The sequence below is a fragment of the Babylonia areolata genome, chromosome 19 (assembly GCF_041734735.1).
Source record: "Babylonia areolata isolate BAREFJ2019XMU chromosome 19, ASM4173473v1, whole genome shotgun sequence".
In the NCBI taxonomy this organism is placed as follows: Eukaryota; Metazoa; Mollusca; class Gastropoda; order Neogastropoda; family Buccinidae; genus Babylonia; species Babylonia areolata.
The window spans coordinates 38,104,722-38,169,721 of NC_134894.1; the positions used below are offsets into that span (position 1 = coordinate 38,104,722).

At 39.5% G+C, this 65,000-nt stretch overlaps 1 protein-coding gene across 1 annotated transcript; it reads left to right on the top strand.

Moving 5' to 3' along the window:
- Window positions 1-19,413: 19,413 nt before the first annotated feature.
- LOC143294305 (uncharacterized) lies at window positions 19,414-53,048 on the top strand. The gene is made up of 14 exons (XM_076605749.1): window positions 19,414-19,519; window positions 28,850-29,265; window positions 31,059-31,175; window positions 35,066-35,141; window positions 36,070-36,192; window positions 36,836-36,889; window positions 37,744-37,808; window positions 38,302-38,398; window positions 40,908-41,003; window positions 41,696-41,841; window positions 44,074-44,331; window positions 49,946-49,973; window positions 51,170-51,288; window positions 52,142-53,048. Exons 1-14 carry the CDS (start codon window positions 19,426-19,428, stop codon window positions 52,238-52,240), a joined length of 1,788 nt encoding a protein of 595 aa, XP_076461864.1. The 5' UTR covers window positions 19,414-19,425; the 3' UTR covers window positions 52,241-53,048.
- Window positions 53,049-65,000: the final 11,952 nt, after the last annotated feature.

Genomic DNA, 65,000 nt, shown 5'->3' on the forward strand with positions numbered 1-65,000 from the left:
TCACATTCATGGTTAAAATACTCATAATAAAAATTTAAATAATGGAAATCTGTTTAGCACCTTTCAGTGCTCAAGGAGCTTTACAATGATTAAAAAAAAGTGGAACGGGAAAAATAATATCATATGGTGCATAACACAAAAATACTTGCAAGCAAATATGTACAAGAAAAAAAAGTCCAACAATTTCAAACATATATTCAAATCAGAAGTAACAACGTAAAAACTCTCTCTCTCTCTCTCTCACACACATGCACACACACAATCTGTATATCTATCTATCTGTATCACGATAATTCTCTCTTGAATTTGAATTCCTCAGCTCATAATATTTCTCCAGGAATGTGAAGGAAGCCGGGACCCTTTGAATGATGAATTGTAAATAAATATAACCATCAACACTTTCTTCTCCTCAAAATAAGATTGCCAGAGGACAACACTTTTGTTGTCATGACTTCTTTTTCTTTTTTTTTTTTTTTTTTTTTAGTGCGTGTTGCACATGGGACCTCAGTTTATTGTCTCATCACTCAGTTTGATTTTCCAGTCAAACTAGTGAGAAAGACCAAGAGCACGATTCGAACCCAGACCCTCACGAACACTGAACTGGTGGACAAGTGTCAACCATTCGGCCATCTTGCTCTTTTGCTGGGTGTTACACACACAGCCGGTGGCAGTGAGTTCCAATTTTTGGGGGGAAGACATTGAAACTTCGGCCATTTTCCCCGACTGTTCATTTCAAGCTTTTCACAGAACGTCAACCCCTCTGCTAGCACAGATGTCGATAAATCAAAGACAAAGGAAACCAATACAAACCAGTAAACTTGCTATTTCCGAGGTATCTGATAATATAAAAAAGACAGTGAAAGAGAAAAACGTGAAGTTTACCTGGTACACAGATATCTCGTACAGACGCTACAGTTGAAACAGTACAATCAGAGTGTCAGGTAATGCGTAGCGTTGGTTTGACCAGCGGGACTGTATCGCGATTGGACAAGTAGGACTTATTCTGGTTGGACAAGTGCGGTGGCTGATTGGTTAGAGTGCTGACTCTCGCCGGAGTGTCTCGTGAGATGGAACAATGGTGCTGTTCAGGCCAAACTCTACCCTGGCTAGTTTATACCCCGGGTGTTTAAACCAGCCTACTAGGCCATGTCATACCCCGCCTGGCTGAAATATACCCCCTGTGGTATGTACACTTCACTCACCCAACAGGTCTGTATCACATTCATGGTAATAATAATAATAATAATAATAATAATGGAAATTTCATAGTAACTTCAAACGCTCAAAGAGCTTTACAATAATTTAAAAAAAAGGGGGGGGGGCGATAATAATCAATGTACAGTGTATAACACACAAAATAAAACTTGCAAGTGGACATGAACAAGAGTTTAAATTATAAAAGAATAAATGAAAATTGAATAAAAAGCCCAACAATTTCAAACAGAGTGCAATATATTCAAATAAGAAGCAACACATAAAAACTCTCTCTCTCTCTCTCTCTCTCACACACACACACACACACACACACACACACACACACACTATTCTTGTTGTTATTGTTGCTTTTCACCTGCTTGTTTCCTCTCTCTCTCTCTCTCTCTCTCTCTCTCTCTCTCTCTCTCCTTTTTTTTTCCCCTTTTCCCCCCTTTTTTTCTCATTGATGGCTTGATGTAACAAAAAAAAAAGCAGTTGTTGCTTTTTCAATTTACCATCATGAAATAAAATCTTGACTTGACACCACACACACACACGCACGCACACACGCACTCACGCACGCACGTACGCACATGCAAACAAAACTCACACGCACACACACACACACAAGCGCACGTGCACACACGCACGAGCACATTTACACGCATGATTGCGCACCCCCTGCCCGTAACACAAACGCAAACACACTTGTTGCAAGTACGAGTTACACATACGCTTTTTGTTGTTGTTGTTGTTGTTGTTGTTGTTGTTTTTGTTTTGTTCTGTTTTTTTGTTTGTTTGTTTTTGGGGGGGTTGTTTGTTTGTTTTTTTGTTTTGTTTTGTTTTGTTTCTTTGCTTGCTATCTGCATCAGTTAATGAATTTCCGGTCTAAAAATTGTACAGGTCACTTTTGTCCATTTTCCCCTTTACCTAGTATGTTTTTTTTGTTTGTTTGTTGTTGTTGTTTTTTTTGTTGTTGTTGTTTTTTTGGGGGGGTTTGTTTGTTTGTTTTGGGGGGTTTTTTTGTTGTTGTTTTTTTTGCTTGCTATCTGTATCAGTTAATGAATTTCCGGTCTAAAAATTGTACAGGTCACTTTGGTCCATTTTCCCCTTTACCTAGTAGGTTAATGTTAAACTGTTGAACCATTAATTCTTGGAGTGTGTGTGTGTGTGTGTGTGTGTGTGTGTGTGTGTGTGTGTGTGTGTGTGTGTGTGTGTGTGTTTGCACGCACTCGTGCAATATTCATGTACCTTTTTTCATTTGTCTCAGTTTCTTTTCTTGTTCTTTTATTCTTTTACATTTTGTAGTGAACACCTCTGTCCTTAATACCATCTTTTTCTTCCTCCGAAAACAGCCCAGATGATGTAAACTGGCCTAGGCCAGGCTATACCTCAGGTATGAAGTTGCCTGCCTAGTTTATATCCGGGGTATATTTTGGCCAGGGCCAGATTATGGGGGAGGGGCATGTTCTGGACTGGGCCACTTTATACGGGGGCTTATTCTGGGCAGGGTAGGGTTGAGGGAACAGACATACTAAATACTAAGTTCATGGATTAACTGTGATGACTTTGCGATCTCCCATCTTTATGTTTACACACTCAGAAGATCACATACGCACGTTTTACATTTCAACATTTGGTTGGTTATTGAAACAAGAACATACCCAGCATGCACACCCCCGAAACGGAGTATGGCTGCCTACATGGCGGGGTAAAAATAGTCATATACATAACAGCCCACATGTATACGAGTGAACGTGGGTGTTGCAGCCTCCAAACGCAAACGGATTGTTATATTTGCAAAACTCTTTTTGGAATTTGTTTTTAAAATGTCTGTGCCGTGTTAACAGTCCTTATACCTCCATTACAATGATTTATTCTATTGTCTTGTTACAATCATGGCTGTTTTCATTTATCTTTCAGTTACCTTTATCTATTTGCCTACCTACCTACGTATATATTGACTGTCTTTCCTTCTTTCTTTCTTCTTTCCTGTGTATGTACCTATGTCAGTTTTGTTCATTACACTGGCTTATTTTTTCCGTCTCTTTACATTTGTGGTAGCCTTCATCTATTAACTTACTTGGTTAAGCTAACTACCTATCTACGTATATATTGACTGTCTTTCCTTCTTTCTTTCTTCTTTCCTGTGTATGTACCTATGTCAGTTTTGTTCATTACACTGGCTTATTTTTTCCGTCTCTTTACGTTTGTGGTAGCCTCCATCTATTAACTTACTTGGTTAAGCTAAGTTTAGCTCATTTAACTGGTTGACTCAATTTTCTTGTTATGGTTGTGGGGTGGGTTTTTTTTGTTTATTGTTGTCGTTGTTGTTATTGTTGTTTTGTTTGGGGTTTTGTTGTTGTTTTTTTGTGGGGTTTTTTGTTTTTGCTTCTTTTTTTTCTTCTTTTTTTCGGGGGGGGGGGGGGGGGTGTTGGGGGAGGGTCTCTACGTTTTAGTTAAGTCTGGTTCAGTTCAGCCTATGTCACTGCTCGAGTTCATTGTTGTATTGTCGTGCCTCAACCTGTTGTTGTTGCCTACGGTTGTTGGTTTGTCTGGGGCCTTGGGCGATGCTTTCCAGCCCCTTCCTTAAATTGTTCTGTCAAGTGTGTGACCATCGAATAGTCGCTCGAGGCTAGCCATCGTTGCTCGGTCCAGTCTTTGTGTAGTAAGAGAGAGGCTTATTGACACCTGCACCCCCATCCACCCCCTCTTCACCACCTTCCCCCTCCCCCTGGACACCTGCACCCCCATCCACCCCCTCTTCACCACCTCCCCCCTCCCCCTGGACACCTGCACCCCCATCCACCCCCTCTTCACCACCTCCCCCCTTCCCCTGGCCCCTTCCTCCCCCCCCACCCCCCCACATCCCTCCCCCCTCCCCACCACGGGGGTTTCGTGGGAAAGTTTCTGTACGGTGTATAACGAAGTGTTGGACTCGATGTGTGTGTGTGTGTCACTGTGTGTGTGTGGATGCGCGCGTTGTGTGCGTGTGTGTGTGTGTGTGTGTGTGTAGAATCAGAATCAGAATCATATTTATTTGCCATGAAAACCGTGAATGAAAGGTTTTTTAGTTCAACAATAAAGGGTTAAAAAAAATGTGTATGTGTGTGTGTGTGTGACAGTGTGTGTTGGGGATTGGAGGGAAGTGGAGGGGTGGAGAGATGGGGTGAGATGGGAGAGGTGTGTTGTGGGCAATGTCATGTACAGGTTTTAATCTTTTTTTCTTTTATCGAGTTTGTATCATATCATTTTTTTTTTCAATTGTACTCCTGTATCTTATATTTCTGTGTCTTATTCATACCACATGTATCATCAAAATGTGCTCAGAGCCACAGGGTCAGCCACCCCCCACCTTCCACCCCTGTCTCCCTTCCGTCTGTCATCCATGTGAATAGTTATGTGCCGTGTAGTGGCCATTGCTGACCGCGTGGTTATAAATAGAATGGACCAAACCAATAGCTGCGCAGTTGACGACACGCTGCCGCCATGTCAGCACCCCCTCCCTCCCCCCCTTCCCCATCGTAACTCGCACACTGACAGAGCAGTAGATGCGCGTGTGCGCGCACATGTGTGTGTGTGTGTGTGTGCGTGCGTGTGTGTGTGTGTGACCACGTAATAGCCTGTTTATGACTTCCCATATCTCTTTGATCATGGCGGCATCGAGAGGCTTCTGTGTGTGTGTGTGTGTGTGTGTGTGTGTGTTCCTCTTTCGCACGTGCAGAGGTGAAGACAAAGGGCCGACCACCTTGTAAAACGGCTGCCGAAGATGGTTCATGACCACCCTTATCTCTTTGTCCATGGCGGCATTGCTTCATTCTGCAGCAGCTGGACTGAGATAAGGTATAGATGGAGTTGCAACAACATCAACCACTGGCCCTACTTTCTCTCCTCACACACACACACACACACACACACACACACATAAACCCATATACAAACTTAGGCATATACTCGAAATATAAAATTTGCCATCCCACTTACAAAAATACCCCAAGCAACACCAAACGTTAACTGAACTTAACAGACAGAGAGAGAGAGTGAGGAGAGAGAGAGAGAGAGAGCAAGAGAGGGGGAGAGAGAGAGCGCGAGTGAGAGAGAGAGAGGAGCGAGAGAGAGAGAGAGAGAGAGAGAGAGAGAGATGCATAAAGGAAACCACGGATACCAGCCATTTTTGTTCACAGAAAACCAACAGTAAACGATGACCACCATCATGTCCATGTTGCACCCGTATTATACACAAATGCCTGCAAGAGAGAGAGAGACAGAGACAGAGAGACAGACAGAAAGAGGAAGAGGAGGGGTGTGGATTGCATGCAATAAAACCACACGAATCTTAGATATGTTCCAACACACACACACACACACACACACACACAGCAATCACTGACATCACAACACGGCATGCTCTCTCTACCACTTTCTCGCTTATTGAGGTTGTGGGTTTACTATGGCTGCCTCGCGCGCGACACGGTTGCTGCAAGTTGTCACTCAGTTCGTTGGGTCCATCCTATTTATAACCGTGACCGCTGACAGCTGCTTAGCGTTTCCCAAAAGTGTTCAGACTGTTATTTTGTCACGTCTGTGCATTATTGTGATGACTTGGCAGTTGTTTTTTAACCGATACCTGACTATAGCTGATCGCTAACAGTGTTCAAATTATTACAGATCTTTTTTTGTTTTTGTTTTTGTTTTACAGTGTTCAAATTACATTAGTTTGTGACGGTTATGAGGTTTTAGGAAGTTTTGACAGGATATGACCATTGAACCACTACTCATTGCTGCTAATCTTAGTGCCTATCTCTTCCTCCCCCCTCACATCTCTCCCTCTCCTTTTTCCTTCTTCTCTTGTGTGTGTGTGTGTGTGTGTGTGTGTGTGTGTTTTGTTTTGTTTTTTAATCCAACATATTCAGAATATGTAACCATTATGAGATACATTGAATACATTGAAAACGAATGAAAAAATTATTTATCTGATGCCTGTATGATGAATGTGCATGTGAGTGTATGTTCATGTGTGTGCGCGGCCACACGTGTTTGTTGCATACGATCGAGAAAATTTATTACCATCTCCCAGATTTCGAGGTGACATTGTATATTATGAGGGCGTTTGACGGGAAATAACACAATGACGTGATCGGTTGGCAACCCATTTTCCCAATGTAAAGCGTAAAGGTACAGTGATATCGCCACGAACTGCGAGGCTGTGGATAGGAACGGTTGTGGCAGGGATGTTGGACGACAGGCAGACTTCAGCGAACGGGTAGTGGTCAGAACAGACCTGCTGAGATGTCCCTTTGTGTGGGCAGGCACTGGTGCGTGTCAGCATGTGTGTCTGTAGGCATGTACACATGCCTGTGATTGCGGTTATTGTGTGTGTGCGTGTGTGGAGTGCGTCGGCATGCGTGGTGTGTATGTCCAGGCTCTTGCCCACAGTCTTATAAATAGAATGGACCAAACCAATGGCCGCGCAGCTGATGCCAAGTAGCCGTGTTGTCAGTGATCCAGTGCCGCGCGCGCTGACAGTGTAGCAAAAGCGCGCGAGCGCACGCGCGCGTGTGTGTATGTGTGTGTTCTGCAGAAGTACAGAGGTGAAGTCAGCACAGGACTGTCCACCACTAGTCCAGTAAGAATAGTAATGTTCTGCAATGAAATTCCTTTCTGAGATTTTTTGTTTTTGTTTTTTGCGTCATTGAGTAGTTTTGTGTATGTGTAATGCTACTGTATAAAGTTTCTCGATTTATGATGGGGGGAAATGACCGAAAATTCATTTTGAAAAATTGCGTTCTTGTCCGTGTGCTACTTCTGACATATTTCAAAATGTTCTTTATTAAAGCTAGCTAGTTATGTGTTAAATAGTTCAGTTAGTTGTTTATTGTAGGTCCCCACATCAACCTCTCTTCAAATAATAATCTGCAGAAGTAGTGCGTACAATATTTGATTATTGATTAATTTTTTGTCCCATTCCCGTTTCCTCCGTCCCCCTCTCACACACACCCTTCCAATATTATGTTTTTTCTTTCTCCAGTCACTGACACTAACCCTCTCCATTTTACATTTTGTACTCTATCTTTTCCACATTCTCTCTCTCTCTCTCTCTCTCTCTCTCTTCCTTTCTTAGTCCCCTCCCCCGGCCCCTCCCCTCCACCTCAGCTTCATTCGAATATACAGAAATGATGAATTTTAATTAATAATAACAATCATCATCATGACGGTAGAAATGATAATAATCTAAATAATAATAATATTAGTAGCATTATTATTATTAATAATACAATTTATTTTCAGTCTAATATCATCATCTCAGATGAACAAAATAAAACTTAAATAAAAAAAAAACAAAAAAAAACTGCTTCTGACACGAAGGGATGACCACACAAGCAGTGCGCTCACATGCCTGGTAACTGCGACGTGCCTTTGTTGTTCCCCACTTGCGCGGGTGAAAAGGAAGAGATTCAATGTGTATGGCGACCATTTCTGTCAGAAGAAAGAACATTCGTGCATATGAACTCTCTCATTCTCTCTCTCTCTCTCTCTCTCTCTCTCTCTCACTTTGTGTGTGTGCGTACGTGTGTGTGTGTGTGTGTGTGTGTGTGACAGCTGTTGAGTTTCAGTTTTTCAAAAAGGTGTCACATCGTTTGGACAAAAACAGCAAGCAAAAGAAAATAATTCTCGGTATACTTGTCAGTGTCAGATGATCTGTTCATATTTAATTCGAAATAATATGCCCTTTTTCTTGTCATGCTCTTTTGTTCTCTGAAGCCTCTTTTTTTTCTTTTTTATCCCAGCCTCCAATAGCCATTCGCTATTTCCAGATCCAGCCATACCACGTCTGGGTTCTTTTTCTCTGCCTTTGCTCTTTGGATTGCATCCCAAATCATTGTGGCATGTTCTACACAACTAGGAACTCCTGGGATGCCGTCTTTCTGGACCGACACATCCAGGTACTCATTTTTTATGAGGTAATTCGTCAGTCTTGCAGCCATGACAGAGAAGAAGATTTTCCCTTCGACATTCAGAAGCGATATTGGTCTGAACTGGCTGATGGTACTTGAATTTTGCTCTTTCAGAATGTACACGCCATCAGCTGTCATCCACTGGTCGCTGATCTTCAGGTTTCTCCATGCTGATCTTATCACACTGTGGACTACTCAAAGACTTTGGGATATTTCTTGTACAGTAGGTACGGTATTCCGTTTGGCCCAGGTGATGATTTGGTTTTCTTGACCACTTTCTGTACTTCCTCAAGGGTTGGTGGTTTTTCGCTGAACTTCTTCTTTGGTTTCTTGAGATGAACCAAACCCTTGTAATCTAGTGGTTTCTTGCTTTGCGGATCGGAATTCGTTTTCCTGAGATGCTGTTCAAGTGTTTCTTTGTCCACTGTGAGTGTCCCTGATTTGGGTTGCTCGAACAGTTTCTTGGCGAACTGAAAGGGGTCTCGGAAGAAGCTGTCTTGTGTCTTTCTTTTAGCTCCTTTTTCTCCTTGCTGATTCTGCTTTACTAAGGGCACTTTGCTTTGCTTTCAGGTCATTCCAAATTTTCTGTAGGACTGTTACCACTTAAAGGAGCTACTTTTAAATCATTATTCAACAATAATCAGGATAACCTTTGCTGCTTATGTGGAGTCACGGAAGATGAAGAACATGTAATTTGTGTTCGTCCTTTGTATTCCGAAATAAGAGATACGTACCTGGACTGTTGTTACAAACAATCTCCGCCAGTATTGCTAAAATGCGACAACATCCTTAAAAGTAGGAACACAGGAATTTATATCTTTTATGCAATGGAATTTCGAAACAATTTCGTAGGTAATATAGGAACAGTAATGCCCTCTGTACTGGCTGTCAGTTGTGAAAATAACTGAAATCTGTAGGTTTTGGAAATACCACTATCTCAGTGCATGCATGGCTTGTTCATGTTTTCGTTTTTCATTGATAGGCATTCTACATTGTTGTTGTTTGTTGTTGTTGTTGTTGTTGTTGTTTATTTTTATTTGTTGTTGTTGTTGTTTTTGCTGCTTTGTTTGTTTCAAGGGCCGGAGGCCTATGGAATACAAATTTGTTCTTTATCTTTTTCTTGTTTTCCCTCTCTCTCTCTCTCTCTCTCTCTCTCTCTCTCTCACACACACACACACACACACACACACACACACACACACAGTTCAGTTCTCAGTTCAGTTATATATATTACTCAAGGAGGCGTAACAGCGTTCGGACAAATCCATATACGCTACACCAGATCTGCTAAGCAGATGCCTGACCAGCAGCGTAACCCAACATGCTTAGTCAGGCCTTGAGATACAAACACACTAACACACTAACATACAGCACACACATATTTTTAGGAAGACACACACGCGCGCGCGTGCGCACGCACACACTTATTCATACATACACAAACACACACTAGCACTAACACTTGCACTTATATAAACACACACACACACACACACACACACACACACACACACACACACACATTCAACAACTTGAGCAGTTCACCAGAGATGCCAACGAAAGATCCTCGACATAAGTGGCAAGACAGGGTCTCCAACCTCCAGGTCCTAGAGAGGAGCGGCCTACCCAGCATCGAAAGCCTGCTGATCCAGTGTCAGCTACGCTGGACAGGACACGTTGTCCGCATGACAGACAGCAGGATCCCGAAGATGCTACTGTATGGCCAGCTGAAGGAAGGCCACCGTGAACTTGGAAGACCCTGCAAGCGCTTCAAGGACACCTTGAAGACAAACCTCAAAGCCTGTGACATATACATCGCTTCCTGGGAAACTGATGCCCTTGACCGCTCTCGCTGGAGGATGCTGTGCTCTAGTGGCATAAAGACGTTTGAAAACAAGAGAACGCTGGCCATTAAGGAGAAGCGTGAGCGAAGGAAGCAGGACTTCTGGAGACGTTTTCCCTTGCAACACCTGTGGGAAGTGCTGCGCATCCAGAATTGGCCTCTTCTCCCATACGAGGACACACACCGACAGATAAGCCTGCCTGCCTACTCATCCGTCGGACCGACGGGAGACTCCATCGTCATCATATATATATATATATATATATATATATTCTTCTGACAGAAATGGTCACCATACACATTGGATCTCTTGCTTTTCAACGGACTACTTCAAGTTCAAGTGAGTAAGAACGAAGACACGTCACGCCGCGATGTGTGCGCACTGCCTGTATGGTCGTCCCTTCGTGTCAGAAGTAGCGCGTGGACAAAAACTTATTTTTTCCAAATTAATTTTCTGCAGTTTCCCCCCATTCTATTTTGGTAGACTGAATGAAATCTTATTATACACAGAAAACAAAAAAATTCATCACGCACGAAAAAAATTAGCGGAAAGGAATTAGTTTATTACTAATCTTACTGGACTAGTGGGTTCGGAGGAAATTTACGCTAAATCTTTCTATGATCAGGCCGGCTATGATAGATAGCATGGCCGGCATGGTGCTCTGATGTTGCATCTTGTGCTGCTCATGCTTAGTAGGCACTGTTCAGAGGGCTATGTGCTGTTTAACCAAGCTTATAGATGCTTCAGTTGTGGTTTAGTTGGAAATGTGTGTTGTGCAGATTATGTTCGGATCAGTACTGCTATGTGCTGTTTAGTTCTGCTTATGATAAAGGTTCAAGTGGATACTCTATAAAAAAAATTTAAAAAAATATATAAATAAATAAAAATAATAAAAAATAATAATAATAATAATAATAATAATAATAAATAAATAAATAAATAAAATGAAATTATAATTTAACTCCATGTGGCCCTGCTGTTTGTATGGAGGGAGTATGAGTGAGTATATGCAGTCATCCATCATCCTCTCTGTTCTCCTCTTGTCTGAGAATAAAACCGTTCTCTGGCTCTGTCTCTGTCTGTCTGTCTGTCTCTCTCCCCACCCCTATCGCCCCCCCCACCCGACCACCCCCCCACCCCCCCCCCCCCCCCCCCCCCCCTTTTTTTTTGCAATAGAAAGGCCCTTCCTACATTCACAAAAAGAAGAACCTTTCACAGCCTGTATTTACAGGGCCAGACACAGACACTTTTTTTTTTCCTCCTCTGAAGCCTTGCCAGACTGGAAGCAAGTAGGTGGGCGTCTCACACCCACAGATATAGCCGGCCGGAATGTTTTTTTAAAGGAGTCTGGTGTGAAGGGGAGGGAGGGGGAACTATCTACAGGGAGCTGATGCATGTGTTGTGGTGCGATTTAAAATGTTGTGCCGCCCCCTCCCCCCCCCCCACCCCACCCCCTTACATTCCAATTTTCCCTTACCCTACCCCCTAACCCCTTTTTCCTGCTTTTGAACATTTTTTTTAATTTCTAAGGTGAATCTGGGTGCTGTTGTGACAAGGCCGCTGTCATCAAGTGGCTGATCAGATGGATGGTGTGCGGTTTCTACTTGAACGAGTCTCTCCATTTCAAGACCTGTTTCGTTCTTTTTTTTCCTTCCACCTCCACAACTTCCTTCTCATTCTTGTTCTTCTTTTTCTTCTCCTGCTTCTGCTTCTTCGATCTTCTTCTAGACATAGTAGTAATAGTAGCAGTAGCGTCAGTAGCAGCTGCAGCAGTAGTTGTAGTATGATGATGATAGTCCTTCTTCTTATTCTTCTTTCTCATAAAAATACACAATGGCAAAGCTACTCAGGACATAATGATTATATATATATATATATATATATATATATATATATACTATATTATAACGAAGCTGTTTGGATATGACCCCCCACCCTATCCCTCGCCCCTCCTCCCATCTCCCACACCCTTCAAAAAAACAAGCTAACAAACAAAAACAAACAAAAACAAAAAAGACGGGCGTGGGGGGTGGGGGGGGGGGGTCCAAAGACATTCATTAAGAAAAAAATAAAAGAACATTCCTCCCGAAATGTCTGTGTCCATACGAAAAAGTTCCGGAGTTACGAGTAGTAGTAAATCTGACAAAGCGGATAGCTTAAAACACCCCTCCCAGATATATATATTTCTGCATGCAGTAAAAGTTGGCTACCCCCTGTTCGGGTCAGCACGGGTGCTTTGACAGTTTGATGCGATGTACCCCAGATTTCTGGAACGTCATCGCTAAGGTCTTTTCCTCTCTTCCAGAAATGATAGTTGGCTCTGTATATCATGTTCTCTTGAACGTGCTATCCTTTTAAGAATTTATATGTAAAAGGGTCTTCTCCTCTCTTCCAGAGATGATAGTTGGCACTGTATATTAGGTTATCTTTTACGTTTTGAACTGGCTGTACAGTTATGTTCTCTTATACTTTTCGAATGTGCTATCGTTTTGCGAAAAGGATGTCTGTAAAACGCTGGGAGTTTTTTTTGTTTGTTTGTTTCTTGTTTGGTTTTTTTTTTGTTTTTTACGCTATTTTACTATTGAACTATTTCATGCTATATTGTCGTACATAAGCCATTTTCTTTGTATTTTTATGAGGACATACAAGTGATTTGATTATGAGGACATAAAAGTGATTTGATTATCTTCTTTTTTTTTTCTCATTGTCTGTCTTTTGTCATTACTTTTTATTTTATTCTTTTCTTTTTCTTTCTTGTTTTTTTGTGTCATCTAGCAGTAGTAGTAGTAGTAGTCGTGGCAGAAAAAGAAGAAGAAGATGATGATGATGACAGTGAATGAATGAATGAACGAACGAACGAACGAATGAATGAAATATGGAGTCCGTCAGTTTGCTGCTTTTTGAAAATCCAGTCTTCTCCCTCCTCCTCTCTTCTTTTCCTCCTCCTCCTTCTCCTCCTCTTCTTCTACTTCTTTCGAATCACACTCATTCAAACACTTTCCCATTCCTTTATCCAACCACACCCCTCCCTCCTTTCCACCCCACGCCCTGTGTATTGTGGCATCGTGTCTTCACAAAGTGGTCACAGTGTTACGTATGTATCTTCCAAGAGCTCCCCTCGATTTATTCTATATGAGGGCCGTCAAAGCGAAACTGCGTGTATGTTCGCACCCCGCAGAGTAAAATAAACTGTTCTTGAAGATCCAGTTTCACAACATGATGCTATCTATCTGCAAGCGTGCTGACACTTGGCGTAACACGGAGAAACGCAAACAGAAACTGAAAATGAATGCTCAAGGCGATTCACGGAAGAAGTTAGAGGAGACACATTATTTTGACAGACACCGTCGATGACGTTATGTTTGTTGGAAACCCAACGAGTACAGGAGAAATATAATCTAAGCAAGCTGTGTGTGTGTGTGTGTGTGTGTGTGTGTGTGTGTGTGTGTGTGTGAAAAGCATTTTCAGAGTACCTTCGACTGCATGATACACGCACTGAAGTACACATACATTTTTTTTCATTTTTCAATAAAGTAACTGGAAGCAGAGAGCATTAACTTCTGTTTGATCTCTCTCTTTGATTAAGAAATAAAAGGAAAGGATTCTTCAATTTTTTTGATAATTCTTATTATTTTTTAAAGTTTTTTTTTCGACATATTTCACAGCGCCAGAATGCACACACACACACACACACACACACACACACACACACACACACACACACACATATATATATATATATATATATATGTACGTATGTATGTATGTATGTATACACACTCTCTCTCTCTCTCTCTCTCTCTCTCTCTCTCTCTCTACCACCACCAACCACTATTACCAATAAGCAGCCTGCATGACCAGCTATGAATGATGACAATAATATTAACAAACAGGAAGCTGTAGCATGCTGACTGGCCTATCAGAGACTTGTCAGTGACTGTTTTGTCAAGTGCAGTGCCCATGATACGCAAATTCATGACAAATCATGTCATATGAGCTCTCGGCACTTCACTTGTGTGTACTAGTATAAAGCCACGCGTGGATGTGTCTGTCAGTTTGTCTGTCTTTCCCATCCCGTCTGTGCGTTTGTCTGTCTCACTGATTGCTTGTCAATATTGCATATTGTATTATATTGTTTCTCTTATCCTTATATCTCCCCCCTCTCCCTTCTCTCTCTCTCTCTCTCTTTCTTTCTCAGTCTTAGGCCTTTTGATAACACACAGACAGACGCACATACACATACATACATACATACATACATACACACTGACATACAGAGAGACAGATAGACAGACAGAGACACAGACAAAACAAACGGAGATAAGAGACAGAGACAGTGACAGACATAGATCTATACATACACACAGTGTGTAGAATTTCGCACAGCAGACAAACCCTGTTAGAAGTTCAGCACAAGCGGAACGTTTGCAAAATCACGACACACACATACACACATACACTCTCTCTCTCTCTCTCTCTCTCTCTCTCTCTCTCTCTCTCTCACACACACACACACACACACACACACACACACACACACACACACAACCACACTGACTCACACACGCACACACACACACACACACTCTCTCTCTCTCTCTCTCTCTCACACACACACACACACACACACACACGCTCTCTCTCTCTCTCTCTCTCTCTCTCTCTCTCTCCTGTCTCTCTCTCTCTCTCTCTCTCTCTCTCTCACACACACATACACACACATACACACACACTCACGCACGCACGCACACTGCACACACACACACTCACGCATGCCCGCACACTGCCGCGCTGATACACACACACACACACACACACACACACACACACACACACACACACACACACACACTGACACACATACTGTGCAAGCACAAACACACAAGCACATGCGCACACGTGTTAAAGCGGCACTTACATCATTCAATGCATCACATCATTCAACACATAACACAAACACCAACAAAAGTCCAACTAAATAAACTTACTTGGAAGCTGCATCCACAAGTATATACCCAACTCACACGGTAAAGTTTCAGAACACAGCAAATAAGAAGAAAAAAAGAAGAAAAAAAAATAAATTAGAACACAGTACATCAAAACTACAAACGATGTTTAATTAAACGAAGCAAACAACACAGATACAAACTGAAAAGAAGATGAACTATGTCACAGCGAAAAGATTCGCTGAGAGCAATGACTGACACATTATAATATATATCCACAGATTTCCAGCAAAGGTCTACTAACTTAGTAGTCCACACAGTATCTGCAAACATTCCTCAGGCAAACTGGTTTCTTCCTCCCTCCCTCATACCTCCTCCCCCCCCCCCCCCTCTCTCTCTCTCTCTCTCTCTCTCAATGTATAAACTGTGTCTGTCTGTGTTTCTGTATACTCTCTGTAGTACTCAGTATTTGACGTTCCAGTTTCACTAACGCCAGGATCTTTCCAACAAGCTACTGCAACTATATCTATACTAACTACGGCAAGAGTTGCGAGCTGGAGTTAAAACCTTTGGACAGAAAAGACTGTGCGCTGAATTTGTGAGGTGGATTCATTTGGGGTCTTAAAAAAAAAAAAAAAAAAAAAAAAAAAAAGTCAGCGTCTAAACTCAGAGGTTTTTTTATTTTTTTGTTTTTTGTTTGTTTTGTTTTGGGTTTTTTTTGTTGTTGTTGTTTTGTTTGTTTTGGGGGGGGTTTTCTTTCTGCAACGCGAGTAAAACAATATCGTCAAGAATGAAAGTGGCGATTGTATGTTATGTGTGGTATGGGAGAGACTGACTTTTCTTCTGAAAGGAATGTGTTTATGGGGGGTGACGGTTGGGGGGCTGGGGGGGAGGGAGTTGTAGGGGGTAGAGAAGAGGTGGTGGTGGGTGGGGATGGGAAGGGGAGAGAAGGCGCGGGTTGTTTAGGAGGAGAAAACGTTGTGTGTGTGTGTGTGTGTGTGTGTGTGTGTGTGTGTGAAGCGTGAATTGTTGTGTTATCCTGTTTTGTCCAGACATTCAAGGGGTTTTCAAACTGAAGTTGGTTTTCTGTAACCGGCACTGAGATTACCGACAATACAGTGTGTGTGTGTGTGTGTGTGTGTGTGTGTGTGTGTGTGTGTGTGTGTGTGTGTGAGGGGTTAGAGGAGAAGAAGGGAGAAGAATGCACACTGATTTACCCGGCTACTCGTCTGCCTGCATGTCTGAGTACCGGCCGTGTATCAGTGTGTATATCCATGTGTCTGTATCTCCATCACTGTCTCTCTCTCTGTGTCTCTATTTCTCATCCCCCCCTACCTCCCCATCCCCTCCCCCGACCCCCCTGCCTCCCCTCGCTCCCTGCCTTCTTCCATCCCCGTCTTTATCACACACTGAGGTAATAAAAAAAAGAAAATAAAGAAATGACAGGGAAACGAATCAACAAACAAAGTTGTTTTGTTGTTTTGGGGGTTTTTTTTTAAAGTATTTGCGCAAATGACATTTTGTACGAGATGAAGCTTCTTCAGTTATCAGTTCACATGAACACAGATGTGTTTACAGAGTGAGCAAGTGCATGCGGGTGTATCACTCACAGACACACACACACACACACACACACACACACACACACACACACACACACACGCGCACACACAAACACACACACACCGTGACTCTCTCTCTCTCTCTCTCTCTCTCTCTCTCTCTCTCTTTCTCTCCCTCTCGCATCACACACACACACACACACATCAATACCTATAGTACCTGCCTACCTATCTACATACATGATACACTGATTGCCAGTACATGTCATACCTAATACGTATGTACCAACATAACTACCTACGGGCTACCTACCTACATACATACATAAATCTGTACGCTGACACACACAAACATCCATACATATCTGAATGACATGTCATGATCGTAATAATGTCACACCGTAACATTACACGGGGCTACATGGCATGGTATTGGCCGCAAGCATTGAGGTAATCTCCTAAGTTAAATGACTCCAGTAGAATTTAACGTTATGCAGAAGGTACAACGATAAGGAGGCCCTATGGCAGAATACTGAGCTATGGCCGCCTGGGTTCGATCCTCCGTTTCCGGGCCTGGTGCATCCTAGGGAAAGGCACTTTACTCCGACTGATTTTCCTCGTTTCACCCAGGTGCCGTGTGAATGGTATCTGACTTGGTTAGGGATGGTTAAAACGGCGGAAGGATAGGATTGGGCCCCGCCTTCAGTTCTTATGCTATGCCGTATGAATTCAGTCACTGCCCTAATTGCCGCAACTGGCGGACCGGGTTTTAACCTGTTACCAATGCTTTGGCAAATTGATCCCACCACTGTCTTAGTGCAAGGTAAAATGTTATCAATAACTTCCTTTATTTTCACAAACTAAAAACTAGACTAAAAAAAAAATACCGTGTGCAAATCATAGCCATTGAAGCGACGGATTCGTTTCATCGAAAGTTTCACTGTTTCACTGCCCATGGACTTGAGTCCGTGGTTTCACCACCAAGAATTACTAATAATGGGAAACAATTAATAATAAAAAGAAACTCCCTTTCCAAAAGAAGTGGTGGATGGACGTGAATCCGTGGTTTCTGACCACCAAGAATTACTAATAATGGGACTGAACAATTAATAATAAAAAGAAACTCCCTTTCTAAAAGAAGTGGTGGCTTCCCCTGGCACATGGGCTTTCTTACAGTCGAACCATTTCGCTGGTTCCGCAGTCAACCAGTCCACTGGGTTTTTATTAGTTTTACAAGCTAAGCTTGACAACACTATTATACTGTTCTCCATTCCCTCATTCCGGGCTCTTGTTGATTTATTTAGTTTTCTTTTTCAAATTATCTGATGCGCGAAGACGGGAAGGAGGCAGAACTGATGGTTGAATGAAGACGCTCGTCATCCCAATGCCAACTTGATACACTGAGACTGAGTCTGTGACTGAGAGTTTGGGTTCGAAACCCGCTCTCGTCCTTTCTCCCATATTTGAGTTAAAAAAAAAAATAATAAAAAGTCAAAGTGAGCATAAAGTCATCGGCCGCGCGGACGAGACGATAAACCGAGGTCCTGTATCAGTGCAGCACGCACTTGGCTCACTGTGGGAAAAGAGCCCATGGCAACGACGGACGGACGGACTGAGACTCAGAATGTTGTTCTCAGTCTGTGGGCACAGTTATGTTGAAGAAATCCGCTGTGACAGGTACACACATATACATGCACTGTGCACTGAAGGCCTGACTAAGCCCGGGGTTTGGTTATTATGCTGCTGCGGTGGTCAGACATCTGCCTGGCCTCAGTAGCCGGCAGATGTGTTGTTGCGTCAGTATACTAGACTCGTATGGATTCAGTTGTCCGCCGGCGGCGAACGCGGTGACACCTCAGTCCAGTCCCTGACTCAGCAGAAACTGAAACTGATGTGTGTGTTCAACTCACACACACACACACACACACACACACACACACACACACACACACACACCGGGCACACCTCCGTCAGTTAATGATGCATTGTCCGACGAACCATGGCAGCCGGTGGATCCGAGTCAGTGTCAGTTTCTGTAACTTGTCACCAAGGTTACTGACACATATTACAGACTTTTATTCGTGCGTGCAGTTATGCTTTTTGCCTCTGTCACGTGACAGTGTGTGTGTGTCAGTGTGTGCCGTGTGTGTGTCACGGTGTGTGTGTGTGTGTGTGTGTGTGTGTGTGTGTGTGTGTGTGTGTGTGTGTATGTGCCGGTGTGTGTGTGTGAGTGTGTACTGTCACTGCCACTCAGTACTGACGGACGGACCCGCGGGGACTGATGATCGGCCGTCACGTTCAACTGACGAGTTGTTTTTTTTTTTTTTTTTTTTTTTATTAAGTGGTTGTTGTCATATGTTACATTGTGATGCTGGCGACTTTTTAGTCAGTGTTTAGTACGGGATTTTGAGTTGAAATATTTTAACTGATCTTATCAATCATTTCTTCAGTTTTCAGTTCTGTATCCCGGGCCCCTTTTACTCGGCAGATTAATGCGTACACACACGCGCACGCGCACATACACTCGCACGCACACATGCACTGCCGATTGAGCTGCACACACACACACACACACACACACACACACACACACACACACACACACACTGTCACGTGACACTGCAAACGCATAATTGCACCTGTTACTGAGTGGGGCCCGTGGACATCACGGCAGACTTATAAATATCTTATTTACAAGTCCATGGGGGGGGCGGGGGGTGCATATCATTACATCCGTTTCAGTGTAGGTGTAGTTCCGTTCTTCCCTCCCATTCACCTGTAAGTCTGAAAATGTAACAGACAAAACCACAATAACATGTTTTCTTCGCAGGCACTTCGCCAAACCCTTACAGGGCCTCGCCACTGCATGACTACACACAACAGGCGAGAGCTGGCACGAGAGTTGGACAATACCATCATAAACATGGCGAGTACAAACCGTTCTGTCTGCTACAGTTTTGTTTTTGTTTTGTTTGCGTCTTGCCTGTTACCATTCTCAAGTTCTTCAGATAACAAAGGTAAGAATAAAATTGCTGATCATTTTCCGTGTTTATTTTATTGGGAAATAAGCGGACATATAGTCTATTTTTCATTCGACTTGGCAGTCAAAAAGACGTGTGTCAGTTCTGTCACTGTTTTGTAATAGGTTTTTGGTTGGTTTTAAAAAAAAAAATTAAATTATTATCTTTTTTATCATTCCGGTTCAAAACATTGGGAAAAAAGTTTTTTTTAAAATTTGCATGAAATTGACCCAACTGTTTTATCAGTGGTAGTATGTATTGTGATGAAATTAGAACCATAAAAAGATATAGTATAATTTTAGAACATTTCCGATTTCGCAATTTGCTATTTTTTTGTTGATTAATTCGTAGAAATGTCAATAGGCAGTCAGCTTGCTGCCAGGAAGTAAAGAAAGTTATGAATTACAAGAGCAGTCAGAGATACTACAGAAACAGCCTTTATATTATTCAGCTTTGTGAAGCATGTATTTAATGAGAAGCGGTGAAGCCTCTCTCTCTCTCTCTCTCTCTCTCTCTCTCTTTGTTTTTTTTGTTTGTTTTTCTTTTGGTTTAAATATATATATATATATATATATATATATATCAATCAAAACTCACCTGACTTTGTTTTGTAACTTTAACAGTATTGAAAATGAAATCCTTCTTGTGTTGACCTATCAGCTAGATCCACATTCATGATTCAATCCATTCTGCAATTGTCACTGGATTCAGTTTGAACTTTAAATTGATAGACCACATGATTTATTTTACTAAACTATGAATAAATTTCCATTCTTCCATTGGCACAGTTCATTCATGAAAAAAAAATATATATATATTCATGAACACATGATTTACAAGTGAACAATGTGAACTCTGATGGACAAGACATTGATAACAAGCAGCCTGGCTAATACTGTAATAGTTGTAGTAATTTTTTTGCATTTAATTTGTAAATGAAGTTGTACAGCAGTACAAGTACCAGTAGTAGTTATGGCTATATATATATATAAGTCTACATTCCTTCCCCTCCACACATCTGTGACCAGAGAAATGATTGTTCATTCCTTGATGTAAACACTGTTCATCCTGACTTGATCGAAGGGAAAAATTGCAGTTATTGCTGTAGTTGTTTAACAAATTACTTGCAACTTGAAGGTAATTAGTATTCAGGCTGTAGTTTTATGTCACTTCTTCATGGGGGCACACTTGATTTTGACTAAAATTTTACTTTCAGTTAGTGAATATTGTGATATGAATAAAGATTGTACCAAATCTGGTGAGCAGTTTGTAATTCTCAAAAGTGGTAAATAAGCCCATGATTAATTCTGATTGAGACAAAATTAATAAATACTAAGAAAGCGTTGGAAGGAATGAAAATATTACACATTACAATATTACTCTTGGTGTTTGAAAAGGTTTGAACATATGTCATAACTTTCAGTTGTCAAGCTAAAAATAGTGTTATTACTTTCATTTTTCAAGCTTAAAATTAGATTGTCATGACACTGATATATATATATATATAGAGAGAGAGAGAGAGATGTATTATGTACTTGTACAAGTTGTAGAATGTTATCAGAATACTCAAATGTTATTAACTGAGACTTGGTGTGTAATGCTGATAGCAAAGTTTTCTAGAAGGAAAAACAATTTGCTGTCTTTTAAGTTCTCTCTCACTACTCTACTCTTTCTGTGTCTGTCACTGTCTCTGTCTGTCTGTCTGTCTGTCTCTCTCTCTCTCTCTCTCTCTCTCTCTCTCTCCCTCTCCCTCTCTCTCTCTCTCTGTCTCTGTCTCTCTCATCCTTAAGTAATAAAGTTTTTGAATCTTGAACCTCTGTCATGCACACTCCCAAACCTTTTCTGGCAGTGCTCATGCTAGATTATCTGATTAATAACTGTCTGAATATGTCTGAATATATATATATATATATATATATATATATATATATATATATATATATATATATATTCAGACAGTTATTAATCAGATAATCTAGCATACATACATACATACATATACATGTATACAAATTTGGTCTCCTTCTGTGCTTGCCGTTCATACTTAGCACTGAGTTTAATGATACCTTTCAGGTTTTACTGGTCAGATTTAGAGGTCCACAGTAATGTTTTCTTCCTATTTAGAAATGTGTTTACTCAATCTGGGTGTATACACAGTTACACTATTTGGAAAATTATTGGGATTCTTTGGTACTAATATTAGTACTGTTCATTTTTTTATGGAAATTTTATTAACATTTAAAATCATAATACATGAAATATTTGGGAAGTTGGAAACATTTAATAAGAAAAAAAAGAACTGATTACTATTGGGAGCTTAAAAGTTAATTTAGAATTTCTTTAAAGAAAAATAGAAACTTACGCAAGTTATAGAACAAGACGGTCAAGCAGGTTTTTTTTGTGGTTTTTTTTTGCTGTTGTTCTTGTTGTTGTTGTTGTTGTTTTTTGTTTTTTTTTTGGGGGGGGAGGTTGGTTCTTTCTTTTTTCTGTCTCATTCAGTCATTACAAGTGCCACCTTGTTTCACAACTAGTGCAGTGTTTTCACCAGCACACTACGCATTCATGTCCTAAATATCTCTGACACAGGCACAACAGTCCAAGGGAACTGTCTTGGAGTGTTTTTCGATCTTATGGTCATCCACTTTTTCATTGTCTCATTGATGCCCTACCATCACTCATTCCAGACTTTCAGTTCACTGTTGTTCAGTGGTGACTGTTCTGATTGAACTTGTATTTAAATCTACCCATGTAGGCACACACATGGGTATGAGCATGCACACACTCACATGTATATACATAACATGCACACACAACCACATACACCCACACAGAGAGTTATTGCCACTGTTGTTACAAAAACCTCTGTCCAGCTGTTCAAACTCATAGTCATGAGCTTAGCTAGCATGTTTCTTCTGTTCAGTCTGCTACTTTGGGGAAGGGACAGAAAGACTGTTTCATTTTGATTATGTTTGCTTATTGTTGGCTTGGAGATTATGCCAATATTTGATTAGTAATACCATCACCAAAAACTCTTGCAATTCAAGTTAGAGTTATGGCTGCTTCTTCTTTCAGTCATCGTCGTCGTCTTTTTTTTTGAAGTGGTTGATGGTGTGATGGTCTTGTTCCTGGGTTTTAAGGTATTCTGTTACTGGCACATTTCGTACAACTTAAAACCCTCTTATTAGTTGTACTACCAGCAAGTCTGTATCGTGTATGTCCATGACATCTATAAAATTTAAGGTTTTGCAGCTGGTTGTTGCACATTGCCTTGTGCTACTCTGGTTCCACCACCCCACTTTCAGGTTATTGAAGGAGGATCATTAGGTCAATTTTAAGGCATGTTGATTTGCTGTCCTGGCATTTCTTCAAGCAAAATGATGCACATCATGTGGGAGAAAAGAGGCTTAATACTGAACATTGCTTCAAGAAAATAGGCAAGTTACATGGTAAGCTAGCATACTTGTCAGGCGATCCAGGAAGAGCACTGGCTTTGTTCCAGGATAGCTTGGCAGTGTGTGAATGTAGGTCACCAATTCTTCAAGTACTCATTTTAGTGATCAGGGTCCAACTGAAGTAGGGAGTTTCATGTCAGAAACATCCCAGCATGTTGGAAGAATTAGTTTGAGAACAATAAATCCCACCCTTAAAAGTGAAATGTATGTGAACAAGTACCTGAATGACCATCTGTAGAGCAACAAACCTGACCCTATATCATGTGTAAACAATTACCTAAACTAAAAATTCTGTGTGGACTCATTGACCACAAGAACATTTACTACGGAGTAGTTAATTAATCCCCAATGATTACACCTGGAAATTTCAGCACACACCCATGTTATCAGCTCAGTTTTTTTGTTTTGTTTTGGGGTTTTTTTTGGTTTTGTTTTGTTTTGGGTTGTTGTTGTTTTTTTAGGGAAAAAATGCTGCTAATAGCACTGTAGTAGATACATTCATTGGGGAAATTCTCACATGCAGACCAGAGTTTATTATTTACTCAGATGTGTAGAGCTGTTTGAATGGGATGTCATTGAATGGTTGAGAACAGCCAGAAATAAACATAAAGTCAAAATTGGGCTTGATGTGCATGTGAATGTATGATTATGTTTGATAATGTATCAAAATCAAGAAATTACTCAGAATCAACAGGTGAGTTGGTTACCCCGTACAAACTACAATATCATCCACACAACAATAGTGGAGAGAGACAACTGTCCATTCCCACTACAGCATTTGTTCACTCATGCCACCCACGCCCTTCCTTTTCTATTTAAAGGCTTCTTCTTAGACCCCTGCCAGTGATCATTCAACCGTTACAGACAAGTCACGCATAGCATGACGAAGCACTTTTTGAAGCGGCGGCAGTTGTGTCATTATTTTCAAATCTGTCATGGACTGAACATGACACTGCAGCCTTAAGAGAGTAGGTTGTGGTGTGATGAGGGGCTTTTGGGTGGGGGGGGAAGGTAGATTGGAGGAGGAGGAGGAAAGGTGTGTGTGTGGTTTTATAGGTTTAAGGAGTGAGTGAGATATTTTTGCAGGGTGTTGATCACAAGTGTGAAGTGATCTGTTGAAACTTGAGTGCTGAGGTTCTCCAAAAGGCATCGTCTTAATGGTGATACTGAGTGATAAGTTTAAATTCTCATTTTTGTTTGAAAGAGAAAGAGAGAGAGAACACTGAACACTGAATGATTTTAATGACTTGGTATGAAATGGTATTAACTAAACCATAATTTTCTTCTAAAAGTTCTATTGAAGGCATAGTGAGTGAGTTTAGCCAAAGACCTGATATTTGTTGATATGCTTGTCTTTAATATTACATGTAATATATATGCGTGAAGGGTTTATCAGTAGACTTTATAAATCTGTTTTTCATGTCTGTAAAGAGGTTGTATACAAAAAAAAAAAAAAGAGAGAGAGGGGGGGGGGGGGGTGCAGGGGTAAATTTTTACTTAGAGTGAGGAAAACTGTATTTTTTCTCCAATGTCTCAGTTATCTTACACAAACATGAAACACACTTATCTCTCTCTCTCTCTCTCTCTCTCTCTCTCTCTCTCTCTCTCTCACACACACACACACACACACACACACACACACTAGCAGGTATACACTGTGGGTAGATACAGACACATACAGTCTCTCTCTCTCTCTCTCTCTCTCTCTCTCTCTCTGAGTCTCTCAATCACTCATACAAATCAGCGCATTGTCAGGCAGACAGAAAGGAAAGTTCATCTGTGCCTGTGGTCTTGCCTTCACCACATAACTAGGCTGTATCATTCATGAGGATCAATGAAATTGCTTCATGGTTAGAAGAACTGTCAGGACTGTGCTGGGAAAGGGAGGTATCGATCAGTCTGCATTCTGGGTGGTTAGTTTGGCCCAGTGAAAAGTCTTACATAGACAGCACCCAGTGCAGTTTGATCTTGGTTATTCACTCTTTCAGTTTCAGTCTTGTTGCTTGATATCACACACACACACACACACACACACACACACACACACACACACACACACACACACACACACACACACACACACACACACACACATGATGGGTTATGACACAGTTACTATGATAGTGATAATAATAATGAGCTATTATGATTATGGCAATTACAATGATGAGAATTATAATAATGGTGATAAGATGTTTAGTGGGTGAAACATGTGGACATGGTTAGTGATCAGGTCACAGCAGAGGTAGTGACATGATGATGATGGTGGTTATGAATATGATAAGATTCTAAGAAGTAAATGGTAAAAATAATGAGGATTAAAAAAGAAAAGAAAAAAAAGAGTGGGCTTTGTTTGGATGCTTTTACCCAACCTGTTACTGTAGGCAGCCATATGTCATTTTGGGGCTTGGAAGGATAATTTTGTAGTCCTTCTGAGCTGATGATCGATGGTCAGCAGGATGACTATGATCAGGATTATATTCTACCCCTTTCCCCTCCCTATCCCCAATCCCTCACCTCCTCCCAGTCCCTGCATTCTCATGCTGTTCAGCTTGATACTTGGGAGATGAATTGCTGAATCTGCTGCTCAAGGTTATTAATTAGAATAGATCAGTATGAGTTGTTCAACTTGGTGGTGGTGGTTTTTTGTTGTCGTAGTTTAAAAAAAAAAAAAAAAAAAAGAAAGAAGAAGATATATACAAATATATATATGCTATTAAAAAGTATTATTTACTCTAGTAATTTTGGATGTGTTTTTTAAATTTTCACAACCCTTTTTTTTCGTTAAACTAAACAAAAAACATACTGTGCCTTGACATTAAATCAGAAAATGTGTGTGTTTACATGTGTGTGCAATATTTGTACACATCGAAAAGCAATTTAAAATCCCTCTCAGCACATTTGTCTGGGAACTATTGAACAGTAGATTATTTGCCGACTTGGCACTGCATTTGATATTCGTCATGTGGTGGGGTTTTTTGTTGTTGTTGTTTTTATTACTTCTTTCCCTCTTATCTCCTTTTTAGTTTTTTTTTATTGGTCAAAAAAATGAGTAAAAAATAAAACAAGACATACTTTGCCTTGACATAACATCAGGTACACATGCTGTGATGCACACACACACACACACACACAAAAAAAAACCACACACACACGCACACATGTATACACACACACACACATTCACACACACACACACGCACACATGTATACACACACACGCACATTCACACACACACACACACACACACACACACACCACACACACACTCCTACACATTTATCTGGTGTTGATCAGTAGAGTATTTGGTGACTTTGCACTGCATTTAATATTCATCATTTCATGACAAGGACACCATCTGAGAGAAGGCAGTCTAGAGTTACAGTTGATCTTGTGCAAACATGGTTTGAAAAGGTTATGGTTTGATCTTTATATCAGTATCCATTGACACTTAAGTTATAGTGCCTATCCTCAGTCAGAGACCAAGCTTTAAGTTTAAGCACTTTATAAACAAGGAGTCATTAGCACAATAACTACCTGGGTAGTGCCTGACTTACTAGAGCTGCCTTTAGGTGCTTATTCATTTCCAGTGTCATTCTGTCGCTTTCAGTTACATGCACGCACACATGTACACACAGTCATGTGCGTACACACACACAAGCACATAAGCACGCACACACACACACACACACACACACACACACACACACACACACACACACTGAACACCCCCTCCAACAAAAAGACCATAAACAAAAACGAACATCCCCTCACCCAACATACACCCATGCATGCACCCTCTCTCCCTCCCTCTCTCTCTCTCTCACTCTCACTGAAGTGAAATATGTATAGAGATAATGCACACATGAATTACATATAATGGCTGTTTGATTTTGAGTGGCTTAGTGGTGACTGCCCTAAATTCCACATGCACGAGAGAGTGATTTTTACTCAGAAACTTTACCAGGGACAACGCTGTTGCCATGGGTTCTTGCATGCACTACCAGGTGCATGCTACACACAAGACCTTAGTTTATCATCTCATGGCAGTGACTAGCGTCCAGACCCAGACTCAAGATCTAATGGTGGGGGAGAAAACTCAGGCAAGTGTTGGATTCAATCCTGTAAGCTCAGATTCTTTCGCTTTTTAGGTAGACACATTACCACTAGGCCACCACGCCACTCACTATTAAGTGTGCAACTCTGTAACTCTCTGTAGCTGAACATGTTTCTGTGAAGATATTTAGACAATCAATTGTATGTGATGGAGAACTGAATTGGAAAATGAAATGTTTGAATCAGAAGATGAACTAGGTGGATAAAAGATGTTATTACTTTATTATTAAGTATTAGTGTTTACTTCTAAACATGTATTGATGTAAAGATATTGATTTGAAAAATGTTTTGCACCTTTTTCTTTTTTTTTCTTTTTTTTCTTTTTTTTTTTTTAATTTTGTTACTCGGAATAGATAAAGATATACTGTGCTCGTCAGTATTTAACTTTTAAGATTTTTTAATGCTTTCGCTTTTACTCTGAGTCCTAAATCAGTATTTAACTTTTAATAATTATTAATGCTTTCGCTTTTACTCTTGAGTCTTGAGTCCTAAATATGTTGGCTGTTCATGTCTGTTTATGACACCACAAGGTCATCAAATGTGTGGAATGGTTGACTTATTTTTTATCCTATTTATGCACTCTGACACATTAGGCTGCTACTAGAGATCCCCACTTCTGCCTGTCTTGTGCTGTCCGAACTATCATTCTCCAAGTATAGCCGTTCTGTTTCAGTTCAGCGACATCTTCCTTGGTCTTCCTCCTTCTCTTTTCCCATCTGATGTCCAGTGAAGAGCTACTCTTGAAAGTTGGCAGCATTTTAAGCACATGATCTCTCCATTGCCATCTTCTTTGTTGGATCTCTTTGGTGATGTCCAATTGATATTGAGGTGTTTTTTTTCTGGATTTCAGTATTTCACTATTTGAGATGAGCATTTGTATTTGTATTTCTCTTTTTATCACAACAGATTTCCCTGTGTGAAAATCAGGCTGCTCTCCCCAGGGAGAGCATGTTGCTACACTACAGCACCACCCATTTTTTGTATTTTTTGCTGCATGCAGTTTTATTTGTTTTTCCTATCAAAGTGGATTTTTCTACAGAATTTTGCCAGGAACAACACTTTTTGTTGCCATGGGTTCTTTTACATGCGCTAAGTGCATGTTGCACACAGGAGCTTGGTTTATTGTCTCATCTGAATGACTAGCATCCAGACCACCACTCTAGGTCTAGTGGAGGGAGAGAAACTATCAGCGGCTGAGCCGTGGTTTGAACCAACGCGCTCAGATTCTCTTGCTTTCCTAGGCAGACAGTTCTGGACTGTTACAAGTTGAAGGCAACTTGGTGACTTTCCAAAACTCTTCCATACAAGAGTGGAATGGTTGACCTTTCAGTCTGTTGATCTCTCTTTCTCTCCTGCTGAGGCTGCTCTCTCTTTGCTTTCACTGATTGCATTGCCCCTGTATTTCTCTTTTTGTATGAATATGACTACAGAATTATAATGTTGCAAATAAGTTACCATCTGTCTGTCCACCAGTTTGGATGTGTGTGTATGGCTTTGTTTTAGTTTCCATATTAATTTCTCAGTCTGTATATATATATATATATATATATATATATATATATATATATATATATATATATATATGTCTTAAGTTTATGTTTCAGCATGCAGATCTCTTGCTTGTTCTATCTGGCTTTCTTTGATCATCTCTGTTTCATGAGAGCTGTGCATGACTGTGACACAAGTGCATCCTTCGGTTCTGCAAGTTTTGATGTCTTTCTTACATGTATGTATGCATAATGATTTTTGGCTTGACAGGAGATTTGCTGGAATACAGCTTGGTGGACAATGTCCCTGCCAACAAGGGCCCAGCCATCCATGTGGAGGCCTTCCACCCTGTGCGAGCCAAGCGTCAAGCATTGCCCAGCACCCCTTCCACCCCTTCCAACAGCACTGCTGAGAGCAGTCAAGTCACCCAGGCTTCGACCCTCATCCCTATCACTACCACTGCTGGAGACACAACGGTGAACACAAATATGAATACAACAGCTGCACCAGCCCCCACTACCACTGCTGCACCGGTGCCACAACCTACTCTGGCGCCGGACACGACCACAGTGGCAGCGCAGCCGACCACAGTGCCGGTGATGATGACGACCACCACCAGCACAAACAGAAGAACAACTCAGGGTATCCAGAGTACCACCTCAACACTTCCACCCATTATCACTGAGGTAAGGGTGATGATGATTTGCATGTTTATTATTGTTATAAAAATGTGTCCCAATTCTCCTGTTTGGCCTGGGTATCATAACACTCCTGCAATTGATAGGGGGAACAAAAGGCCAGATGCATGAAAAAACCACCATTTCTTGCTGAATGCATGTGTACATTCTTTTGTTTCAGTTTTAGATCAAGCAGCACAGTACCAAAAAATATGTCACATGAATTTTTAGCCATTCAATACAGAACACAGTATTAAAAAAAAAAAAAAAAAAAAAAAAATAAAAAAAATTAAGTTTTATGATTATAATGTTGAAAATTGAATTTAAAGAAAAAGCTATATCTATCTCATCTTTCTACTTATCTATGTATTTGTATTATACTCTGTATATATGTATGTATAATGTATATATACTATATGTACCTAACAATACATCTATTGGATTGTAGACAATCCATTTATTTCCAAAACTAACATTATATATGAACTAATAATGAAGTGAAATGCAGTTCGAAACATGCATACATCCACGCACACTATCACATGCACACCTGTTACATTTCTTTACAGTTTACACACTGACACACACTCTCCACCTCTCACTATCTCTCTCTGTCTCTTGTGCACACTGATAAAGGCTCAGGTACACATTACTTTTAATAGCATAATTGCTAATCCAGTAGAGCTAGTTTTCTGAGTAAATAATGACATGTAATTGAAGCAAACCTGCACCCTGCTGGGTTTCACTGAATGTTGCAAGCCTTCCAGGTTGTCAAGAATAATCATACATTACATGTGTGGAGTGAGGGGCATTCTGGTCTGAAGGATTTAGTGGATCCTCTTCCAACAGTTTAAGGTGTTACCACCTAGTGAAGGCTGGAAAAAGAAGGCAGCCTGTGGTTAAAGTTTTTGACTGAGACTGTTTTGAGATTTATTTTCAAAACACACAGTATATGTGCATGTGGGTACCATGTACCAATGCACACAGGTTGCACATGCTACTTCATACAGACACATACTTTGCACCTATATGTTTACACTGCATGCACTTACAGATATATGTGAAGAAGAGTCAAGAGATAGACACATGCACATGCATACACATATAAATTTGCATGCAGGCACTCTCACACTCAGGACATTGTCAAATTTAATAATAATACTTTGTTCTTGATCACTGTGTCACATCACTGAACTGACATCTAAATAGTCTCTCCATCTCTCTCTCCCTCTCTCTCTCTGTGTCTCTGTCTCTGTCTCTCTCTCTCTCTCTCTCTCTCTCTCTCTCCAGAGCAAATCAATCCTTTTCTCTTGTGCTGTCTTGAAAGAGTGAGTTGATTCGCTTTGCTTGCAACAGTTGTGACTGGACATGCCAGTGGTGAACAAGAGTGTGTGTATCCTCCATTTCTGACTGCAGTTGAAAGAGTTTTGTTCTGGTTTTGTGTGTATGTGTGTGTGTGTGTGTGTGTGTGAGAGAGAGAGAGAGAGGTCTGGTATGAGTGTGTGTGTGTGTGTGTTTAATGTGGGCATACATTTATGCATGAGTGTGTGTTCATTAAAATCTAACCATTTGGAAAAGGTCATATCTCTAGCAAATACCGAAATAGTACTTGTATTATTACATTTTGCAAAGTGAAACAAAAGGAAGAGGAGAGGGTACAGTCATTAAACATATATACACTGATACAGTGTAAAAATACACAGTGGCTTTAGTTGGTGTTCATTTGTATGTGTGCAAATGTGTGTGACTGTGTGTGTATTTTTGTGTGTGTTTAATCATGGGGGTTGATTTTCATTGTGCAGAATGACCACAGTTACTACAAGTCGACCATCATCCCAGGAGCTGCGGATGACTACTTTGTGCCCCTTTATAATCCTCTGACCCATGAATCCCTCAACTCAGCTCATCGCTTGGCTGGGGTAGGTCCTTTTTTTGTGTGTGTGTGTGTGTGAGAGAGAGAGATCGAGATATAGAGAGAATGCATTCATGTTGATTTGTGTAATATTTATGACAGTAGGGAGAACATGAGAGAGATAGAGAGTTTGACAATACTTAAGTGTAGAACATTGATATGATTTTTTCACCTGATTTTGGTGTGTGGAGAATAAGCAATTGATAAATAAATATAAAGCCGTCACGAACATCTTTGAACACCAATAAAAACTATAAAAAAATTTAAAAAAGTGAACATGTCAGCACCTTATGTCACAGTGTATTGAGTACTGAATAAAAAGCTCCTTAGTGTGTATTGATAAAACCAGAGAAACATATTCTGCCTTTTGTGTACATCAGCCACTCATATCTCTCAGTGAGAGTAGTCTTGTTTACACAAATGGCAAACATAATTCCTTTATCAAATGCAACAGCACTTGCTTGTGAGGTTCTGGCAGGGTTTTGTGAATTCATTATATTTAGTTGGCACTAGCCATATTCACTCTTCAAATAAAAGTGCATATTTTGAGATCAATTATTTGTTTTTGTAGTTACGAAGGCTGTGATATCATATTTTCAGTTTGTATGATTTATGTGTAAATTATTGAAGATTGTGATGATGAAAAAGGTTGTTAAAATGAACTGTAGTGGAGGCAAAGAGATCTGTGCATTGGTAAACACTGGCTGATTGAAAGTCCTAAAACCTGTCTGCTCACAGTTTTAAATAGTGCCTAAAACTTGAAGCTGTGACTTCTAGTTTTAGCAAGACACAACCCAAAGCATGTTGATACACATGAATGTGAAAAGAGTGTGATGCCAGTTGGGCAATTGGTAATCCGAATGTTAATCTGTGATTTGTTACATACACACACACACACACACACACACACACACAAACTTATGTGTCTAAAAATATCACTCAATAAAATTATTATACTTGATCTTCCTTTCATCAGTATTGAATATTTGCTTCATATTTCTTTCCATAACCAGTATTAGAATTTAGATATTTACTTCCTTGTCATCGTCAAAATTAAACATTTGTTTTCTCATATTTCTCCCATGTCCCTGTTGTCTTACCTTCCCCTTTGTCAGCTGTCTGTGCAGATTTTTTTTTATTTTGATTATTCATGAGATGGATATTCCTGAAGTTTGCTACGATTTTGCAAAGCTGACAGTTATGAGAGTGGCAGGGTTTTTATTGGCTTGGGGATTGGGTCCTAACCTTTCGACAGCTTTTGTGGTCTCCAGTTTTGCTGTATTGAAAGAGAGGAATTGTTTTTTTGCATTGGTTAGATTTCCTAGTTTACCGCTTTCACAGTTTTGTCTTTGTTTTTTAAGTTAGCATGGCTGTGTGAATGCTATGGGGAGAAGATTTGGAGGAGTAATAGAATGTTTAAGTCAGCATAAAAATCAGCATTTGTGCACATGCGTTTTTGTTTGTTTCAGTTTTTATGTCTGTTTTACTTTTAGACAGGCAGGTTGCTGAAAAGTTCATGTGCTTGTATTCAGATTGTTTTGTTTTTTTGTTGTTGTTTTTTTATTGTTTTTTTGTTTGTTTGTTTGTTTGTTTGGCTGTTTGTTTTTAAATACTGACATGTCTGCCACATGTAGAGCATTAAAAATTCCAAAAGCCAGGGGATCTGAATAATTTCATTCTTTCTCAGCGTTATGCAAGTTTGCTCAAAAGTCCTTCACTCTCAACTGGAGAGTTTCTTTTTTACTTAATCCTCCTGTAAGCCCACAATTTCTTGCAATCCCACAATTTCTCTCAGTGAGAGAAATCGTGGGATTGTGAGATATTGTGGGCTTACACCTCCTTTGTGCCCTATAGTACATAGGATTGCCACCAGAGATCACTGCTGCCTCTCATGTGCTGTCTTTGCTAGCTTCACCCCAGGTATAGCCATTCTTATTCAGTTTTTCACCCATTCTGTGTCATGTTTCCCTTTTTTTTTTCTTCCCCCCCTATCGTTTTCAGTGAAAGGCTACTATTGGAAATGCATGGTGGCATTCTACGTATCTGTCCTATCCAGCACCATCATCTTTACCTGATCTCAGTATTGATATCCAGTGGCAGAGGTTCTTTTTTGAAGAGCAAGACTTTCAGGCAGTGATTAATTGTTGCCAAAATGAAAGAAAACAAAGAAAAACAGAAAGTGTTGTTGTTTGTTTTTTTGTTGTTGTTTTTTTTGTTTGTTTGTTTTGTTTTTTCTTGGGATTTTTTTAATTATTATTACTGAGTAGGATAAAGTAAGTTTAAAAGACATGGCTGATTCTGCGCACGCCGCTTGGGCTTAGGAGGCATGGTATATGGGGGGCCCTGGTGGCGGGTCTCTTCAATGGCATAGAACCCTGGCGCCCCTGGGAGGAGTGGGCTAAATATGAGGCCACCTCCCTGTTTGTCTCTGCCCTGTGGCTGACAAAATGCGGCGCATACTGGCCGAAGAGGGAGTGCTGCTGTGCTGGGATGGACCGCAGGGCAGCCCTCTCCTCTACTGGAATGTTAGAGAGGCGGAGAACGGCATCACGCCGCGCTAGCACAGTATTGAAGTGAAGGCTGGTAGCTGTGTCTGCAGCTGCCATGAGACCAGACGCTACCCGATTGCCAAAAGTGTTTAACCTCGGGTCTGAGAAGAGGCCAGGTGGGACAGAGGAAGGAGACTCCGTGTCCTGATGAACTGGACGTTGTTCCCACAGCTCATTGGCTCTGTGGAGGAACGCGTCAAAGAAGGTATAAGCCGTGGAAACCTCGAGGAGGCAGCGGCGGGCCAGTTTGTCCCACTCTGCTAATGTCTTAAAGGAAAGAGTAGCTGAGGTGGGGAAGGTGGTGCGCTGTGAGACCAACATCCTGTCCTGCGCGGAGGGCTCTGCTTCCCTGTAGGCAGGGTGGTCCTGTGTGTACCAGGACCACACTCCTCCCTTGGAGGGATCTTTAAGGAACTTGCCTGGGGAAAAAGTGCCCGGGGCAGTGAGGGACTCCCTGCCTGGAGGAGGGATGGAAGCAGCACCCCTGACGGTGCGGGCTGGCTTATTAAGCCATTCCTGAGCCATTTCTGGCACTCTGAGTCGCCTTGTGGTTCTGGAGTTAGAGTCACATGGCCGAAGGAGGGTTAAGGGTGACAAAGTTGCCTGAGGGACTGATTCGGCACGCGTGACCCTATTGGGGAGGGTCAGTTCGAGCTCGGCAAAGTCCGAGTTTGGTTCAGGCTGGTCCCTAGGGAGGCGTGGGCTCCATCTGTCCCCCTGGGATGGGGGCGAAGAGTGCTCATCCGCTTGTTCGTCCTCATCCGAAGACAGGGGCTCCCCCTCTTGTTCACAGTCCATCCCCTGGTGGGTGCCATCCCAAGTGGATGTACCCACGGGGGCGTCCTGTGGGCTGTGGTCAGCCCAGCGGGATGAGCTGGGGCGATCCTGAGCAGGGACCCTGGCCTCTGCTGTTATTGCATCAGTTTGACATGGTAAGTATATGTATCACCAAACATGGAGTATAATACAAACTCCTCCTTTTAAAAGACATGTAAACATGCTGAACATTTGTCTTCACCAGTGCCAACAACTGAGTGTATGGTGGGTGGCACTGAAAATGAATAAACTAGTGGAATATTTATACAGTGGTGCTGAAGAGGATAACTTTTCTTGAAAAAGTAAAGATCTGGTGTCTATATTTGGCAACAAAAATATCAAATCGGTAAATAAACAGTGACATCATTAAAACAAGATCAAATGAGTGCGCTGAAAAGAACAGTAGCCACAGCAGTAGCATTGATGTTTTGTTTCACCATGTTGAGAACTAAGAGGTTTTAGCTGCACAAGATGAGGTGAGGACCCTTTACAGTGTTGTCATTGCGTGTGTGTGTGTGTCTGTGTTGCACAGGTCATCTCCTTGCCCATGGAGTTTAACTTCCGGTTTTATGGCCACAAGATCAACAGCATCACTGTCGCCACGGGAGGTAGGCCTCTGCATGATTTTTGTCTCTGAATAAAAAAAATATTAAAAAATTATTGATTGGTTCAGGATTTGTTTTTGTTTGTGTGTGTGTGTGTGTGTGTAAAAATTGATTTATATATATATATATGTGTGTGTGTGTGTGTGTGTGTATAGCGATATTTTTAACTGTTACCTTCATCTTTATTTCAGTTTTATTTGCATTTTAGTATTATTTTATAACGTTGATTTCATTACTGCGACTTTCCTGTTGAATTTATTTTGACTTTTCTCTAGGTGAGTTGTAGTAGCTATGATTGTAGTTGTTTTTTTAATTAGCATCTCTTAACTTATATGATAAGTCGATCTTTGGGAAATATGTTTGTCTTGTAACTCTTTATGAGAGTGGTGGCCTAATGGTAATGCATTTACAAAGGAAGCGAGAGAATCTACCAAACATGATCAAATGCCTCCCTTGCAATAATTTTCCCCCCTTCACGAGACTTTGAGTGGTGGTTTGGATGCAAGTCATTTGGATGAGACACTAAACCAAGGTCCCATGTGCTGCATGCATTTAGGGCATGCAAAAGAACCAGTGGCAACAAGTGGATTGTCCCTGGCAAAATTATGTAGGAAAATCCTTTTTGATGAAAAGAAATGCGCTTGCAAACAGGAATAAAAGGGTGGTGCTACAATGTGGCAACACATTCTCCCTGGGGAGAGGGCAGTCTGAATTTCACACAAAGTAATCTTGTTATGGTCAACAACAACAAAAAGTAATGCAGTACAATAGAATAAGAGCACAATTCAGAACAGGAAAGGGGATAAGTGTAAATGGATCCAAAGGTATATTATATCTTTGAGGGTTTTGTTTTTGTTTTTTTGTTTTGTTTTTTACCCCTACCGCAGATGAAAAAACATGATGAAATCAATGTTCTACATTCACTGTGCAGGTTTCATCTACATGAGTCCCTTTGTGCACCGGTTTCTGGCAAGCACGCAGTACACGGCTCCCTTGATGGCCAATTTCCACACGGCCGCCAGCAACGATTCCAATATTTACTTCCAGCATGTCGGTCAGTAGTCTTTGTGTCTCTGCAGTGATGGTCAAATCGATAATGATTTAAGTCATGTCCTGTGAAGAAGGTGGCAGAATGGTGAAGATACTTATCTGGAAATACAGTGTCTGTGAGAGTGTGTTCAAATCCCAGTCTCCCCCTTTCTGCCATGTTTGACTGGAAAATCAACTTAGCATTTTGGCATTTGGTTGAGATGATGAACCAATGCCACATGTGCAGCGTGCACTTGGCGCATTGGAAAAGAACCTATGGGAACATAAGTGTAGTCCTCTGGCAAAATTCTGTAGAACAAAAGAAATGAGAAAGGTACACAGTTATGTATGCATACACTCGAGGGCTCACTGGCACATTGGGTTATGCTGCTGATGAGGCATCTGCCTAGCAGATGTGAAGCTGATATAGATATGTTCAGACGTTGTGTCGCCTCTTTGAGAACCTGAAACTCTGTCCAAAGTGAAGGTCATATTGATAAGGATGTGCATGGTAATAGGCAAGTAGGTGATGGTTATGCCTTCTTAATGCCTGTCACTGAAGAAGAAATAGATATTTTTATTTGGGAGAAAAGAGACTGATGAACAGATTGTGCAGAAGAAGGATTTAGTTGATTATTTGTGTGTGCATGTGTGTGTGTGATTTGCAGGTGATGAATTCATTGTTGAATGGCAGAATATCCTGCTGAAAGGTGAAGAAGAAAGTGAGTACACTTTGATGTATTTGTGTTTCAAATGTATGATTATTTTTGTTTTCATGAATCCCTGGTACACACACACACACACACACACACACACACACACACACACATATATATATATATATATATATATATATATATATATACATACATATATAGATAGAGAGAGAGAGAGAAGAAACAAGTCAGTCTCAAGTGTTGATGAAGAGATGGATAAACAGGCAGACAGACAGATAGTTTAATATAGATAGATAGGTAGATAGGTAAATAGGCATTAATTTGTTTCCACAAACTGTATTGTCAAAACATCTTTGAACAAACAAACAAATGTTAATGCACTGAAAAAATAGGACTGTCATTACCTTACCTATATTCACACAAGACAAAATATCTTTTCCTATTACTTTTATTGTCATAACACAGACATTTTTCAAGATTATTTTCTACCCTCCATCACTGAAGGGAAGCAGTTGGCTCTGTGGAGTGTATCAAATTCTGTATCCAAGATTTTTTCCTTCATAAACAAACAATTCTTATTGTGATTATTTTCATTGTTGTTGTTGTTTTTGAAGTTATTCAGTATGCTAGATATTTCAATATTGAAGTCCAAGTAGATTAGATCAGTTTATTAGTAGACTAAATATTCTGTTTATGAAGGTTACTGAAGGCAAACTGTTCGGGTTAGTGGACAAAATAGTCTGTTATGGAATGAAAATGTGTTGGAGAAGTTGATTTATTCTAGTTGAATGAGTTTCACTGTTGTTGTGGTTTGCATGGTTGATTGAGTGGTTTATATTCGGATTGGCTGATAAATTAATAAAATGACTGATCAATCAATTGGTTTGTCGAACAAACAGAAGGACCCTTCACCTTCCAAGCCAAACTAAAGAGTGACGGCACTATCACATTTGTCTACAAAAAGGTGAGTTCTTGGCAGTGTTTGTGTGTGTGCACTGTACATGTTTGCACATGCATGTGTGTATGCTTATGCATGCATTTTTGTCTGTAGATGTACATGTGTGTACTTATGTGTGCTAGCGTGAGTATGTAAGTATGCGAGTGTAACTGTATACAAGAACTTTTGGTATGTCTTTTGATTCATGTTTCCATAGCTGTCGGTTGCCTGTCCTTGCTGGGTTTTTTTCTTTCTTTTTTTCTTTTTGTCCCTTTCCGTTCATTCTTTCATACTTTTCTTTCTTTCTTTTTTTTTTTTGTCCTTTTTTTTTTTTTTTTTTTTGGTGGTGGGGGGGGGGGTTGTTGCTTTTTTGTTTGTTTTGGGGTTGTTGTTTTTTTTTGTGGTTTTTTTGTGGGTTTTTTTTTTTGGTTGATTTGTTTGTTTGGTCAGTAGGAATCACAAGAGAGCCATGGAGGTTTTGCCTGTCTTGATAAAAATTTTCCCTCCATGTTATTTTCAGTTGCCAGTCCCAATAACAAATATCACTTCTGAGAGCCATCCAGTGAAGATTGGCCTTTCTGACGCCTTTTACAATGATACCCATGTACCTGAGGAAGGTGGGTATTATTTTGTTGTAATCCTGTTTCTGACTTAACCCTCTTGTATTCAGATTCTCTGAGGCCAAACTCCCCTAGATTTCGGATTCTTTTGTTGAGTTTAGTCTCAAAATGGGTATGTATAGTTCACGCTTCACAACAACCAAGAATAAACCTCTAGTCATGAAATTCGGCAGGTATGGTCATGAGGCTTTGTTCTGTCATGTGAGCGAGATTCTGTGTGTCTAGATGTGAAAGGTCGTGTCTCTGTCACCAAAATGTCACCAAATAGGTCACATGCGATGATGACAATTCTAATACAGCACACCAACATGCAGTTATTCCATGCACATGCACGTTAGTGTTGTGAAATGAAGCCGCGGCCTACCTGAGATGATCTGTCTCCTGTCTGCCAGTACAGTCCCCACAGGTAATCCAAAGAATGTCACACAGCTAGTGTCAGTTGTCACAACTGAAGAGTTACTGGAAATAATTTCAAGCACAGTTCCATGTTGCTCTTATATCACTGTTCTAAGCACTTTGTACAGATCTGTTTATACATGCACACAATGTGTTACTGTACAGTAAGGATAGTGAGTAGAGTGTCACTGCTAATTGTCACAGAGTCACCAAAACTACAGGTAAGCACACACACACACACACATAAACAAAAACAAGCTAGCTTGTCCTAATGTTGAGGCACACTCTGTCCATGGTAATCACGGAAACAGTCATTCACACTGCTGATCCAGCTATTCCGGAAGCGAGGGTCGGTTGACCAGTAGCACCACAAACGTGGCAGACGATTGATCCCCATCATGATCAGCACAGAGAGATAGGCCCGCATTTCGTCAGGTGTTGTTTCGAACCATAGGGGGTCAGGTGTGCCCCGGGCTGCTTGTTTTTGTCGGGCATATCTGTTGGTCTCTTCTGCTGCAACTTGAAAAAATGTGATGGGTATAAACAAAAAAAATAATCCAGAGGGGTGGCAGTGAATGCGCAGGGCCTGTCGGCTGCTGGAATGTGGCCATGTTGGTTGGCTGAGTAGCCGGTCGCCACGTGGTTTGCAGAGCGGGGAGTGGCACATTGTCCTCGGGATCACTTTCACCACTTTCTTCTCCTTGATCGGAACCTAAATGCACATCAGAATCTTCTTCTAATTCTTCACACTCTTCATTCACGTCATATTTCGACACTTCTACTAAAATAAGACCTAATTCCTCCGCTGAACAGTCCTCGAACTCACTGGTGCATGCAGACGACGCCATTGTGAAAATCGGTCAGTTTCATTCACAACTCTCCACACGCAGTTTCCTTTCTTTGTGAATGGAAGTGGTGCTAGCATCCAAAAATAGCGATGCCAGATAATTGGACTGTATTAGGGAACTTTTAGTGCCTGTTGAGCATAGTCACGGCATCAGCACATGATGGAAAAGTACCACACACATGCTGCCGGCGCCGGACGCATCGAGGCGCTGCGCACGCGCGAGCAGTGCCAGCTGCTACCGTTATCAGAAGGAAAGGGTTAACCCTTTTGCCACTTCTTTGCCAGTCAGTCTGCCCAAAGTGAAATTGCAGAGCACAGCTAGAAACTGCCTGTGCAAGAGATCGACTGAGACACATGGTGGTTGCTGTACTCAAACTACTATATCCTTGGAACCACTCATCTCACTGACTTTTTCTTCATGTTAAAGCAACGACATTGTTGCATATTGTCAATAATTGTTGTGAAAATTGATTTTTTATCTTCACACATCACAGCCTGCTTGAAGCAGTAACGCGCTGCCTTTTCCGTGCATGGCTTTCTTCCTTTTCTTCAGTGCTATCAGTGTGTTTTATCTTTCAGATTTAATGGCAAACCAACACACACTGAGTTACTATCAGCAGCTGACTGAGAGTTTGGACTTTTCATTCAAAATAATATTTACAGCGTCAGCTAAAGTATACTGACGTGAAGCACAAATTCCATTATAAGTACTGGGTTGAGTGTCCATAGGGAGTGTTGAGCGATCGCAGTTATCTTGCTTCGTTTGTCATCAAAACTCATGGTGAAAATGACACGTCCCATTCAAAAACAAAGGCAATATGGTATCGAGGCTGAAGGTGAAGGACTGACCTTTCACCTTATGTAAATATTTTGACTTTGTGTGATTCAGGGCAGAGAAAAGCGTCATGGGAAGTCACTCTAATAGTTTTGTTGGTGCGTGTTGCCTACAGTGGCGAACCCTTGCAGTCAAAGGCCTTTGCCGTCAGTAGCAAGCCCATGCAGTCGGCGGGCGTCGCCTCAAGTGGCGTAAGGGTTAAACTAGAGATGAAAATAGTAGCCATTTTGGCCTGACTAACAGTTTTAGATAGACAAATTTGTTGATGATGATGATGACAGTGGTGATGATGATTATTATCAATGTTGTTTTTTCAAATATATACAGGAGCATTGTTAAAAGCCTTAACCAGGATAGTTTGAAGAGTTCTGATGCCTGTGACTTGGCCAGGACTGATGATGACAATGATGAGGTGGTTTTGTGGGCAGGAATCATTCGGCGGAGAATTGTCGAGTACCACCGTGTGGTGATTGGCATTCAGATGATCGAGCAAGGGACTGTTGTCATCTTGACACCTCTTCCCAGTGAGTGACTGAAAAAAACTGCAATTTTTGTTTTCTTTTCTCTCTCTCTGTTTTTTTGTTTTGTTTTGTTTTTTTAATGTGGTGTGGTGGCTTTTGGTACCAGTCTTTCTTGATTTCTTGATCTGGCTGGCTGTCCCCCTTTTTATTTCTATGTAACAACAGGTAAGGCATGCTGAACTGTCATGCAGTAAACGTTTTCAAGTGACTGATGTATTTTATTGCAAACTTGCTCTGCCATACACATAGTAGCAAGTGGATGGTTCTGCTCATACAAGGATTAAACATGTTATCAAACATTGATCTCTAAAAATACTTTCCAGCTATAAATAAAGCTTGTTCCAATCCTAATTCAACCCATATATGGTAACAGAAGTGTTAGTCTGACTATAAAAATACAAGATGTATAAGCTTGAGCATATGAACAATTCAGTTTCTGTCACTGTAAATGAAATGTGCTGGTGATCATGCACCTATTTACTTCTTTCTGGGTGCATGTGTGTATGCATGCACCTTTTTGTGTGTGAGAGTGTGTATTTGTGTTCATGCATATATGTGTGTGTGTGTTTGTGTGCACATGAGCCTATGCTATGAGATAGATTTTTACATTGTACGCTTACCTGTTTCCAGTCATATATATATGTCATTATAACACATTATTTTCTTTCTCCCCAAAAAACAACAAAAACCAACAGCGTGCAACACCATAGAAGACTGTGAGACCTGTGCCGTCCACGATGGTGTGAAGTTTGACTGTAAGTGGTGCAGCAGTGCAAAACGATGCTCCAGCGGCCTGGACTGGTACCGACAGGACTGGGAGAAGAAGGGATGCACACGCTCGGTGCGTATTATTTGCTGTTGGTGGTGTCTTGCCTTGTGTGGAATGATGGGCAACAGGAGCCTGTTTAAAGATGTGTTGGTGTCATGTCGTTGTCATGTTTTCATTTATGGGAGTGTTTGATTAGGGAGTTTTCTTCTTTTTTTTTGTTAAGTTGGATTGGTGCTGATGTGTAGATTCTATGTATATAACTATACATTTGTATTTTTGTATATATATATATATATATATGTTGTTGTTTTTTTATGTGTATATCATATGTTTATGTGTATGTTTCTCTTCTTATTTATTTGATTACTATTTTTTCATCCATTCTTTTAGGAATTTTGGAGGTTTGTTCTTATCAGCCCATTTTTTTTAGTGTTTGATTATGTGTTGTGTGTTTTACATGTTATTTATCTTTATGCCTTGCTTATGTTAGATACTTCACCAGAAACAGGGCTTGCTAATGTGCATGCACATTTATGCACATACATTCATCAATAATCAAAGTACAGAGGAACCTAACTTCCCCAGAGACAGTCAGAAATGCTTGTCAGCTGTGGTTTAAAGTTTTGCATTGGAATTCACTTGCAAAACATGAAGATTGCGCATAAACTCAGTACTTAAACCTCTTCTTGACAGTGATAATGACATGTTTTATTCTTTCTACTACTTTGATGAATAGATTTTATATGATCACATTATTGATGTAAAGAGGTGTATGATCTGTAAAGTATAAATAAAAATGGACGAGTGTATGTCATCAAACCAGCCGAAAATGATTATTGAATACAAGGGCTGAAAAGCTAGTAATTTTAGTCTCCATAGTATTTATACTACATGTGTACTTCTGAAGGAGCAAAAGTCACTCATACTTCTTTTGTTAAAATCATTTGTTGAATTTCCAGTTAAATGCAGAACTTTTTAAAAGTTTCAGATTTACTAATTGCGAGGCATGATCTCACAGTCATATTTCTTGTTAAACTAGGTCGTGAAGTATATTCCCTTCCTTAATTCTGTAGCTTAATTCTATTTTTCAGTTTGTCAGGATCTGTGTCTGTCTGTTCATTGCTTTTTAAAAAAAATCTCTCTCCCAGTCATCGGGAAATCTGGTGATAATAATGAATGATAATTCATAACTTTTCTGTGGCGCGATACCCAGTACTGCTCAAAGTGCCTTACATCATCCACATATATGTAAACATAACATAAAAACATTACAACAGCTCTTTGTCAATCCAGTGTGTTCACAGTTCAGAATCAAAAAGCATAATCCATCAAACAATTTTTTTTTAAATCAAGTAAATAATGTTTAGATTAAAATGAAGTACATTCCATAGAACACACATTTCAGTATTAAAATATCTCTAGCATAGAACACCATTTGGTGAACAGACTTTGAACTGCCCATTGTGATGAGTACAGAAATGTTTGCGGAAAAGGTGCGTTTTCAGTTTTGACTTAAAGGACTGGAGATCAGGAGCATTTCTGAAGGTCAGTGGTAAAGAATTCCAAACTTGGACTAGTTGAGCCCTAAAAGACCTTTTCCTGTGCATTTTAAATTAGTTCTTAGTACTTTCATTAACCTATCAGAACTGGGTCTTAGCATTCTGCATGGTTTGTACGTTTCCTGCACAGAGGAGAGATAAGGGGGTATGGATCCACTGAAATGTCTGAAGGCGAGTGTCACTAGTTTATATAAATGCAGGACTCTGTAGGAACGTATATGGAAAGTTTCTGGGTTAGTTGTTTTGAGTGCATTCCAGTGTGCAGATCCAGTTTTGTTTATTCACTGTTTAAAGATGGCATGTTAAACCATCTTTGTGCGCCTTGAAAAAGGAAAGAAAGAATATTCTCTGCAGACTGCCTTCTTTGTACAGTGCATTTTTTTTCTCTTTTTTTTTGTTTGCTGCTGGTGAACATGAAAACAAAGGGATTGAATTCACAAGAATAAACTTGTTGACAAAGACATGAGCAAAGTGATCTCTAGTCTCTGTCCACCATCTTTGCCTCAAAATGTCAGTTTTTCGTTGTAGTGTTCAAAAAGCATTTGGAATTTTTGGTATGAATATGGAAACATATGCTTGAATCAATCAAGAGAGGAGCTGGTTTCTCTGTTACTTGTATTAATACACTGTTGGTGTTTTTTTTGTTTTTTTTTGTTTTGTTGTTTTGTTTTTTTTGTTGTTGTTTTTCTCTCTTCTGCCTTCAATACTGGCTTTGAACAGGTGTGTAAACTGTGTTCGTTAACAGGCCCATACAGATCCTTTCCTATGTAATCTCACTTCCACCACCCCTATCCCATCCTCCTCCCCTGGCCTCAGCCCTGTCACCCCCAAGTCCACCATCAACACATCCATCCAACTTACAAGCACAGTTCACCCAGTCACTACAACTCTGCGACATGTGACCACCACCACCACCACCAGCAGAACTACTACTGCCACCTCCTCTACCACCAATCCAACCAGTGGTCTTTATGTCACCAGTGGTGCTGTCCATGCGTGCCAGGTAAAGGCCTGGTTTGCACCACTCACAGTTTTTTCTTCGGTCCCATATTTGCGCCACCCATAACCACAGGCAGATAATAGCATGCCTCTGTCTCTGAAGACTGAGTCAGTCCAGTAACACGTATGCTTGCTTGTCCTTTTTGCTGTTTGGGCTAATGACATCAGTAGTCTGTTGATCAGCACCTGTGCTTCACTTCTAACGGGCTGCTTCAGATGTTGATGCGCTATTGTGTATGATTTTAGCACACAGCGTGACTCGTAATGAGTACAGGTATCTGACATGTTCAAGCGATCTAGTCTGACAGTGTGAAGCAGTGCCAGGGTGAAGGTCCTTTGTTCCTGCTGTCTGCCATCTGTGAACAGCACATATGGAGCATCGCAAGCTGAGTGGTTGAGAAGGGCTAACAACATGTGACCAGTGTCATGATATGCAGCTGGATTGGTTGTGTGTGTGTGTGTGTGTGTGTGTGTGTGTGTGTGCCTCCCATGCCTTCCCCTGTCTCCTGTGCTGGTCATCATATAACTGCTTGGGGAAAGATCCATCCCAATGGTCATGAAATCTAGTCTTCATTAGGCATCTATTGGAAGGTTTCTGTATAGATGTTTTGCTGTTTGGTGCTTTCCAGTATGCAGATACAGTTTCATTAATTTGCTGTTTTAAGATGGCAAAACAGACAACCTTTGTGCCCCCTAAAATGGGAAAGAAAGAATATTCTCTGTGGATTGCCTTCTCTGTATATAGTGCGATTGATTTGTTTGCTGCTGGTGAACATGAAAAAAAGGTTTGAATTCATTAGAAAAAAATTTTTGACAAAAACTTGAGCGAAATGATCTTTGGCCTATATCCATTTTCTTTGCCTCAAATGTCCGTTTTTCGTTGGAGTGTTCAACAAGTATTTGGAGTAAATAGTTTAAAGTATCTAAGCCAGAAAAACCAATGAAGACAGTATCAAGCTTAAAAACAAAAACAAAAATTTGTTTAAGAAAAAAATTTTTTAATCCCATCCTAAAATATCTGTGTATGAAAAGTGCAGCATTGAACACACATTTAGTCTTTCAAATTAGTTTTGCAAATTTCAAGAAGGCCATATGATTAGTCTTTCAAAGTAGTTTTCCAAATTTCACAAAAGCTACATGATAGATTTTAAGAACTGTATTTTTTTCTTTTTTTTTTAAATTGAAAAGTTTATGATACATGATGGAACTCCGGAATTCTTACACAAATTGGCTTCTTTTTTTTTCTTTTTTTCTTTCTTTTTTTTTTTTTTTTTCAAATCACTTTGTTATCAAAGAAAACAGAGGAGATAGCTAACAGATACTCGCTTGTGGCAAGGAAACAAGAGTAAATGCTGCTTGAATAATGAGGAGAGGAGCTGGGATTAATACAATGACTTCTTTTCTTTCTCATTACCTCCTCCTCTAACACTGGCTTTGAACAAGTGTGTGAACTATGCTCATTAACAGGCCCATGCAGACCCATCCCTCTGTAATCTCACTTCCACCACCATCAGTCCGACCAGTGGTGTTAACACCACCAGTGGCAGTGTCCATGCCTGCCAGGTAAAGGCCTGGTATATGCCACTCAAGGTTCTTTCTATATTCTCATGCTTGCACTAACCATAACCACAGGCAGGTTATAGCCTGCCTTTGCCTCTGAAGACTGAGTCAGTCCTGTAACATGCCTGCCTCTTCTTTTGGCTTTCAAGATTAATGACATGACAGTTGTATATCAATTAGCAAACATGTGCCTTCCTTCTATCTGGCTGCTTGGTATGATGCTATTAACGCGCATTGTGACTTGTAATGAGTGCAGATATCTTTCACGTGTTCAACAATCCATAGTCTGACAGCATGAGGCAGTGCCGGGGTGAAAGTCCTTTGTTCCTGCTGTCCGTCATGAGTGAACAACACATGGTGGACAGTGCAAGCAGAATGAAGGAGAAGCGCTATCAACGTGACCAGTGCCATGCGATAGGCAGTTACATAGGTCATTGTATCAATCAACAACCAGTCATTGGTAGCCCATCAGATGAAATACAGAGGAAATTAGATGTCCTTTAGATGTGAATATCACCTGAGGGTGAGGTAACTTTTTGACAGTTGCCCAAGGAATACATGACTGTGCCCGATAGTGGATTGCTTCCCTTTAGTCTCTGCACTTCATTCTTCCTGTGATTCCTTTAGCGCTGTGGGAGAGTGGGTTGTAATAGCATTTTTGCATGTTTTCCTTTTCTTTTTCGTTTTTTCCTTTTTTTTGAAGATATATATATATATATATATTATATTGGGCATCATCTGTTTCCTTGGTTATGTACTTATTCACCATCTTGTCTCTTTCGTAGGCATATGTATTGGGTATTTTTTGTGTTTATAGTTTTGTCTCTTGTGTACACATATTTGTATTTGTGTGCATGAATGTGTGTGCATTTGCAGGCATGTATAAATGCTTCTGTGTGCTTGAGAGCTAGTGTATATATATATATATATATATATATATATATATATATGTATGTATGTATATATATGTACATGGCTTTTTGTGTGTGTCACAAAGAGGAATGAAAAGAGAATGTGTTTTAAAGGTGGGGCTGAATGGTCTGTTGTGTCAAAGGCAGCTGACAAGTCCAAAATATTAAGGAGAGAGTTTTGCCAGATTCCCACTCTCTGGTCTCGATAAAGCGTATACCCACACTGCTGTTGTCTTGTTGCACCTTCCTTGTATTCCTTGTTCTGTTTTTCTTCCATTTCCTTTCCGTCGCTTTCCTGTCCCCTTTCTTTCTTATTTTTCCATCAAAAGTCCTTTGCTTTTTTGTTGGTGACTCATGTATTTCTCCTTCATATCTGTCTTCTCCAAGTTCTCTCTCTCAGACTCTGTCTCTGTAACTGTCTTTCTCACTCTCTCTCTGTCTTTCTCTCTGGCTCTGTCTCTGTCTGTCTCTGTCTCTCTCTCTCTCTGAATAATGACAAACAACCAAGAAAGGTTTATTATATGCTGTATAGTTTAGATATGACTTTAAGGGGGGAAATAAACTGGGCTTCTGATATATGAATATGTCTCTTCAAACTTGGGCTAGGATAAGCATGGATTTATCAAGGGGTGGGAGAAGAATATACATTTGTGTGTTACTTTTTGCCAGTGACAGATTTGATTTATACAGTTTATAACTCAGTGCATTTAGTGAAAAAGTATCCATAGTTGGCATTTTTGTTTAAGCTTGTTACAAATGAAGGCCCCCAAAGATACCTTCTATTGTTTACAAATGTCTTTTCAGTTTATACACCACCAACAAACATCAGAATCAATACATGAAAAGTATTCAAACCCTTCTGAATGAAATAGGTTTAAGTAGTTTCTGGTTAAATCAACGAAGTTTTGATGTACATTGCTCATGGTTTATAGCGAAAGTTAATCATTGTTTTAATTTTTTTTTTTTTTTTTTTTTTTCAAATTGGTATAGACATGTAGATAATGATACTGTGCATATTGATTTCAGAATGTTTAAACCCAATTTGGTCAAGATGCTTATTTTACAGTTTTTCCAAATAATTTTGTGATTAAATTAGTAAAGTTTAGAACAACCAATAATGTGCTGCCTGTTAACAAATGTTAACAATGTTTTGAAAGTTTACCCAGAAATGAAAGAATCTACTAAAAATGTTCCACAATCAACATTGCTGATGAATTTCATTGTTTGTTTCCCCTTTTTTGAAAACATCAGACAAAAATGTTTGTCTACATTCTATAGAACCCACCCAAACTTCGTAAAATTCTGCTTAATGTTTTCTGGAAAAGAAAACCCGGAGTACTGTTAATATTAAAATCCTTTGTCTCTTCCATATGCATTTCTTTTCAATAGAACTTTGTCAATTGGCGGGGGGGAAAAGTCAATTACTGTGGAAAATTAATGTGTTCTAACATTGATTTGTATATGGTTTTGTGCGTTATTATTCATTTACTCAGACACTTGACTTGTTCAAGTTGTTGATTTGTATTTGCATGTTTGCTAAAGTTATCCCTTTTTTTTTCTTCTTTTCATTAACATCACTTTTTATTTATATGGTATGTGTAAAAGATGTATGTGTGTACTGTTTCAATGCCCGCAGGAGGCACCTGAAATAAGGTTCTTGCCTTGCCTTGTTATACATTGATGGGCATTTTTTATTTGTTTTGACTAGGTATAGATTCAGTATTTTTGAAATTGATGCTTATTCTCATCACTATAAACATAAAAATGGTTCTGATCCATTATGTACCTTCGTGTTAAGTTTATACCACAGAAATGTCATGCAGAGCCATGCTTGTTCGGTCTGGGTCTACTGATGACATCTAATGATGAAAACATTGTTTGAAATTTTGCATTGTATCTTCATAAAGCATTTCAGTTAAGAGAGACTGTTGTGTCTTAATTTCTGTGTTGTAGTTGTTGTTGTTTTCTAAGGACCTGGGTTGCTTGTCCAATTCTAGGTTTGATTGTACATTTATGTTGTTACCCTTCTTCATATGGGGCAAAGGCCTTAAATGAATATATCTTAATCTGAATAGGAATCTCTCTCCTCTCTCTGTGTGTGTATCTCTCTCTCTGCTCACCCCCACGCCCTCTCTCCCTCGCTCTTTCACACACTCTCCCTCTCTCTCACCCTCTCCTTCCTTCCCTCTCTCTCTGTTTCTCTCTCTCATCTCTCCTTTCCTCTCTCTTTCTCATTCGCATTAGGACGCTATCCACTGTATATAGATAGTGCTGTGAGGTGTATCAGGTACTGGTTTAGGTTGTTGAAAATGAATGTGCACCGATTATCCAGACAGGCATATTTGATTTGTAAAACTAGTTGAAAGGGGTAAAAAATGCTGGGTGTCTTAAGCCTAAAATACTTTATTTAGTCTTGGATTTTGATGTCTGGTTACAAGAGGGTGTTGGTTGCGAGCAAAGAATGAAATGTATCTTTATGCAAGAGTGGAATGAGTCAGTAATGTCTAAATATATATGTCATAGCTACAGATTGTTTAAAACTGGCTTTGAATGTGAGCAATATTTTGACTTTGGGAACAAAAAGTGTTGTAGGGACTGCTTGGAAAATTACGTCTTGGTTTGCTCCCAGTAAATGGATCAGTTTTCAAGAGATTGTTCAAATGTAATCAAAATTGCACATGTAAACGGTGTAATTTGGTCGTAGGTGTAGATAATTTTATAAACAGTTGCATCATTTACGGGAACTTGAGGCAAAAACATATGAATTCTGAAAGTCAGTCATATGTTTACTTGCTGAAGAATGAATGGCTCTGTCTGCAGTGGTAGTAAACTCTGTGTATATGTATTTAATACCTTGAAGATTTGACAGGAATTTGTTGGAAGTAATGAAGAAATTTAGAATGACTTTACAGTGCACAAAAAGCACTTTCATGCAACATGTTTAACATGATAGGTATTCTGCATTAGTTGTTGCTTCGTGATCACCATTGTATGTACTTTTGACCTCTTTGTAGGGGCCTGAGGAGATTAAAGTTTTTGTTCTTGTTCTCTTTCTCTCCCTCACATGATGGAACGTAGAGACAAAGAATTAGAGATTATTGACTGCTGTGGTAATCTAACATTTTTCTTTTTCTTTTTCTTTTTCAGAATGGATCATGTCGCTCTAAAAATCCTGGTGAGTATATCCAGTGAATCACAGATAACCCACTGGAATCGCTTATGTCCCCAAGTGCATGCAGTTGGAATGAGCAACATCTGTATGAGAGAAAGGGTTTGTGTGTGTGTGTGTGTGTGTGTGTTTAGACAGTCAAGTTAAAATAGATTTTCACTACACATACTGTATGCTGATGGTGTTGTAAGATTCTCTCTCTCTCTCTCTCTCTCTCTCTCTCTCTAGAAGGGGAAATCACAGTTGTGTCCACCTCTCTTCATTTTAATATATGAAATGTGTATTTATGCTTGTGTCATTGTTTGTGTCAGATTGTAAAAAAAGTGCTCCTCCCATGCCAGGGAATTTTGAGGATTTAGGGGTAAAAATGTTTTGAACACATTCTAGTACTAAAACTGTGGGAGATACGGAAAGAAAGTAAACGTTTTTGTGAAGGAAATTGAATGTAGATTCTGAATCTGGGCTTTTTCCCAATTAGTTTGATTGTAGATAACCGTTCAGGCATTTAAAATGAAAATGATTTTTCTGCAACCTAAAAGTCTATTTCTACCCCCACAGAATGGCATCCATTTAGAAAACAAACAAAATGCATCTGGAAATAGCATGTTTATTGTCAGATTATACCTGTAGAAGAAGTGAAAACAAGCTATAAGTTTATAAAAACAAATCACAACTCGTGTAGACGTGTAAATGAATAACTCCCAACAATAAGTTAATAACAGATGTCGGTACAGTCAACATAAAAAGTCAATCATGTTCTCAGAAACTGAGCAGGCAAACTTTTTGACAGCTAGGAGCAAAACACAAGGTTGAGGACTCAAGCCTTTATTTGGTCTCTATTTTTTGTTTTTGCTGATGGTGGAGTTTTCTTCCCTTTTTAACTTCTTAGAATGTGTTGCTGTTTGTTCATAGTGGTCATGTGAGGTTCCCTGCAAGACTATTATTGTGTGGGTCACATTGAAATTTCCAGCCATAATTGAGCCAACCCTCTCTGCACCGTGTGATTTTGTTGTGTTGGTGTTGGTATTGATGTTGATTGTTTTGTTGGTTTTGATGTTCAGTGTATTCATATTGGTGTTCAGTGTGATTCTGGTGTTCAGTTTGTTCATGTTGATGAGCCAGTCAGGATGAAATCTGTGCTGTGTCATTGATATCGTTATTAGTATCATTACTATATATATGATCATTATTTTCATACACAGGGGTGGCAGCAGCAGTGACGGTGTGTGTGCTGTTGGCGCTTTTGCTGGTGATTGTGGGTGTGTGGGTGTACTACGCCTACACTCACCCTACTTCGCGCTCTGGCATCTGGCTTATGGAGGTGAGTCGGTATATATGGATCTGTATCGTCTGGGGAGGAGAGGGTGAAAGGGAGGGCAGGGCAGAAGGGTAAAGATTATGAACCTTTGCCAGGATGTACATAGGGGGTGGACAAGTTTTTGCTTAGACATGGGTTGCACTGCAATTGAGTGCTTTATTTTTTCCTGATATTGAATGTATCCTGGTCATGGGATTGTGACGGGAAGATGTTTGTTTTAGAAAATATTACTTGAAAGATTTTTTTTTTATAATAATTTCTGTCCCTTTCTCTAAAACACCATTCCTTCAGCTTGAACGAGAAATCAAGGTCTTGCATCAGGTTTTTAGGCAATTTTACAAAAGCAAGAGGCAAGGAAGTCGATGGATGTTGCATTTCATTGATACATTAATTTGACTTGTTAGTGAATGTTATCAACAGACAAAAGTGCACAGGAAATGACAGAGAACAGAAACTTTATTTCAAAGCATTTTGTGAGGAATGAGATCCCTGAAGATGATGCCTTCACTGGTTTACTGGTTTGGCTTGGAAAGGGGTTAAAAGTGTATGTTCCTTTGACTGTTGTTCCTTTGCTGAATTTTTTATTGCTTCCGGTGATCCTTTTTTTTTTCTTTCATATACTGGTGTGTACACATTAACATGCATACTTGATACATGCTTTCCTGTTCACAAATGCATTACTAGCACAGAATAGATCATTGGACGGATGTATCATGTGCATGCATGTATGGGTTGACAGATGGGTGCAAGTGTATGTGTGTGTGTGTGTGCGTGAGTGAGTGAGTGTTTGTCTCCCACACAAGGCTTTCTTTCTGTGATTACAACTGATATCTTGTTCTTTTTGCCTTCTAATCAGCACCGGCCCAGTCTGCTGAGAGCCAAGCTGGCCAGCATGAGCTGCTGCAAGAAGAACCCTCCGCAGAGCTCCAAGTACGCCATGGAGTCCACCGCCTGAGTGATTACCAGCACCCCTTCACAGGGGTTGTTGGGGGGTGGATGGGGAGGGTCTGCTGCTAGAGTCCTCTTTGACCCATGCCTGCAGTTGTCAAAGGGATGGAGAGGTTGGGTAGTTGTGGTCTGACATCTCGCAGATAGATCCAGAGGGGAAGTGTGGTGCTGGAGCAGTATCCAAGAGACCTTGTCATGTGTGTGGGTGTGGGTGGCAAGGTTGTTGTCAACATATGCAATGAATAGATTGTGTATGTCTGTGAATGATATAATTCTGTGTGCGTACATTTGTGTGTGCATGCTTGCTTGTGGATATGTGCACTTTTTTTTATTCAGTTTGTAACAAGAAGGAATGGTGATTGATTCAGGAAAGCCTGTGGGCTGTCTTTGCATTTGACCAGGGCTTAATCAGACATGGCACTGAAGGCTAGCACATATGGGGAAAGCAAAATGCTGCAAGTACCTAATTGAGTTAGTGTGCCTTTAAGACTTAGCACGCCTTGTGTGTCAGATAAAAATGCACTAATTATAATTTTTGTCTGTCAATGATGAAAGAATGTAAATGAATATACGCATACATATAAACTGTACTCGTTTATAGCCAGTCGAAAGTATGAAAGTTTCTGTCGTAATGTTATAATATTTAAATTGCTTTTATTGATATCAGAATTTGTCTTTTTTTAATGGGTCACTTATGTAATAATATTTTTGAAAATAATAATTATTATAATAACAAAATAATTACTGCGCTAAAAAAAAGATTAAAAAAAGCAAAATATTTAAGCAGTATGGAACACCATGTTAGGTTTAGGGGAAAAGGGCAAGATCTTTTGGCATCTTTTTGTCTGACCACAGGCACTCTGTCAAAATATGCTGTATTTAATCAGGAATGTCTTTGCACATTTGAAATAAGGGGGGTGGGGGAAGGAGGGGGGGGGTGTTTTTTTACCTATCTTGTTTAGTTTACTGAACTATTCACATTGATATTCCTCACTTTTGGTTTGCCATGGCTGACTTCTAGACTGACCACCTCTTCCACAGTCACTACGGTCATGTTCTGTGAAGTGCTGACCACTGCCATGGTCCAGTTCACCCAGGACTGGGTACCAGTCTCACCTGTACCTGCCCAGATATAAAAAAAAAATGGGGGGGTTAAGGTTATCAATCTTTTTTAGTGTGTGTATTCTGACAAATGCATACTTAACAGTGCTTTTACTAGATGGTGTTCTGAGCTGTTTTAGATGGTGATCTAAAAAGTCCAGACTGCCACAGCTTTCAGTTATCTTTCAAAGTTTTACTTTGAAGGAATTCTTTTTATTTAATTTTTTTTTTTTTTTTTAATCTTCTTGGGTTTTTTGGGTTTTTTTAAGAACCAGAAAAGAAATAAAAAGGTTGTGATGTCTTTAATGGAAATTGTTAGTATGATATGGTTGCACTTTACAAGTTTTATTGATGGCTGTAGTTACTTGTCGCATGTTCATTTCTTTGCTTTTAATGCTTGATGTTTTGTTTTCTTCTTTCTTTGGAAAGTGTTAAGTAGGTTTGTTTTCTGTTTGGTGGGTGTTGTTTTTTTTTTAATTGTTTTGCTTTGTTTTAAATGTGGGTGTGTTTGTTGGCTTTTTTTTTTTCCTGAAGAAATGTGTGAAAAAGATAAAAGATTGCAACAGAGGTGGAGCATAACACTTATCCATCCAATGGATCATATGGTCACAAATTATGTCTGTGTTGCAACATGAATGCCTTGTTGGATGACGATGGGCAGCTTTTTCTTCTCTTGGCTAGGTAGCGTTGGTTTTCGAGTGGGGGCTGTCTGTTTACAAGCTTTGTTGTTGTTTTTATCATCCCTCTTTCACAATTGTGCAGTAGATTGGAAGCATTGGGTTATCCTAAGTATGGTCTTTGTTGTTGTTGCTGCTGTCCTGACTTCTTTGGTTGTTGTTTATTGTTTTTTGGGTGTTTTTTTTTTGTTTTTTGTTTTTTTTACGCTTTTGTTAGTTTTGTGTTGGGGAGACAGGAGCATTCTCCTAATGTCAAGGCTTTTTTTTTTTTTTTTTTTTTTCTTGAGGGAAGGGGATGTGGATGTGGGAGGGTGGACTTGTTTATGTCGTGTTTTTATCATTTTAATTTGTGTGTGTGTATGGGAGGGTGGGCTTGTTTATGTCATGTTGTTATTTTAATTTGTGTGTGTGTGTGTGCGCATGCGCGCAAGTGGTGATGATGACTAAAGTCCAGAAATTGTACAGCAGAAGTTTTTAAATCTCTTAAACATTCCAAATTGAGGAACAGAAAATGTTGGTTTGGGTTTTTGTTGTTGTTTTGGGGTTGTTGTTTTTTTTCAAGCAAGGGAGGAGGGATGGGAGGGGGAGGGTGTTCAGACAAGTACAAATACACCAGTTCCATTGTCAAATATTGAAATCTCTGCCTTACTCCTGTATGTATGTGAGGCATGAGACAGACAGAAGAGAGGGGGCGAAAATAACTGTTCAGTGTCAGCACTGTTTTCTTGTGACAAAATGGAGGAATGATTCTGTGGAAAGTGTGAATTTGGCACATTACATTGAAAATTTTTTGATTGTTTTATGGTGTGGGGTTTTTTGGGGTTTTTTTTTATGATTATTTCTTTCAACATTTTTCATATTTTTATTCAGACAAGTTTGCAGATATGAATATGATTTGTTCATCAGGAAGTTACAACATAATACTGCTCTGAATATTGATCATTCCACATCAAAATAATATCAGCATAACAATAAGTCTTCATTCACACTTTTGATTCCATGTCATATTGTAATGTTTAGTTTACAACAAAATGGTAATATAGGCAGAGCAATAAGTATTCATTCACATGTTGATTCCATGTAATATTATAATGCAAGTTTACATTAACTTGATAAAGGCAGATGGCTTTTATGTGCTTGTGAATACCTTCAGAAAGGATTGTTTTGGTTTTTTTTTTATTTCTGTCTCTAACAGTAGAAACCATTTCGGAATCTCACAGGCAGGCATGGAAACACATATGCGTGCCTCAGCAGAAGTCTGATACATAGTAAAATATGAATTGACAACTTTGAATGATGGAGAAATGCTGGAAAGAAACAGCAACTGTGGGTAGTGAAATAAGACATTGATAAGACATGTCAGTGTTTCTGACCATTGGTCCTTAAGGCACTGCAATTAGTGGAAATGACAATGGAGGTAAAGGCAAGACCGATGAGAAGTTATGAGTATTACTCCGCAGAAAAAGCAAAGATGGGCGGAGATGTGAGTACAAGTCAGCTTAAGGACATTCAGAGAAAAGAGATCACAGCAGGTCTGGCAAATCGCTCCTCAGTGTGGATAATGCAGAGAGGTATCCTTACTGCAGTAAACTGCACTTCACATTTCTTTTTAATCACTGTTTGGGTGAGGCAGAACTGTCAACAGATAGGTCCCCCAACCTGACAGGTTCTGAGCAGTTTTCTCAGATATTAATCACCAAGTTGTTGCCCTTGTTATCATTTTTCTCCATATGAAAGGAAGCTACAAATCCTTCTCCAGGGATGTTTGCAGCCATTTGGGTTGTGATAATTTTGAACTGACGAACAGAATAGAAATGTGATAAAATATGTCTTGATTACCAAGTGTACAGGGGTGACAAGTAATATTGGGGGAGGATAGTATGTAAAAGGTACAAACATGAATTGGAAACCATGAACAGACACAAATACTTTTTTTTTTTCTTTTTTTTTAATATAGGCCAGGATTCATGATGTTGTGATGTGTTGTGCACAAATCATTTTTCAATAGTCTGTGTCTTATTAAAGAAGTTAACGATCCTGCATAATATTGCTGACTTGACTGATGCCATTTGCTTAATTAATGGTGGATAAGTTACATTTCTTGTGAACTTGGTAATGACTCATTTAGTTTAACTGTTTCACTTGTCATATGATTGTGTTGGTGAGGAAATGTTTACTAACCACAGCACTTTGTGTAATTAGCCCAAAGGAAACAGCAGATGTTCAGTTGGGTTTTTTTGTTGTTTTTTGTTGTTGTTTTTTGTTTGTTTGTTTTTTGTGGGTTTTTTTTTTTTTAGGGATTGGGGCTTGGGAGTTTGATCCCAGAAAGCTGATAGCTGAATTGTGTTTTGAGACCACTTACCAGAATACCTAGGGAGTGAAAAATGTCAGTCCAGAGTGATGATGAACAAAGTGTGTGTTTGAAGAAAAAACAGTCAGAAGTCATGTGCTTTGAAGTCATATGGTGTTTATTTCAGTTTCCACTGATAGAGCACAACAGTTACTGAAGGTATCGGTCAGGCGAAAAAAACAACAAAACAAACAACAAACAAGAATCCTGTTTATGGTCAGATCCTCAGAAACTGTATGGACGTTTGCCTTGTCACATAGCATGCTTCACCCTTTCCTTGCTATATATATATATGTAAAAAATGATTTTCAGGTAACTCTTATTCTTCATACATAATTTTCAGGTAATTGTTACAACCCGTTCTGGAGCCTTTTTGTTCTGTTCTGCCTTTTTAAAGTTTTTAAGTAATGTATGAGATTTGGGGGTGAAATAAAACAGGGCGAATGGATCCTCTTTTTTTTTCTTTCTTTTTTTTTTTAAAGATATATATAATGTGATAGTTGCATTTATGTATATATAGGAAAGTTAATGCTTGGTATTGACAAGATTCAGAGACAAAAAGACTTCTGTGATAATGTTTGATTACTGTGAATGAAAGTCACCTGGCCATGTGTTGGACTTGACAGGTTGTGGGGGTTTTGGTGGTTGTTTTTTCCACTTAATATGCTGGATTTAAAGTGACAGGGATGAAAATATGTGTTGTGTGTGGAGGTTGAGGTGTCTGTAACTGTGTGTGCGTATGTGCTGTCACAGAAAAGTGTGTGCTTATGCGAATCCTTTGGAAAATCTTTACTTGTGTCACTTGTTCCAGCTGTTAAGAAAAAACACCATGTTCTGTCAAGGATGAGATAATGGAGCTGCCGGATAATGTCTTGATACCAGTGCAAGCCTGTGGCCCCTCAAAAGATGAGTGTGGTGTGTGATTCATTAATATTTCTCTCTCATATATGTGCCTAGTATCTCATTTTTATCCAGCTCATGCAGGTGAGCTGTAGGCTTCTGTTACAGTTTGGTATTAGTTTTCCAAACCAAGTTAAAAAAAAAAAAAAAAAAAAAAAGATTATGGATGAATTGTATGTAAATGTTTTTACTTGCTGGCTTGTTGAACTTTTTTTCTTTTTTTTTTTTTTTTTTGAGAAGAGGGGGACAGGTTTCATGTATTGGCAAAGAAAGCAAGATCATTAAACTGATGTCTGTGAGATTACAGAAATAACCACAGATGAAGGAAGGAAAGGAACAGAAAAATGAAGTGTAGAATGTACTGGAAAATTAATTTATGGTGGCTTTGAATCTTCTTTGTTTTTGATTTTTTGGGTTTTTTTGGACACATATTTCTGTGTTCTCCAGTGTGCTGGTTTATCACACCATTTGAAGCATTGCAGATGCAGGTAAACTGCCATGGTATTGGGACTTACAGAAAAAGGAAGATGTGTCGCTCTCAGTCTGGGCTTGTCTTGGTTGCTGGAAGATTTCCTTTTTGCCCATTACACCACCGATTACCTTCTTTCAAACTGAATAGAGTAATTTCTGACAGGTTTGCTTGTGATCATAATTTGTGAACTGTGAAAAGAATGCTTCAACCATATCATACTGTACCATAGCATATATACATATCATATCAAATTTATACACATGTACAGCATTTTAATAATTGTGTATGTACAGATTTTATTTCACAAGCTTTTGTACATCGCTTTGAATGTCATTGAACATTGGCATATACAGTCTTGACTGCGAGATTCTGCCTTTTATTCATAATACTCTCACCCCTTCCCTTGGGATGTTGGGGGTCTTTCACTTTTAATAGCCTTCTGGAAATTCTGTGCTAGAAATTCTCTTTTCTGTTGATCTCTTTATTTCTGCCTTTTTTCTTCCTTCACTGTTGTCTCCTTTTTCTGCATTCCTAGCCCATCCCTTTCTTTTTTCAATCAAACCTTGACATTTTTTCTCTGTTCCACATCTATGATGTACTATCTGTGCTGTTTTGCTCTGGTGACTAGTAAGTGAAATTGTAAACTCTGGCATGGGCACCAGCTGTCCATTCTGCAGTGTTATTTGCCTATATGGCCTTTTTATGCATTTTTTGTTGGGCTTTAAAATTGTTTTTTTGTTGGGGGGGGGGGGGGGGAGTTGTTTTGTTTTTTTTCCATTTTTACATTATTTTGTAATCTGGGGATGATTAATTCAGCAGAAGGGCTGACGACCTCTGCACAGCCCAGCCTTATTTGCCCATAGAGGCTAAATGGTTAGGATAATGTGTCATGAACTGTGTTTTGTAGCTTTGTCTTGGTGGTGGGGTTGTTGTTTTTTTCATTTTAGATGTAACATTTTGTGTTGATGCAGTTGAACCATTGTAAGGTTTGACAGTCCTCATATGTCCCTGTGCACTCAGCTGGACTATAAGCAACATTAAACAAAAAACAATTCATAATACTGAGTGGTTTAATGAGATTTTTTCCTAATGTTTTTGATTGTGGTTCAGTCTTGTGCTTGTGTACTTTGATACTTGCATAGTTTGTGTTGATTCACTTTTATGAGATTTGTATAGATTTCTGATTCTTAACATTTACACACTTATCTTGGGGTTTATGTTTCTTTGTTTTCATTTTTTCATGTTAGTTTGTGTATAAGTTACTCAGTCATTTGTTCAGCTTTTTTTCACGGCTGTTTCTTTCGGCATTTAGCTGTTCTTGCCTTCTGTTTCTTTAAGAGATTGCTGTGCACTTGTTGGAACTCTAAAGAAATCACAGTATTTGAGGTCTTGCAAGATTTTGTGCTTCCTTTACTGGTAGGATCTGTTGGGCTCAAGACTGCGGCAAAACCACTTGTTACCATGCATTTCAACTGTCACTATCAAATGATTTGATCTCCCGTCTCTGGGCATAATGGAACTAGAGATTTTGATGCAGATCTGGATGGCATTTTACGAGGGGGCATCCTCTGGTCTTCATTCTTTTCACAGATCTGAAGTTGACTAGTATTTTGCTATATAGTTTCTTCTTTATCACATTTATAAAAATGTGACTGAAATTTTTGATGTCAGATTACTGAATTGGCATTCTTTTCCCTCCATTCTCTTGTTATGGTTTACATGTTAGGATTGTGGTTGTTTTTATAATGTCAACATATTCTGCATTAAATCAGTCAGTCCACTTTCGTAGCTGATCTTCCCATAATAGTTATGGTGGCTTTGAAGTGTGTTTTTTTTCCATGTCTAATTTTTGCGATTTCACTTTTTGCATTTATTCTTGTGTTTGTGCATTTTAAAAGTATATTTTTATGTGTCTATTCATGTGTGAATTAAGCATAATGCTATTTCTTATTGATACTAACATACACCATTGACTAAGCAATCGAAAACAAACATGAATAACCTGAACAAAATTGTCTTTTGTGCTGCATATAGTGATTTAACAGCACCATTCAAAGTGGCTTTGTTTTGAATTTTTGCACTCGTTTTGAGCTATTTGTAAGGAAAGGATACATCAAGGAAAGGAATAGCTGAAGCGTGTTTGTGGAATGTTATTTCTTGCACACTTGTGCACAAATATCATTCCAGCTGACAAAGGCATGATGATGAAAGAACCCTGAAAAATGATGAGTCATTTATTTACCTGACTGCAAGATCAGAAAGGCGGACATTGTACATCAGTTGCATTGATTTCTCAGAAGCCATGCAGTGAACTTCAGTGAAACTCCGTTCGCTGATGGCAGGGTCACAAGTTCAGTATCAGCATTTCTCAAGCGACCTTGACAAAAGGGAGTTTGTCTCCTGTGTGACGGTTGAGAAATAGTGCATATACCAAAGACCGGAGTGAATTTTGCTGGTCGGTGTCCTGAGATGAAATGATCAGTATTGATTGATTTACTTTTGGGTGTCATATACTGTACCGTGTCAAACTGGTGCAAACTAGGTTTATTAGTTTGCCCTGCTTGGCCAAATTGTGCGCGGCTAACACTGAAAAGACGCCCGTCCATGTCCGGTCTGCTCTCGCCAGTCGGACGCTACAAGCGATGACTTTTTTTTTTTTTTTTTTTTTAAACTAAAATCTGCACCTGTTGACCAAAGGAGTGTAATGGCCAGTTTCTTGTATTGTTTCAGTCCTTTGATAATAGGACACTGAAAATATTTAGAGTTGTTTCCAAATAGAAATTCTTGGAAAAAATCTTAGAATTAAGAGAACTAAAGAATAGAAGAAGAATGTGTAAACTCCCAGCTTGACAGTATGGCTGAAAGTGAGGTTTCTTTTGATACAGTTGCATACACCTAACTGATTGCTCATGGACAAAGTCATTGAAAAAGTATCAGAATTCTTAGTTCTGTAACTTGGGGCTTGTACACAAGCCAGTGAGCAATAATATGAAATTATGTTGCCGTAAAGGTGGATTGCACAGCAGTGTATGAGCAAATTATGTTTACCTTATATACTGTTGGTTTTTTTCTTGACTTTACTCATGGTATATGTGCAAATGTGCATTACATCTTAATTTCCTTTATACATTTTTTCCCATTGACTTTATACTCACAATTCTGTGCAAATGTGTTGAAGAAACAGAAACATGTAATAATTTGACCCCTGTTTTGGCAAGGCTGATACACAAATGCAACGTATGTTTCATAAGTAATACAAAATATCAAAATTCAACTGAGCAAGTTTGTTGGCCTTGAGTGATTTATCAATTGATAATGAGAAAAGCTTTATTTGTCATTCTAACTCATGGAGTAGACGATAAGGGGGGGGAAAAAAAGGAAATGTGTCACATAACAATCTTTCCCTTCTTTATGGATTTTATTACAAATATTTAAAAAATGAAATAATGAAAAGTATATGCCTTGGTTTCATGTACTTTTCAAGAAAAAAATGTCTTTAAATGATTAGATTTCATACATTCCATTACAAAACAAATCTCATTTTTTGTTTCACCATATCACAGGTATGGCAAGAGTGTAATTCTCGTGGAATGTTATTTTGCCTGCAATTGGTGGGTGAAAAATGTACTTCTCTCTACCAAATTTTGTTTTGAAATGTTTATAGAATAAACATTTACAACTATGATCTAATGATCCTTGCCATGTTTGAATGTCGAGATCTTGCTATTCTTGTCTGAAACAATGATATAGCCCTGCGATTCCAGGCACACTCAAAATTCTGCATTAGTTAAAAAAATGGTTTTAATACAGTTAAGCCATTGTGAATTAACAATGCCTTGTTTATGCAATTCACACAAAACGTTATGCATTTTACTGGATTTTTTTTTCTGATGTGGTGTTTAATATCTGATCAGAATCTGATTATTTTTTTTTATTTAATCAGTACTGGGGTCTTTGTGTGCTAAAAATTTCCTTTCCTCTAATGCTCTTCGTTTCTGCCCCCCCCCCCCCCCCCCCCCCCTCCCCTCCCCGCCCCCTCTCTTTCCTTTACTATTGTCTGCTTTTTTTCTGTCTTCCCAGTGTATTCCCCTTTCTTTCTCCAACCAGTCTTGACTATTTTCTCTCTGTTCTGCAGTCTATCATGTATTATCTGTGCAATTTTGCTATTGCTCTTGTGATTAGGTTGTGACATTGCTTACACTGGATGGGTACTAGCTGTCTATTCTGCAATTTATTTGCCTGCATGTCCTTTTAAAATTTTTGTTGTTGTTGTGGTTTTGAAGTATTTTTTAAAATATATTTTATGAATGTTTGTTATCCAGGGATGATGAATTAAGTGGAAGGGCTGATATCCTCAGCACAGCCAAGTCTTATTTGCCTTTAGAAGCCTAATGTTGAAGATATGTCATGAACTGTTGTTTTCCAGTTGTTTGTTTTAATAGATGAGGCCGAGTTTTGTATTTAATGCAGTTGAATTTTTTTTTTTTTTTAGCTGCCTGGGCAGTCCTGATATGGCCCAGGGCAGTTGGCTGGACAATAAGCAACAACGTCAAATGGCACACATACACAGACACATTCATGTTCATGCGCCTGCATGCACACAAACACACATGTACACACACACGCGGACCACATCACACACGCACACGCGCGCGCACACACACACACACACACAGAGTTGTTTTTGCACAGATTCTACATGGACTTTGAAGAGATTGCTCTTCTATTCATACTCTGAATACATTCCATTGCCAATAAGGACAAAATCAGTGATGCTCAGCTTGAACATCACTTTCGTTCACAGACTTCAGTGATGAAAATGATGTCCGATCTCACCCTTCCTAAAGAAAAAAAAATTCTGGAATTGTTTAATAAAGATTGATTTATTTGACTTAACTTTTTTCCCTTTTTTTTTAAATGCATTTTATTGAAGTTTGAGTGTCTTTCTGTCAAACAGCTCTTTCAAGAAATCCATATCAGGGTTGTTGAGTTTTTGGTGACATTTTTCCCAAGCTTTCTTGTATTTAAATGCAAACATACACCTGAGCAGTTAGCTTCTACATATGCTTCTTATAACCCTAACCTGGTTTCAGTTGTATTGTTATATAGAGCTGTGCAGTGCTTGTAGACAGTAGAGAATCACCTGATATCCCATGTATATTATCAACCTGCTTTTCATAGCATTTGTATGAAGTAGTGGTTGTGGCATGTATTCAGCAGGTTTCTGTTTACATAGGTTTACACATTTGAGATGGAATGTGGATTTCACAATATTTTTAATCCTTTTTTTTTTTTTTTTTTTTTTTTAACAAGTTGAGGATAGATGATAGAATTTGCAGATGTGATCATTGTTATCTAGCAGTTGAGGATAGGTGATAAAATTTGCAGATATGGTCATTGTTATGAAGCAATCTGTGTGGTGTGTTTTGTGTATATTATCAATGACAAATCTGTCTATTACAGATGATAGTATGTTGGGTTTTTTATTCATCCAGGTTCTTCTGCCAGCTTGATCTTGATTTTATTTCCTTTTGATTTTATTATAAATATATAGAGAGAGATAACTAAAAAAACACTTCAGTCATAAAACTGAAGATTGCTTTTTGTTGCAGTCAGTTTCATTTTGTTCTTTGTTTTGTTTTGTACTCAAAGTGTGTTTGTGTGTGAACTTGTTTTAATCAAACAGTAGTGTATTTGGATATTGGGTTATTAACTTCTCTCTCTGTCTCTCCCCTCCTTATCCTTGAAACTGTGTTTGGCAACATTTATAGTTTTATTTTGAAATATATGATTAGGATCATGTTTATTTGTATTGGTTGGTTTCTCTGTGTGTGTGTGTGTGTGTGTGTGCGTGTGTATGACTTAAGTTTAAGCTGGGCCACAACAAACTGTACCTTCAAAAAATCAACAGGCAATGGCAAGTAACAGACATGTAAATAAATGTTTTAAAATGGACATCAAACAATATTTATTCAAAAGTGTACTTTTTAAGGACTTTTTAGATAGCATTTTGTCCCTTTTTTTTCTACAACACACACACACACACACACATGTGCATACATGCTCTCACACACACTTGTTACATATTTGTCTTGACAGCCGAATGATACCATAGAGATTTGACATGTGCAATCACAGCAAAGCCATGAGAACAGAGATCTGCCAGTATCCCAGGTTAAAACTTTTTCACCTTCTGTTCTGCTGTCTCTTTCTGTCTATGTCATCCCAGCAGTTGACCAAGGAAAACATGACTGATAGTGAGCACATCTGAAATAGGCATTGGAAATTTGGAACACTGTTGTCGTTTTTAAATATAAGCCCCATCAAAACAATCTGTTTATTCCAAACCTATTAAAATAACCTGTCGATGACACTGCCATTGAATTTTCATATTTATTATCATGAAGTTGACTTGTGATAACTTTGTGGTTCAGTCAGAAGTTCAGGCAGACATTGGTCTGTCATTTTCTTGTCTCTGTTAGACAGACGGACCCGGGACCTATCGAAGTCCCAGGTTGGGGTAGTGTTCACACTACATTGAGTAGTTCTATTCATTACACAATGTTCTTTGGATTGTGGAAAGGCTGCTGAGATCGTATGGATATGAATGAGATAAAGAAATCAGGATTCAGACCTGTTTTCTGATGATGAATTTTATAATGCTTTATCACAATTATGATGATTTTGATCTCTTATAACTGAATAAGAGCAGAGAGCACAGTGAGCTGCTACTATTTGTGGGTGATGAAAGTGGACATGAGCTGGATGACAAAAACTTGCATATGTTTTGCACATAGCCAAGGTTTGAGTGTGTGAGTGGTAATTACGTTGTGAGTGGTAATTACGTTGCACCTGTCCATAGCACCAGGATAACGTTTAAAATTAATCGGCGATCAGGACCTGTTCGTGAGCAGGATATATTGATGACAGAACTGGATTACTTTCAGTTGTTTTAATCAGATGGAAGTGTTTCGTTCTGTTGTGACCTTCACAAACGACAATGCCACAAAGAAACGGACAAAACCAGATGAGGGACGAGGAAGCCCATGTAAGGGAGGAGGGGTGGGGGGAGGTCACCTCAGACCGGAGGGAAATGACAGCAGAACATAAGGACGTTAACAAATATGGCACTGACAAGGCGTCAGATTCGAAGAGAAATGAAACACTTGTCTGACAGACGGGTGGGAATGATGTATCGAACTTGAAGAAAATAGTATTAAGGGTATATATTTGAATGAGGAAAATGCTTCTCCGACTGGAAGGAAAA

Excerpts from the sequence above, each read along its gene's own strand:
- LOC143294305 (XM_076605749.1), top strand. The coding sequence starts at position 19,426 with ATGGCGAGTACAAACCGTTCTGTCTGCTACAGTTTTGTTTTTGTTTTG. Across the intron at positions 41,842-44,073 it reads AGAAGGGATGCACACGCTCG|GCCCATACAGATCCTTTCCT; the intron begins GTGCGTATTATT and ends GTTCGTTAACAG. Across the intron at positions 44,332-49,945 it reads GTGCTGTCCATGCGTGCCAG|AATGGATCATGTCGCTCTAA; the intron begins GTAAAGGCCTGG and ends TTTCTTTTTCAG.